Below are 69,124 nucleotides of genomic sequence, written 5' to 3'. Positions count from 1 at the left end.
AGCCAACGGACAAGTTGAAGTCACGAACCGATCCTTGTTGAAGATTATCAAGACCCGGCTCGAGGGGGCAAAGGGCATCTAGCCGGACGAACTACCAAGTGTTTTATGGGCATACAGGACAACGACGAGAACACCGACAGGAGAGACACAATTTCGATTGGCGTATGGTACTGAGGCCCTCATACCAGCAGAGGTAGGATTAGCAAGCTACCGTGTGGAAAGCTACGATGAGAGCAAGAATGACGAAGCTTTGCGTTTACAACTCGACCTTGTAGACGAAGTTAGGGCAGCAGCTGCACAAAGACTAACGCGATACCAAGACATGATGGCAAAACATTACAACTCCAAGGTCAAGCACAGGGATTTTCAGGTGGGAGATCTGGTCTTACAAAAAGTACTCGGCGCTACAAAGGATGCCTTCCAAGGAAAATTGGGTCCTAACTGAGAAGGACCATACAGAATCGTTTCATGGCATAGGAAGGGAACGTACTACTTGGGGACGTTAGACAGAAGAAAATTGAGCCATCCATGGAACACAAAGCACCTGAAGAAATACTACCAGTAGTCAAGGGGCATAGACAACATCTACCTCCTTGTTTCCAGTTTATTTTTTAAATAGTCATAGTTTTTACTTATTAAAGCCAAAGTTTTTTATTTTTCATGAACAATATAGTCTACCGGTATGCCATAATGAGAAGAGTTTTTATTTAAAACGTATGAAATGTATTGTGCTCAAAATTTACTAAGTCCACAAAGTGGACAGGTCTCTACTAAAGTCCACACATAGTGGACGAATCTCCACTAAGTCCACAAAGTGGATGGGTCTCTACTAAAGTCCACATAATGGACGAATCTCCACTAAGTCCGCAAAGTGGACGGATCTATATAAGTCCACATAGTGGACGAATCTCTACTAAGTCCACAAAATGAAAAAATCTCTACAAAGTCCACATTGTGAACGGATACCTAAGTCCATAAGGACGGATCATCCAAAACAGATGAGAATTGTCCACACATTGGACGGATCATCCTACAAGGATTATTACATTATTCCACACAGTGTATGGTCCATAAAATGGACGGAATAACCTCTAAAGGGAGAAACATACAAGTCAAATTGTGAGACGGGCTGACATCACAATTGGACGGACCCCTGCGACATGAGTAGACTATTATATGAAGCAGTAAATTAAAAATACATGACGGATAAAAAGCAAGCGAACAAGCTAGTTAAATCTCATAATAGGAAATGTTCACAATTGAAATACGACGGTTCAACAAGATAAATTACAACGGTTAAAGTTTTGATCGTGATACTTCAAAAAAAAAAAAATTTACTGATGCTTGGGGGAAGTACTTTCAATTTTTTGGTTGCCGTCTGGTTGATCTGGAGGAAGAGTCTGGCCTTCGTCAACAGGAGCAGTGACGGCAAACACATCCTTTGTACTCTCTGAATGGACGGATTGAGCTTGTGTTTGTCCTTGAGCGTCGATGGAAACATGGGACACGTCCAGATCAGGATACGAAGCCTTGACCTGACGGAGGGCGTCGTCGAATCCGTCAGGAAAAGAGCTCCCGAGCTCTGCCAAAAGAAGGTCGGAGTCGCGATACTCCCGGACTGCCAGTTCTTTTGCATCACGGAGTTGAGACTTGGCATCCGTCACCTCCTTTTCCTTGTCTTTTAAAATTTGAGTCAACTGCTCATTATGCTTTTCCAGCTCACCTCTAACCTGCTCTGAGCATTTGAGCTTTCTCTCCATGTTGATCTTCCAAGTCTTTAGATCGTGGAGCTTGTCCTCCATCATCTTGTTCTTCTTTCTAAGACGGTCCATAGTTGTCTCATGATTAAGGCAACGGCCCATCAGCCTCTTCATCATTAGCATGGCTTGAAAGCAAAATACAACACTATGTAAACGACGAATGATAGACATTTCAAGCTTAAGGACGGGTTAAAAAGTACCTGTGCAATAGTGAAGAGGCCCGTCTCTCCCATCGCCTCTGTCGCGTGGTTGCCAAGGTCCTCATAATCATCAGCCGTCATGATGGACGAGAGTTTTTCCGGGGCATATCTTGAGTCTTCTCGAAGTAGAACGGGTGGTTTCTCACCAGTATGAATTGGACCCTTCATTAAACCCTTACCCTTTCCATGCCTGAAGGGTGGTTTCTCGGCCTCCAACGCTACGACGGGCTCTGGGGTTGTCTTCTGCTTTTTCGGTAGACGATCCATCTTCTCTGGTTGATTCCGTTTTGACAGAACGGATGGAACCGTCCCCTTAGCTTATTACTCAAGAAAATTGTAAAACAACACTGATCCCTGGATTCTTTAAATAGAGTTCCAAACTTATTATCCTATCAGGAAAAGAAAATAGTTTTACTAACCTAGTAAGAAGAGGAATTAAATTCCCTAAGCAAATAGGAAAAGAAAACAAGGTTTAACCAATTACGTAACTTAAAGAAATTAAACAAATTGTAGACACAAGTTGATTAACCCTTAGGCCATACATTAGCAGGCTCCATCCATAAGGCCACTGGTTGGGCCGTTTTCTTCATGCGTATGCGTCCATATTCCATTAGTCTGCATAATTGGAGGCCTGTATCTAGTGTCTGTACCAATAACTGTGATAAAATCATTGAGTTTGTGCCTTAAATATCTGGGTTCTCTTAAAGGATAGTTACCTGCTCCCACGTATTGACACACTGATAGACTCCACTGCAAGACATGAACTTTTGAGCTTCATGGATGCCTTCTCCGGTTACAACCAAATCAAATTGGATAAGACGGATCAAGAGAAAACCTATTTGTGACAAGTCAGGGGCTTTTTTGCTACAAGGTAATGCCTTTCGGGCTTAAAAACGTGGGAGCCACGTATCAGAGATTGATGAACAAAATGTTCGCGCACCAAATTGGCAGAAACGTGCAGGTTTACGTGGACGATATGTTGGTAAAAAGCGTAAAGGTGTCTGACCATCTGAGGGACCTCCAAGAGACTTTCAATACTTTTCGGACGTACAAAATGAAGCTGAATTTGAACAAATGCGCGTTCGGAGTAACCGCAAGAAAATTCTTGGGATTTATGGTGTCCCAGAGGGGCATTGAAGTCAACCCAGAGAAAGTGAAGGCGATTATGGAACTGTCTCCTCCAAGGACGGTAAAGGAAGTATAAAGCTTGACCGGAAAGATAGCAGCCCTAAACAGGTTCGTATCAAGAGCGACGGACAAATGCCTCCCGTTCTTCTAAACACTGAAGAGATCTTTCGAATGGACAAACGAGTGCCAAAAGGCATTTGAAGAGTTAAAGATATATCTCTCCGCTCCGCCATTGCTTAGCCCATCTATGCTAGGGGAAGAATTGTTCCTGTACCTTGTCGTCTTCTCAGCCGCGGTCAGTACAGCTCTCATCAGAGAAGAAGGAAAGGTACAAAAGCCCGTGTACTTTATAAGCCGGGCACTAAGAGGAGCAGAAGAAAGATACCCTCAGATGGAAAAACTCGCATTTGCTCTTGTGATTGCGGCTCGGAAGCTCAAGCCATATTTTCAAGCACACACCATAAATGTCCTGATAGATAAACCCCTACGGAGAGCAATGAGCAATCCAGAAACTGCTGGACGGATGGCTTTATGGGCGATCGAGCTAAGTGAATTCGATATCCAATATTAGCCACGGACGGCAGTGAAAGGACAGATATTGGCAAACTTCGTTGCCGAATTCACTACCGCAAAAGAGCAGGGGGCAGAAGAGACGCCCATATGGAGAATTCATACAGACAGATCTTCCAATAAGCACGCTGGGGGTGTTGGAGTCGTACTCCACACCCCGGAAGGAGACAAGATTGAATGCATGATCCGTTTGGACTTCACCACTACTAACAATGAAGTAGAATACGAGGCCCTGATTGCGAGATTGGAGCTTGCAATAACGGCAAGAGCTAAGAAGGCGGTCGTTTACTCCGATTCTCAAATCGTGGCCAATCAGGTTAATGGGAGCTATGATTGCAAGAATGAGAGGATGAAAAGGTACCTTGGGGAAGTGAAGGGTCGAACGAATGACCTCCAACTCACGATGATTCAAATCCCAAGAGAGGAGAACCAAGAAGCAGACCGACTCGCAAAGGCAGCTTCGGCCGAACCCATGATCGTTCCTGAACAGGTATTGTCCTTCGTCCAACTTTCATCATTATTAGAAGACATTAGCATGCAGGAGGTAAGCAATGAGGATGGTTGGACGGCTCCAATTATGGCGTATCTCAAGGAAGGCAAGCTGCCCGATAACAAAGAAGACGCAAGGAAGTTGAAGGTTAAAGCTGCCCGGTTCGTCGTGATTAAAAACGTCCTATACAAAAGAGGATTCTCCCGACCATATCTAAGATGCCTCGGCCACGGAGAAGCAGACTACGTGATGAAGGAGATCCATGAAGGAGTTTGTGGAAACCATTTTGGATCAAGGTCTCTAGTGCATAAGCTACTCCGAGCAGGATACTACTGGCCAACAATGCGAAAGGATGCTCATACATACGTTAGAGCTTGCGACAAGTGCCAACGATTTGGCAATCTCATTAGACAGCCGACAGAAGAACTTACCCCTATGGCAGCTCCATGGCCGTTTGCACAATGGGGGTTAGACATCATGGGCCCATTCCCAACAACGGTGAGGCAGCTGAAGTTCTTGGTGGTTGGTATTGACTACTTCACAAAATGGGTGGAAGCAGAAGCTCTGGCTACTATCATGGAGAAAAACATCTGTAGCTTTGTGTGGAGAAGTATTATTTGCAGATATGGAATTTCGAGGGTGCTCGTTTCAGACAACGAGAAACAATTCGACAACGACACATTCCGAGACTTTTGTTCTCAACTTGGAATAAAAAATCACTACTCATTGCCCGCCCACCCGCAGGCCAACGGACAAGTGGAAGTCACGAACCGGTCCTTGTTGAAGATTATCAAGACCCGGCTCGAGGGGGCAAAGGGCATCTGGCCGGACGAACTACCAAGTGTTTTATGGGCATACAGGACAACGGCGAGAACACCGACAAGAGAGACACAGTTTCGATTGGCGTATGGTACTGAGGCCCTCATACCGGCAGAGGTAGGATTAGCAAGCTACCGTGTGGAAAGCTACGATGAGAGCAAGAATGACGAAGCTTTGCGTTTACAACTCGACCTTGTAGACGAAGTTAGGGCAGCAGCTGCACAAAGACTAGCGCGATACCAAGACATGATGGCAAAATATTACAACTCCAAGGTCAAGCACAGGGATTTCCAGGTGGGAGATCTAGTCTTACGAAAAGTACTCGGCGCTACAAAGGATGCCTCCCAAGGAAAACTGGGTCCTAACTGGGAAGGACCATACGGAATCATTTCATGGCATAGGAAGGGAACGTACTACCAGTAGTCAAGGGGCATAGACAACATCTACCTCCTCGTTTCCAGTTTATTTTTTAAACAGTCATAGTTTTTACTTATTAAAGCCAAAGTTTTTTATTTTCCATGAACAATATAGTCTACCGGTATGCCATAATGAGAAGAGTTTTTATTTAAAACGTATGAAATGCATTGTGCTCAAAATTTACTAAGTCCACAAAGTGGACGAATCCATACTAAGTCAACATAGTGGACGGATCTCCAAAGTCCACATAGTGGATGAATCTCTATTAAGTCCACAAAGTGAATGGGTCTGTACTAAAGTCCACATAATGAACGAATCTCCACTAAGTCCACAAAGTGGACAGGTCTCTACTAAAGTCCACACATAGTGGACGAATCTCCACTAAGTCCACAAAGTGGATGGGTCTCTACTAAAGTCCACATAATGGACGAATCTCCACTAAGTCCGCAAAGTGGACGGATCTATATAAGTCCACATAGTGGACGAATCTCTACTAAGTCCACAAAATGGAAAAATCTCTACAAAGTCCACATTGTGAACGGATACCTAAGTCCATAAGGACGGATCATCCAAAACAGATGAGAATTGTCCACACATTGGACGGATCATCCTACAAGGATTATTACATTATTCCACACAGTGTACGGTCCATAAAATGGACGGAATAACCTCTAAAGGGAGAAACATACAAGTCAAATTGTGAGACGAGCTGACATCACAATTGGACGGACCCCTGCGACATGAGTAGACTATTATATGAAGCAGTAAATTAAAAATACACGACGGATAAAAAGCAAGCGAACAAGCTAGTTAAATCTCATAATAGGAAATGTTTACAATTGAAATATGACGGTTCAACAAGATAAATTACAACGGTTAAATTTTTGACCGTGATACTTCAAAAAAAAAAATTACTGATGCTTGGGGGAAGTACTTTCAATTTTTTGGTTGCCGTCTGGTTGATCTGGAGGGAGCAGTGACAACAAACACATCCTCTGTACTCTCTGAATGGACGGATTGAGCTTGCATTTGTCCTTGAGCGTCGATGGAGACATGGGACACGTCTAGATCGGGATACGAAGCCTTGACCTAACGGAGGGCGTTGTCGAATCCGTCAGCAAAAGAGCTCCCGAGCTCTGCCAAAAGAAGGTCAGAGTCGCGATAGTCCCGGACTGCCAGTTCTTTTGCATCACGGAGTTGAGACTTGGCATCCGTCACCTCCTTTTCCTTGTCTTTTAAAATTTGAGTCAACTGCTCATTATGCTTCTCCAGCTCACCTCTAACCTGCTCCGAGCATTTGAGCTTTCTCTCCATGTTGATCTTCCAGGTCTTTAGATCGTGGAGCTCGTCCTCCATCATCTTGTTCTTCTTTCTAAGACGGTCCATAGTTGTCTCATGATTAAGGCAACGGCCCATTAGCCTCTTCATCATTAGCATGGCCTGAAAGCAAAATACAATACTATGTAAACAACGAATGATAGACGTTTCAAGCTTAAGGATGGGTTAAAAAGTACCTGTGCAATAGTGAAGAGGCTCGTCTCTCCCATCACCTCCGTCGTGTGGTTGCCAAGGTCTTCATAATCATCAGCCGTCATGATGGACGAGAGTTTTTCCGGGGCATATCCTGAGTCTTCTCGAAGTAGAACGGGTGGTTTCTCACCGGTATGAATTGGACCCTTCATTAAACCCTTACTCTTTCCATGCCTGACGGGTGGTTTCTCGGCCTCCAACGCTACGACGGGCTCTGGGGTGGTCTTCTGCTTCTTTGGCAGATGGTCCATCTTCTCTGGTTGATTCCGTTTTGACGGAACGGATGGAACCGTCCCCTTAGCTTGACCGACCTCTTGCTTCTTCTTCATTGCTTGTTGCTTAATGAAGGCTCTTCTCTTGGCAGCGTCCATTTCTGCAGATCAAAAACGGATAAGTAAAAAAGACGGAAAGTGTTTATGACAAGCTTACATTTGCGAACTCTGCTGTCGTAGCGACGGGCGGCAAAAGTGGGTTCGGGGCCGTCATAATACTAATGGAGTGTGTCGAGGGTGACTAGTTGTGCCCACGTCCTCTCCTTAAGCTTCGTCTTGTTGAAAATTTTCTCCAGGAAGCTCCACTCCTTTAAAGTAACTTGTGGACGGTCCCGAGCTACAAAAAAGACAGTTAGACTAACTTACAAACAAAATCAAATGTTTAAGTGGACGGGAGCTAAAAGCAATTGCATACCCGACGGAGGCATTATGCCCCATGTGGTGTCGACGGGCATATATGTGTCATCCCCTGGACGACACATCCATTCGTCCCCTTTCAAGAAAAAATACCTACTCTTCTAGTCCCTATTGGAGTCGGGTGTATCACAGACAAGCCTCAACAACGGGCTCCTAGCTACAAAACTGTACATTCCTTTTGACTTAATGATCTTCGTGGGACGGTAACAGTGGAAGTATTCTTCCACCGTCAATCTTCGTGCATCGTTGGACATAGCCCCATACAGGACCTCCACGCCTATGAAAATCCTCCAGGCGTTTGGGGAAATCTGTGTGACGGATAGGCCAAGATATTGAAGCAGTCGATGGTGGAGAGAACTTAAAGGGAATCTGAGCCCTGCCTTCAGTGCTTGCTCATAGATCCCAACACCGTTGACCCCCCTGTAGTAACATTTCTCAGACTTGTGGGGAAGACGGAGACGGACGCTGTCAGGAATCTGATACTTGGCCCTGAGTGTTTTGAAATGAGATTCTGTGATTGTGGACCTAAAATCATTGACCGTCCATAAGGGTAGCATGACGAATTCCCTAAGACCGTCCGGACCGATCACAGATTGAACGGGGGGATCGACACCATCTAAGTTGCTTGACGACTCTGAGCTATCCGTCTCCAAACCTTCGTCATCTTGGGAAGGAGAGGTAGCGGACGGATTCCTTTCTTCACTTGAAGTGTCAGGATCTCTTTGACCTGACGGGAATTCGTCATCGTAGCCCGCCCCGTTGCGGACAAACGACTGATTACTCGACGCACTAGACATTACCTACATATATGACGGTAAAACCTAAGACTCTAACAAATCTACAGAAAGTATATTTAAAAAAAAAAAAAAAGGGTTCAAAGCACATATTGGATCGAGATCGAGCAAATATGAAATGACGGATCGACTGGCAGGACAACACGAATGCACATGAAAGTGACGGTGGCGCTCTGATTGCAAATTTTTTATAGGAAGATGAGAATGAAGGAAGAAAAGGCAAGCTTTTATAGAACGAAGGGCACGGAATACGAAGGGACACCTTGTTTCAGGGGAACATCTAATCAGTAAGGACCACGTGTCCTTCGTCATAAATATAGGCCACATGTCCTTCGTTATAAATGAACCTGGGCCGTCATGTCTCAATAGGTTGCCATAAGGACGACTGCCACTCCATGAATCCATCTAGTCTTTAGCGACGGATTCAAGCAGTGAGGGGGCAACTGAAGAGGATAAAAGTATGAGACGGATCTTTCTTCAAAACATACGACGAAGTGGGGTCGAAATGAGGTAGGTGGACGGATTGATACTGCACGGATACATATTGAACGGTGTCAACATTCAGTATCTGTTTGGTATTGATTAGTTGTCATAAATTCTTAGTTGTACGTCGCACGATATGTTTGACTTGGCTTTGCTTTATCTCCACACAAGCGTGTACACCGGGAGTTCTTGTGTTACACGTTTGACCATAATAAAAAGACTCTTGTATGGAAAAAAGCTCGAGACGGAATGGAGAATAAAAAGAGGTATTATCCTAAAAGGAAAGGGTTTCCTGACCAAGGCAGGAATGATAACCCTACACCAATATAAATATCCCAGAAACCCTAGCATCAAGGTACGCATAATTAACTCAACTCTGGCACTTTAGGGTTAAGAAAAAGATTCTAACTTGACCTTTGGCGGGTTTTTGGCCGGCACCACACCGGTGCTCTCTTTTAGGTCTTTTATTTTCTTTTTGCAAGTATTGCCTCGATTTGAGGAAGTACTTGCAGCTTACTGGTGATTGTTCGGCATCATCACGTACCTTTTAAAGAGATTTTCACGATAATTGAATAATTTCCTAGGAAAAGATAATAAACAATAGCAAAATTCATAGTAATGCTTTTAGCCAAAAAGAAAAAACATGTTAATAGAAAAACAGAAATTACATTGGTAAGTAAAAATTAAATATTTAAATAGTTAACCAATTGCCTTCTTTTTCTTATTTAAGTGGAACAGTCTTCAATATGAACAATTTACTCATCACTCTATCACATGATTTTTTTTTTTTTTTTGAGAAGGCTATCACATGTTTTTTACTAATATTAAATGATTTTTTTTAAGGGAATATTAAATGATTTTTAAGTGCTTAAATTGTTAACCTATTAATTATTGTTTTTTCCAAAACCAAAATTGAACTCTCTCATTCAAAATGACAAGAGTCCTTTACAATCTGATTTCTAGGATGATGATAGTAGACGATCAAAATACTCAAAAGGAAGCAGACATTCCAGGTGGAAATGGAAAAAAAAAATGATGAGTTGGTAATTGAAATTAGAAAAATGGTCCAGAGGCCGGAGATTGAACCATCAAAACAATGCCGTATCTACAAGGTCCCGAACCCGCTTCGAAAATGGAATGAAGAAGCCTACACTCCTCAGGTAGTTTCAATTGGCCCTTTTCACCACAAAAACGAAAGATTGAAAGCCATGGAAGAGCATAAAGAGAGATACTTCAGGAGTTTTTTGCAGCGGAGTGAGAAAAACTTGGAGGATTTGGTAGGCGTAATAAGGGACATGGAAGAAAGCATTCGCGGGTGCTATGAAGAAACTATTGGCCTTACTAGTGATAGGTTTGTGAAAATGATATTGCTGGATGCCATCTTCATTCTTGAGCTTTTCATCAGACGTACACGTACTTCAAGAAGTCAGATAAGTGATGATCCTAATGTTGTGGATCCAAGGTCTACTATTCTGAGGGTTGATCACTTGCTATTACTTGAAAATCAGCTTCCATTTTTTGTTATTGAGAAACTATACGACCATGCAATTCCATCTCCCTCCGATTACGGTGGTTTTCGCGAGCTTTCTTTTGACTACTTTCACTACCTCGCGGTTCGTACAGGCCACTCCCAATGTGAAAATGGAACACTTCACTGATCTTATTAGAACCTTTCTGCTACCTCCACTCGAGAAGCTACCAAAAAGAAACAGTAAAGCGCTTACACATTTGTACTCTGCAACAAAGCTCCATGAGGCGGGAGTAAAGTTTGAGGCTGTTAGAAGTACTATTTTGACATAAAATTTGAAAAAGGAGTGTTGAAAATCCCAAACTTTGATATAGAGACCAAGACGGAAGTTATTGCTCGAAACATTATGGCATTAGAGCAAACTCGTTATATAAAAGATGCATACTATACAGATTACTTTGACTTGTTGGATTTTCTCATCAATACTACAGAAGATGTGGATTTGCTTTGTGATAAAAAGATCTTGGTTAATTATCTAGGCGACAACAATGCAGCAACACTTATGATTAACAATCTTAACAAAAGTGTCATAGGGGATTGGGTGAGAGATGATTACTTTGATCTCTGTAAAGAGTTGAATGGTTTCTATGAGAATCCTTGGCACAAAAGGAAGGCAACATTAAAAAGTGATTTTATAACTCTCCTTGGAAAACCGCTTTAACAGTGGCTGCTATTATTCTTCTGGTGCTCACTTTTATACAAACAATATTTTCTATCATCTCAGGAATAAAGGCTAAATAGTTAGGATGGGTGTTCCTTGTTCGATGAAATTGATCTTCTCTGTGTAAAATACACAAATTATGTATTTCTTTCTTTGTTATTATTATTGTTAATGTAATTGGTCTTGCCAATGTAAAATACACAGATTGTTGTGTTTCACCATCCTTGTAGACTACTAGTTTTGTATCTCCACTCTAAAATTTATTGATTGATAAAAAAAATGCCTGGAAGTTTGTAAGCCAACCATCAATAAATACTTCATTGGATGCGTTGAAAAATAAGTAAGTCTGCTATAGTACTACTTGGTGTTGTAGCTTATCAATCTTTAGAAAGCATTCTATACATGTTATCATGATGAAGATTGTGTCGGTAGCTTGTTTCCCAGAAAAGAAAAAGAAAAAAAGATTGTGTCTATAGCTTTGAGCTAGTCCTTACTGGATGGGCTCATGTCTTCCCTTTCGGTCTAGCCCATAAAACAGACCAAAAACTTGTGGTCCCTCTTTACTTGAGTGTTGGCCCATGACCCAAAATCTGAGCTAATTCAATCCTGGGAATTCTTTTGACCATCCATGGGTATGGGTTATATAGGCTTTGACAAATTGAGGGCTTTGTTTAGTGAATGGGCTATTGGGCTAAAATATGGGTTTTATATTAACTGATACAATTTGTGATTAATTTAATGGGCCTGATTTAGTAAAATGTGGTATTTAATTTTCATGGGTATAAGACCTTGGGCTTTGGGCGGACATGGGCTCTTAGATCCTTTGGTCTGAAAAAAATAAAATAAAATAAAATAAACACTCTAACACGGTAATACCTATCAAACGATTTCCCTTTAGATTTCTTTCAGAACCTATCAAATTGTAAAACAAAAAGAAAAAAAGAAAAAGAAGATATATTCATCAGATTTAATGGATCTTTAAGTACGTTTTTCTTTTTCTTTTTTTTTCTTTTTTCCCCTTTTTTTTTTAATTTTATTTTATACGAGCTTTGGGCTGACTTAAGTTCTTATGTCAATGAGTTTTTGCATAAATTGAATCATGAAACTGTAGAATATCAATTTATAATGTTCACTCTATGATGATTGTTTTCATCACTGTGTTAAAATACTTATCAATTTTTTTTATAGACGGAATTTCATACCCCATATATCTTATTTGAGTTGGGGTCGGGTTCTTGCATCCATGGGCAAGCAAGTTTTGCTTCCAAACTTAGTGACTGCAGTGGAAGCAATTGCAACATCTAGGATTGTCACCTTTGCTAAAGAAATTACACTCAATTCTATTGTGTTGGATGGAGACTCGGCGGCTATTATTGATTCTTTGAAGATTGGCGAGATTTTTGTAGCGAATTACAATCACTTGATTGAGAAGGTAAAAGACATTACTGGCTCCTTTGCTATTTGTGGATTTTTTCTTATTAGAAAATAGGATAATTGTACTGCTTATCATATTGCTAAACATGTTAATAATTTTAAAGTGTGAATCCCCTCATCTAAATGCTGTAATCTTAGCGGAGCTAGTTTTTAGTAATAAACTTGCAGCCTCTCTCTCAAAAAAAACTTGCAGCCTTTTTCTCCTAAGTTTAATTATTTTTGGTTAAAAAAAAAAAAGAAAAAAGGTTAAGCTAACTGAAACAATAAAATAAATTATACTGCTAAATCACACATATCCCGCTGAACTATGCGTGTCAATTTGTTATTGGTCCATTGACGCAAAATAGAGGCACCGAACGATATGCACTCTCTGGTCTGTTAAATTTCTCTCTCTTTATTCTCTCTCACAGTTTCACTGCACTTCTTCTCGAAAGTGCCCAAACCCTTCACTGAAACCCCCGCCAGAACTCAGATCTATTCGCCGATATCTCCAAAGGTATCCTCTTACATCTCCTTCTCTCTCTGTCTCTCAATCTCTGTATATATATATATATATATATATATATAATGCAACGTATTCGTATTTTTATTAAATTTCATCTGTATATATTAAATTCCACGCCGACGCCGACGCCGACGCATCACTTCCACGCCGATCTCTCTCTAGTAATGGTTTTTCTGTTTTTTTTTTTTTTTTTGGCTGTGGTTTGATGGGTTCGGGTGGGCAGATCGCCGTCCACCTCCCACGTTTTCCACCGTTCCATGCCGCTGACCTCCCACCTTCGGATCTCTCAATCGGCCACTTTTTATTTAGTTGTGGTGGTTTTTTGGATTGCCTTGTTTTTTTTTTTTTGGTGGATGTGGGTTGAGTTTCATGGGCTGATGTTGGTGGGTTATGGCGGTGGGTGTGGGCTGATTTTGGTGGTTTGGTTGATTTTGGATTTTAGCTATGGTGGGTTGGTTGGTTGGTTGATTTTGGGTTTTGGTTATGGTTGTCGGCGGTGGGCTACTATGGGCAGCGGTGGTGGTGGTGGGCTGTGCAGTATATATTACTGTTTGAAGTTTTTTTTTAGATATTTTAATGTGATGTATATTATATATTATTTTAATGGATGAGACTGAAGAATAAAATATGTGATAAATGGAATAGCGTAAAATGACGTGCTAAAATAATAAAGTAGGTTTTTTAGGGTGTGAAAATGGTATATTTAGGAAGTAGCTGATGAGAATGCTCTTCATACGCACTCTCTGGTCTGTTAAATTTCTCTCTCTTTATTCTGTCTCTCACAGCTTTCACTGCACTTTTAGCGAAAGTGCCCAAACCCTTCATTGAAACCCCGCTGGAGTTCAGATCTATTTGCTGATATCTCCAAAGGTATCCTGTTATATCTCCTTCTCTCTCTCTCTCTCTCTCAATCTCTGTATATATATAATGCAACGTATTCGTATTTTTATTAAATTTCATGTATATATATTTTTGGATTTGGAGTTGAAGATCTGTGTGAGTTTGAAAAAGCCACATGAATTATGAATTTTCTCTCTTGGATTTTGCAGATTTAATGAATTAATGGTTATTTAATTTTCGCTTGGAAATGAACTTAGGTTTTAGTTTCATTTTGGTACTGTAGGTGTTGTATTTAATGGCCATTTTTTTAAAAAAAATTTTGGATTGCATCGAGTTGTTATTAATCTGTTTTGGAAAAGAAAAATGAAAAAAAGGGTTTGGGATAGGAAGAATAAGGTTGTGAGATGAGAAGAATGTTGTGTATTGAATTGCGGCGAATGTATTTGGGTTGAAAAGTGGTTAGGGTAATATGTTGGGTGAGATTTTTAAGAGATACGATGACAATAAAAACAAAACCTTAGTCCCAAAACTATGAGACTAGTTGCAGGAGTTGGGGTAGTGGGGATTTAAATGTAGGTTCTCCTAAGGAGGAGAATTGGATAGTGGGAGAAAGATGTTTAACTATTTGGGAACTAAATAGGATTTAGCAGATTCGGGTTTTCTGCCAAGACCCTTGTAGCTTAGTGGGCATTACTTGGTCTCCTTTATGAGGAGAACCAAGATTCGTATCTCCCCTTCCCCGCTTATTGTAACAATTGAATTATTATAAAAAAAAAAAAAGAAAAAGAACAGATTCTGGTTTTCATGAGCCAGGTAAGTAGCTTTTAGTTTTATGCTTCATTTTAATCGGAAACTGAAAATTTTGGCTGTGAAATTTAGCAATAGTAGCCTCCTTGGATGACTCAAACTTGAGCTGTGCTTTTGGGTGCAATTGTGACCTTGTTTTTTGTTGGGTTCAATTACAGAAATGTACAACAATGTGGGGACCCAGCCTGGGGTGCCAAGACCACCAGTAAATGCAGCAAATGCTCCGCCTAATCCATTTGGGAATGCATTTTATGGAGCTGGTTCTGGGCTTATCAGAGGTGGATTGGGTGCATATGGAGAGAAGATTTTAGGATCAAGCTCTGAATATGTGCAAAGCAATGTAAGTGGCATATACTGTTTGATTTAAGACAAAATTCTTGTTTGAGCTTACAAGGGATATAATATTCTGATAACTTGAATGTTGTCATGTTGGTATTATCAAGTTTGTTCTCAATCTTTTATTATTTGAGTATCTGTATGATGGATTAGAATGCACTTAAGCTCTAGAGGACACTGTCAGTGCGGTTATTGAAGTTGTCAATTAGACTTCTAGGTTGCAACTATTTTTGAGGGAAATCAACATCTTTTTAATGTAATATGCATAAGCTTAGGTGAAATTATGGTACTGAAGTCAAGGTAGTCAAAGGCGAGAGGCGACCTTAAGGCGCCAAGGCCTTGTATCGCCCGAGGCGTGAGGCGACAAAAAGGCACTAGCCCGAGTAAAGCGGGTCGCCAAATTCTTAATATATTTATTATACATATAGAACTTAAATCATATGTACCTAGTGTATTATAATATTATAATGAAGTGTTTTTCAATGTGTAGCATGAAGAAATTAGGTATATTAAATTATTTCAATATAAGATTAACATGGTTTAGGCTTTATTAGTTAGTTCTAATAATACGTTTTACAATAAGCTTCTATATAACAATAAGTCTTACAAAACAAATTTGTAAATTAATTTAACTAACAATAGGTGTTATAACATGCCTTTTGAAATTAATAGTTTAAAAATAGGTTTCACAACAAACTTCTATAAAAAAAATTTTAAAAAAATAGAAATTAAAAAAAAAAAAAAAAAAAACTTGAGGCTCTCGCCTTAGTGCCTTTTCATGACTTAAGGTGGTTGCCTTGCTTGCCTAGGCTCTAAAGGCAAGCGCCTCACTAAAGGCGTGTCGCCTTAGAGCCTTTGAGGCACCTTAGTAGCGCCTCGCCTCGCCTGGGCGCCTAGGCGAGCGCCCGGCTCACCTTTGACTACACTGACTGAAGTACATACCCTATGATCTGAATGATCTTGGGAGCTATAGAATTGGCAAAGTTTGAACTTTGTTTTTTAAAACTGTCCATTCAGGGGTAGTGTTATCTTCCATATAAATTCCAAAGAAAATTAAAAATTTCATTAGTTACTTTCCTTTTCAAATCAAAATATATGACTGCCTTCCTCTTTAACATTTGTTAGGGAAAACATAACACACCAAAAGTAATACTCAAAAACATATCACAATCACAACCATCAACAAACTCTTAAATCTTAATAAATTCAGGATTGGGTTTGTAGATATTTTTTCAATCAATCTGGGTTGAACCAGGGTCATGCACATGTAGTCCTGTTATTCTGTCCCACTAAGCTCATATACTCCATTACCTCTTTCACTACTTCTTCCCTTGTTATTTTCGACCTTCCTTTGCTCCATTTCTCTCCAACTTGAAGTTGAAACCTAAAACATTTCGAAGTCATTTATTTTAAGTTGTGCAAAATACATTAAAATTATATATTTTATTATTATTATTATTATTATTATTATTTATTTATTTTTATGGATATCGCCCTTGTATTTTAATTAAGGCATCACAAATTTAACAAAAACAGCAAAATTACATTTACCTAGGAATCAAGTTTGCCAGGAATTAGCCCAAAGCAAGAGAAAACAAAACCTGGGAATCAGTGCCAAGCTAACAAAGGAAAAACTCCAACAATAAACTTTATTACTCAAGAAAATTGTAAAACAACACTGATCCCTGGATTCTTTAAATAGAGTTCCAAACTTATTATCCTATCAGGAAAAGAAAATAGTTTTACTAACCTAGTAAGAAGAGGAATTAAATTCCCTAAGCAAATAGGAAAAGAAAACAAGGTTTAACCAATTACGTAACTTAAAGAAATTAAACAAATTGTAGACACAAGTTGATTAACCCTTAGGCCATATGTTAGCAGGCTCCATCCATAAGGCCACTGGTTGGGCCGTTTTCTTCATGTGTCTGCGTCCATATTCCATTAGTCTGCATAATTGGAGGCCTGTATCTAGTGTCTGTACCAATAACTGTCATGAAATCATTGAGTTTGTGCCTTAAATATCTGGGTTCTCTTAAAGGAAAGTACTTTTTTTTTCAGGTGCATTCTTGATACATGTTTTTCGTCTATATTGATATTTTGTTTCAAACTAAACAGATAAGTAGGTACTTCTCGGATCCCCAATACTATTTCCAAGTGAATGACCAGTATGTGAGGAACAAATTGAAGGTTGTTCTGTTTCCATTCCTGCACAGGGTAAGCAATGTTCATGCTCTGTTTTCTTGTAGCAAACTTTTTCTTTCCATGATAGTTATATCTTTTTTGCTTATTTTCCTTTTCTCCAGGGCCATTGGACCCGGATAACTGAGCCAGTAGGGGGCAGGCTGTCTTATAAGCCCCCAATTTATGATATAAATGCACCAGACCTCTACATTCCATTTATGGCATTTGGTACCTACGTTGTTCTTGCTGGCTTCTCATTGGGTCTTAATGGAAAGTATGTGACTGAATTTTTTTTCTTTTACTGTAATAATTAATCTTCCTCTTTTATTCTAATCACAGGAAATTAATTTTCCCTCATTCTGTTAGCATTCAAAGTGAACACATTTGTGTATGGTTGTCTGTTGCTCTTTCTTTTCAGTGTGTGTTATTTAATAAGTTTGTTAGGTCTCTCATCTACAACAAAAAACATGTACTATGTAGTAGTCATATTCTGTTCCCCCTGTGTAGTATCACATTTTTCAAGTTTTTGTGGTCACAGTTTAATTCACCATATCATTGTTTTATGATATGATCAGCATTGAATTAGTTCCTCTCCTCAGAATTGGTAACTGTTTTTGTTTAAAAAATTATTGAGTATTTCCAAAGTGGTGATATTAATAGTCACTATGGCACTATTATTCAAGCTATTTTCATTTTAAAGCTTAACATCTATACCGAAAAGGCTATAGTTTGTAAATGACAGAGATGTCTTACTGTGATGGCATTTATGATGGTAGAGTTGGTAAGAGGTGTTTGGTTGCCTGTTGGCAACGGCAATCACCATAGCTTCTATTGTGAACTTTGGGATTATAAATGTATAAGCATGTCTTCTTTTATTTATTTATGTCTCTGCCATAGGGCTTGTGTTTTTGTTTTGTCCTCCCATCTTGAGTGTCAGCAAAAGCTGGAATACCTTCACGGATTATGCCCAAAAATATTTATAGGTTTATTTTTCTTTTCATTGAATATCCTTGTGTTAGAAAGGGACTTGGAACTGTGAATTGGAGTACCAAATACCAAATGGGTCTGATACAGCTCAGACTTGGACCCCTTTAGCAGGCCAGACAACCTTGTTTTACAGATTGGACCATTATTCTCCCAAGACCTGCATGTTATTGGGGTAGATGTTCCCATTTGCAATCAATCATAAAACTTGTATAGTTATGAAGTTTCACTAAGTAGAAGTGTTGATTGATAATTGATTCCAACTCCCACAATTGAGGGAATCTTGAATTGTCCTCTTCTGTTTTGTTGTAGAAATCTTCTGGATATGACAATTTCTTCTCTTTACTCTTAAGTAGCAGTTGAAGGTTTTGTTTGCATTGTGCTGCTTTGATTCTGGATAGCCACCCAACTTCCTCATAATCATTATGCAAATTCTAATTCAGTGCCTTCAGATTTAGGTTTATAGTTATAATTTGGGTGTAGTCTCCTTTTAATGTTATAAAGTTAAACTCGAATTGTTTAATTTTCATAATAATTTGTTGCCCAATCCCTTTATTTCCTTTTTCTCTTCTTGCCTGCAAATTTTCTTAAATATTTATGTATATTGCCAGGTTTAGCCCAGAAGCTCTGAACTGGTTGTTTATCAAGGGATTGCTTGGGTGGTTTATGCAAGTCATACTTCTGAAATTAACACTGCTGTCATTGGGTAGTGGGGAGGCACCCTTGCTGGACATTGTGGCTTACGCAGGGTATGCTTTCACAGGCATGTGTTTGGCTGTCCTTGGGAAGATTATCTGGGGATACTCTTACTATTTTATTATGCCTTGTACCTGCTTATGCATGGGAATCTTTTTGGTGAAGACAATGAAGAGAGTCCTCTTTGCAGAGGTGAGGAGTTATGATTCAAGCAAGCATCACTATCTCCTGCTCTTTATAGCTCTGGCTCAGTTCCCACTTTTCACATGGCTTGGCAACATTACTGTTAACTGGTTTCTATAAATTGCTTCCTTTTACAATGTAGAAACAGCTTGTGTTTATAGCAGTTTTTAAAGTGTTGTTGTCAATTTTCTTGGTTTTATATTAACTGACCATTCTTTGCTCCCAGATTCAGCAATCATTTTGAAACTTTCTTCTTTTGGTTTGTTTCCTGTTTGCGGTTGTTTTAGGAAATGTACAAGTTAACTTCAGAAGCATTTATACCGAGAATTGGGAACACACCTAACCAGAAATTAATTAATGAATGAATAAAAGATCCGTTTATGGTCTTCACATTCATAATTATTTGATTTTATTGGTTGAAAGTTAAACAAGCTTTTCTACTTTGGATAATGACATGGATTTACTAAAAAAAACTGTTAAATTTCCCTAATTACTCCATGATGCCATTGTGTTCTGATGAATTTCTTATCCATTGATCTGCTGAATTGCTTACCCACCACGATTGTTCTGTTCACCACATTCTGAAGTTGATCTTTGCCCTCCACGACACAGAGGCATGTCCCTTGGACACCTAAGGCAGTTGTTTGCAAGACTACCTGTTATGCTTGCTGCGTGATGGATGAATTCTGGTGGTAGATTTCCTGACAGAAAGTTGTTATCCAAGTACAGAGCTCTCCATGGTCGCCCTGGTTTGGCTCCATATTCGCTTGGTATTGGACCAGAGAACAGATTATGTGCCAGATTAAGTGTGCTTAAATTCTGAATTGTGACCAAATTGACAGGCAAATTACCATGAAAGTGGTTATTTTCTGCATCAAGCACCTCAAGCGGGGTCTCTTCTCCAAAGAAGTTGACAGTCTCTATTGCGGTGAAGCGGTTGAGTGAAACATTAAGGTAAACCAGCCTAGGCAGTAAAAGGATATCCTTGCTGATGGTATCTGAAAGTCTGTTGTCACTTGCATCTAGCCTCCTAAGGTGTGTGAGCCTCTTAACTGGAGAAATATGACCTGAAAGTAAATTATGGCTTAGGGATAGTGATCTCAATCTCATAGGAAAAATTGGCAAATTTCCACGGAACTGGTTGGTACCCAGATCTAAAGTTTGCAGCTGCCATAACCCTATGAGGTCAGGGATTGTTCCAGCGAATCCATTGTTTGACAAGCTCAGGTACGTCAAGCTTCGTAATCCAGAGATAGTGGTTGGAATGGAGCCCCAGAGCCTGTTTCCTGAAAGGTCTATATATTCAAGATTCTTAAGCGAAGGGATTGCTCTAGGAATGACGCCTGTGAAGTAATTATCCGCCAGTGAAAGTCTGGCGAGCTTTTTAAGATTGGAGATATTTGGAATTGGTCCTCGAAATTTGTTCTTGTCTAGACTGAGGATGGTGAGCTCAGTTAGGTTTCCGATTGATGGTGTCAAAAACCCATCATATCCAATTCCATCGAGATCAAGTGCCGTGATTCTCTGAGAAGAATTGTCTAGAGGATTACTACATAAAATTCCTAGAAACTGTCCTCCCATAACTTGGCATGGATCCAAGTTGAAATCCCAAGTATTAAGGTATGATGTTGGAGAAATTGAGCTTGGATCAATGCTACGCTTCAAGGCACGAAGTACTTCAATATCAGCATCTAGTGTTAATGAATGGGTAAGCCTTGGAATAGAAATGAAAACTGTGGTGACAATAACATAATGGAAACTAAGGGAGAAGAGAGAGGGCAATAGCCTAGCCATTACTTCAACTGTTCAATGGTAGCTGGTTTATTGTGAGATTGTTGGTATGGCTGGTTTCCCAAATGCTCCTTATATTGGCCTTAAACCCCGTTGTGATGGATGACATAACTGCAAAGAACCTGTAATTGAGGAAATAGTTATTCAAGTAAATTCCCAGGCCATGCCAAGAACTTGGGGTACTTATTACATTTGAAATCTTTAAAAGAATGTTGGAAGATGGGTGGTGCTTTCATTTGTTTTTAGACAACTAAACCTACCTTTTCTTAAACAATTTTGTAATCTTCTCGTTGCTCTTACCGGTCATTGACTGCCACATAAAGACGCCCAAACACATGGTGCAAAAAACTAAACAACTGTTAGGTGGACTACTGTTGATGCCACAGGACATGACTCTTTCACATGATACATAATCTTCCATTCTAATCTCAATTGTGCACCCTAAGATCAAGTTCAAGTGAGAAAATATCTCATGTATCCGATATATGTATCTTCTTTTTTATAGTGTGAAACTTACAATCATATTGATACACATACTGTGAGAGGAATGATACATATATTGAATATATAAGATAATTATTGAGTTTGAAGACCGACTAGTTTTAGTTTAACTATTTATGTTTTCACTTTAAGAGAGAGAGAGAGAATATTCAAATCTAAAAAAGTGGAGCGGAATGGGGAAAAAAGTATTTAGTTTAGCTATGCATGTTGTCACTTTCAGATTGAGAAAAAAAATATCTCATGTATCCGATATATGTATCTTATTTTTTATAGGGTGTGAAACCTACAATTATATTGACACACATACTGTGAGAGAAATGATACATATATTAGATACATAAGATAATTATTGAGTTTAAAGACTGACCAATCTTAGTTTAACTATGTATGTTGTTACTTTGAAAGAGAGAGAGAGAGAGAGAGCCCTTGTTTCAAATATGGAGACAGCCCTCCCGCCCAACCCTTTGCTTGCTTTATAATTCTTTTTTTTTCTTTTTTTCTTTTTTTCGCGAGATTTGCTTGCTTTATAATTGAGTTCGGTGTTTTTTTTTTTTTAAATAAAAAAAATCACTTTTTCGGTGTATCAAATAAAAATTTAGTATATTATTTAGTCCTAAGAATAGAAACAAATCGCTTTTTTTAAATCATACAAATTCAAGTTAGATTATAATTGAGGTCTTTATTTTCTTTTTTCTTTTTTCAAATTTGATTTAATCACACATACATGCTCAAACGTAATTATAAATGTGTTTGCTATTTTGAATGAAAGGTGAGGGAAAATTTTAACATTTTTTAAAATATTACTAAAATTAAAATTACAAAGAAAAAATCAAAAAAAATTTTTATAGATTTTTTAGTGTCATAAATTTTGTTTTGGATGTTACATTTGATATAAAATTGAATAATTCATGTATTATTGAGTAACTGGAAAACTTTAAAGCTAAAATAAAATTATAGAATATTTCTTGATTCAATTTCACACTTTCGATTTTTTTAACATCATAAATTTTTTTTTATATACAATTTTTTTATTATAAAATTGAATAAATCATAAATGTTTTTTAGATACTATATTTTTTATAAAATTGAAGAATATATTATTGAGTAAATGAAATATTTATAAGCTATCAATTTAAATTGAGCATTTCTATGATATATGAAGCATATTTTATGCTATAATCACGAGTTATGATAACTTTATTGAAAATTAAAATCTACCTCTTAAATATTAATTTTAATTTTGAAACAATGACTTCATTTACCAGTCAGTTTTAACAGGTATTTTTTATTAATAAAAAAATAAAAATAAAAACACAACTTTTTAGAACTTTTCACATTTTATTTTATTATATACACACACCCACACACAAACAATTATACTTGCACCAATTTTTAGTAAATAAATAAGTGGTAAAAAGATGCTTTCAAACCCACATTAATAGAACCAGCACTTACTATATATATATATATCAACGTTTCCTGTGGTCGTTATTCCAAAAATCTTGTTCCGCCAAAAAAAAACTTGAGTACGCCTTTCGACTTTTCCAAAGACAAACAATTTTCCAGTTGGGCAATGTACAATTTCTAGTGTTTTTCTACAGAAAAGCAGTGTGTAAATAAACTAGCAAAGAAGGCAAAGAAATTATTTCTTCCCAATACAGGAAATATGCTTGTTTGACAACAATGGATTTTGTGTTAAAACTTAAAAGGCAGAAATGATACAAGCTATCCAAGAAACTAGTATTAAAAAAATGTGGTCAATCATAAGTTTAGGCCAATATTAACAATGTGGTCATATTTCCCTATCTTGTCAAAACTGAGGCATTTTCTTACCCCTTCCATATAGAAGATCATAATATGTTGGCCATTATTGACAACTTCCTGGAGATCGTGTGTAACTATTAAGATATAAATTAGAAAAAATACTAAGGTAAATCAGCAAAATTGAAACAACTGGATGGATTGACAAATATTTACATCAAGAAAATGGGTGAGATGAAGCACCAATTTCGGCCATTACTAACTGCAACACCAGCATCCCCAGTGTTTGTACTTGCCGGAGAGAGGCATGCTCCAAGTCCCCCATGAAATAGTTCTATCCAGCAGTGCCATTGACACCAGTAACAAGTAATTGCTGGCAAATAACCTCAGTTTCAGAGTCTCTATTTCCAGCAGCTTCCTGAGATTTACACCTAATCTAAAAAGAGCCGGCAATCAAAAAGGGTTTCTCACAAAAACCAGATTCATGAGCTGAAATCTGTGGAGGTTGTTGTCCTCAATGCAATGTGCTGTCCATAAGCATCTTAGTGGCAACTCTGACTATTCAGTCATCATGCTGTCAACTGCCTTTGCATCATGACCATTACCAGAATCATCTGAAATGTTATCATGAACACCATCATCTTGGACACCATTATCCGCAGAGAGTAGGTTCTCATCCATGCTGTCATTCCCACTTTTCAATTCCATTCCTTCATTCTCCTTGATGACACCAGAAATTTTAATCATATCAACAACTTGTGACTCAACGGGCAAGGATATAGCTGAGGAGGTCTTGGTTTCAGAATCAGGAGTATTGGAAACTGTAGGCTCAAGATCATTATTTGCAAGACCATCTTGATGGGTCACTGTGCATTGCTCCAGAAACTCCCTAGTTGACGGAGGAAAATCAATGGATAGTGGCTCCACATCCATCATATTTTCATCGCAATCTTTATCTTGAAACCCATTTACATCACTGGAATCAACTTTGGACGGGAGATGCTTACTTCTTGTATTGTCCAAACCTCTGTCTCCATTCTCGGAAAAGACATTGCTTGCAACAACCTCATCAACAGAATATAGTCCAGGTGGGGAAATACAGATGGATGATGGCTCAACATCCATCTCGGGACAACGAATTTCTTCTCCAACAGTCTCACCAGAGATGCGATTTCCACTAGAAGCCAAATCATTCAGTTCATCACACACATCACCGCTAATAATGTGAGGAGCATCATTTACATCCCCACAATTCTCATCATGAGCTGATACATCCTCATTCATGCAGTTACTTTCATTTACTAATTCTGTATCTTGGTTAGTAAGAACCATCTCAACAGTTTCTTGCTCGATGTTATCTACAGTTTGACTCTGAATGGGATCTAAAGCAGTCTGACTGCTATCTAAATCAACAAGTACATTCAACTGCTTTTGTACACTAACTGCTAAAGAAATAGCATGATCACGAATCAAAGAATCATGGGGTTGGCAGTGTAGCATGTCAATCAATGCCTTGTGGTACTGGAATATGCTGATAGATGGCATAGTAGATCCTCGTTTACGGCAAAGATTAATAACTTTGAACATATGCTCACACATATTGCCCATTTCTGCCCAAGTGCAATTGCAAATACCAAACTGTGAACCAGGATTCCAGACAACACATACTTTATCCTTAACAAGCTGGTCGGCAACTTTTGCACATCCACCTTGTATGATAACATCAGAGTCTGGAATCTTCAATGCTTTGCGCCAAGATGTTAAACCACTCCTCCACTCATCTTTCCAATATCGTGCAAAATCATCCTTCCCCGAGTACTCATCAAGCCAGAAGTAAGAATGCACTTTTGTACCCAACTTATCAACCAACCAATCAGCACGTTGATAAACACCAGGGTCCTTCTCATTCAACAACCTAAGCTTCATCTGGCTGTGATAAAACTCCATTGCTGCACATGTCTCCTGGCTCGCAAGTGGAAGAGATTTTAGTGCCGCAGTCCATGCTCCTGAGTCAGAACAAAGTCTCAAGTCAGTAATTTCTTAATAAAAGAAAGCAGACTTACATAGAAAAGCCAATGGACTCCATAATATTTTAGAGCAAGACTTCATATCTTTCACCTCATACGATCAAGTTGATCTTTAATAATTAAGATTACTAATTCATTGGGTGACCAAATCTTAGGAACCCAAACCAAGTACAAATATACATAAATACATACCTACACATACACAATCTTGATCAATAATTGGAAATGGTCACCCATTCAACAGTGTAAATTAGCAGTTTGGCAGTGAATGTGGAAGACTGCAATAAAATATATATATATATATATATTTATGTATATATTTTATAAGTGGGATAAACAATATATATTTTCCCTTCACTAACACAAGGGAAAGAATTCCTCCATTTAGAAAAGACAGTGACCAACCTATTCTAGGATACCATATCGCCTTAAAGTAATCCATAAAATCTGACTCATCAATAAAATCTTCCAATAAATCCTCAAACAAATTAACGGTTCCTTGTCCTCGGCAGATGTTATCCACTGCCTGCTCAAGCCGTCTTGATATCTCGACTTGCATCTTAGTTTCCAAACATTTCTTTACTAAGTTTTTATGCCACGCATGACGGACCCGCCAGAAGCATATCAGTACAGAGCACTCAAACACATCCCTGAGAAAAATGCGTGAAACATATATAAATCCAACAATTCAAGCATGTACAATTCATTAAGAATATAGAAGAAGTCACAGCCACCATGCTAAAAGGTCTGGCTCCACTACAGTAAATTTTCAGCATGCTTATTAATCCAGGTTACCCAAGTCAAACTCATATATTGGACTAGAACCACCAAAAATTATTGTTAATTTGTCCTTTCAGCTTGATCAATGCAAATCTTTTGTCATATGCAACTATATATGAAATATAATACTTCCAATGGTTAGAAACATATTACTGAAGCTACTTTTGAGTCATAAAATACAATAAGAGATGAAGCACCAACAAGATAGTCTAAATCAATAAGCATGTACACCCTATATTTAGGAGCTTTGAAATGGGAATGTTAAGGGTTGGTCACTGATTTTGATTTTGATTTTGTGTACCAAAACCCTACCTATATTTATGATAAAACTTAAGCAAGTGCTTCATAAACATGTGAATCAAGTTATTGTGTAACCAGCTTCCCATTGATGCAGGAAAATGAACTCTCAAAAGGGGACTTGGTGCTTTAGGGAACAAAAGGATGGGCAGGACCCTAGGAATCACCGCATAGGGTTTGCTTGAAATCACCATTAAGTGATGAAAGTAGAAAATAGAAACGTATGAATCAGCACCTAGGGTTACTTGGAATCATCATCAAACATGAGATACAGGTAGGAACCTAGAAATCTAGGCTTCCTTGGAATCACCACCAAGCACTAGAAGTAATCTTCCAACACAAATTTCATTAATTTAGGATCAACTGCATTTTCAGAGCCTTAAAATAGGCCTCCCAAACTACATCATAGAAGGAAAGGATATAACTTGAAATTGATTACATTAAATACAAAAACAAATTAAATATTAAAAAGTCTTACCATCCATTAGCATCAATCTATGTTAACTGTGATCAATCAGGTTAATGGGCATATTTGGTGTCTACTCCACCACCCCTATATGGAGAAATTATTCAGTCCTCCTGGAGGACCATGTTAGTAATGCCTAATGGTCCTCCCATCCAATAATAAAATTTCATGTGTATCTTAATCACAACCCTAATCACAATATTGAATTAAATAAATAAATAAAAACCTTTCACGAGAACAGCTAACATCATTGTTGCCTTCTTCAACTCTGGTGTTTGCAGATTCCTTACACAAGAATGCTTGGGTAAAGCGAACTAAAAGCCAACCCACACCAGCATTGTGGTGTAATGAACTTGCAGGTATGAAAGTTGAAGGAGGCAGCAGTGATAGTAGGCATTGCCATGGACTTTTTATTTTATTTTGTAAATGCTGTGATTAGGATTTGACTTAATTAGTTTGAACACATGGAATTTTATTTTATTTTATTTTTGGATAGGTAAAAACATGGCATTTTATTATTGAGTGGGAGGACCACTAGGCATTGCTGAACTGGTCCTCCTAGAGGACTGAATAATTTCTCCCCTATAAGCCAATGAGATCCATGGAATAATTTTCTACCAAAATGTTTATTAAATTATATAGTTATTAATATACAGTTTGGAATGTGAGTGGTCAACTTAGCAACCAACCTGATTGTAAGGACATCAACTAGAGGATCATCCACAATGAACCCAGCCAATTTCCAAGTAGGATCTTTTGTGCGAACTCTATTGTAAAGAGCCCTCATCCATCTATGCACATCTGAACTTGCAAACCTGGGTGCTATAATCCAAGCTACAGGGATTGCCTTGTTGTCCGAGTTGAATACAACAAGGCTGTGAATCGGATACTAGATGAATTTGCAAAAAGCACAGTTAGTTTCTAAGGACACTAAGGACTTAGGCTACATGAACTTTAAAAAAAAATAATGATATAAATAAAATAAAATCAGACCTTCAATTTGTTTGTTCCAAACCTTGAATCAGAAGCCAGAAGGCTGCAATTGCCAAACTGAATCATTTGCTGTAACTGCCACTCTGTTTGAATTCCCAAAGTGAAAGGCTCTGAATCAGAGAAATCTTCATAAAAGAAAACATGATTCTGATGGCTTGCAACCCACATGCCGATGCTGACTGCATCATCTGCATCAAGTTCATATGTAGAACGTCGGATGCTCCTCTCCTGTCTTCGAACATACCGGTGGCTTAACTGGTCATCACGGTTACTTGGCCCACCTTGTCTTACTACCGATTCACTGTGTCTTTGCATTATTGTCTCCACAGAAACCCCAACATGTAGTAGAGATAAGACCCGCAGACGGAGATCCTCTGATATGTATGGAGCAAACATAGCACGCGTTCCAGCAGCCTTAGTATCCTGTGGACCATGGCATGGCAACCCCTTCTTATCTACATGTTTATCTTCAGTATATATGATTAGTGCTACTGACGGTTCAGCAATCAAGCGTTTCACGATAAAGTGGCACGTGCACCCTCTCTTAGTATTTGGTCGACCAGCATTTTTCTTCTTTGGGACATAAGTTGTCCTACTGGGTCGTACAATGCCACCCTTACGGTGGTCATCAGGACCAAAGGAACACCAATACCTTCACAATCAACAAGCTATGTGAAAACTCATGATGTACTAGTTACCAGGAACTCCTCTAAAGGAACAAGTTTGAACTTACAGAATATATTCAAGAATGCCATCAACCTTTGGCTTGCACGTCATCTCTGGACGTCGTCGTCGCCTTGCTTCAACATGAAATCTTGATGGACAGTCTTTATTTTCTGATTCACCCTTTACAAAATCATTCACTCTAGCAAAGGGGATTAGAGCAACTCTATCGATTTTGTCACGCCAACCTTCCACCCTTGACCACACGAGGTCAGCAGCAGAAAATTCCAAGGTTGGAGGATTCTGTACAGGAAGGGATAAAATCTCATCCCACCTGGCCATCTGCAACTTACACAGCCAAAAATAAAAAGACAATAGTATCAAATCAACCAACTAGGTCTATTTGCTTCTGTTCTTTCAAAAGAACAGCTCTTTAAAACCCCCACTATTTTCTAGATACAACTATTTCAAACACCAATTTTTCAAAAGGGCACTGAAAAAAAAAATCTGTACCAAGCTGACAATTATTTAGCCAAAGATTAATCTTTTTAAAAACTCACATTTTTCTGGGTACACCTTTTTCAAACATGACTTTTGCAAAAAAGCTACAAAATAAGTTGAAAGAGAACTAAACTAACAATAAACGCACATATCATAACATCCAAAGAAGCAAAAACAGCAGGCGCAAGACATGTTTGATAATGAATCCTTGAACAATGTTAGCAAAAGGTGGCACAACACAAACAAATGGCAATTACCCAATTCAAACATAAAAATCAACAAATACACTTAGAAGTAGAACACACACACAAAACAGAGCATCATACCCCATCATCAATCATCCAAATTTTCACACACATCTCATCATGGAAAACCGAAACAGAAAAAGGGTACCTTCGGTTTTGCTTGCCGGACCTTCAATCGGAGACCACGGTTGAAGAAGAAGAAGTGGTTTGGTTTGGTTTGGCTTTTCTGGGGTTTAGGATTAGGGTTTAAGCTGGGTGGGGTGGCACTGTGGTTTTGCACTATCTACAGTCACAAAGAAACGGTTGCAAATGAAGGGAGAGAGGCTCCCCCTCCTGTTTAAAACTCTCCCATTCTCTCCCATTTTTTATATAGATGAAGGACACGTGGCATATAAACAATCTAAAGGCTAAAAATATGCCATGTCATTCTCTCAATTTTTTTTGTCTCTTGTTTTTTTTCTTCTTTTCAAGCATGGAAAATTCACAGATAAATCCCAGCATCAATAAAAGTTCATGTGTTCCAATCGACGGAAAGGCAAGTCCTGCGTCTTCGCCATCATTTCCGATGGCTCTGTCCTATTTTTGCTGCAAAGTCGTTGTAAGAGTAAAGACGCATCATCTCCAATGGCTCCGTCCTGTTTTGCTCAAAGTCGTTGTTTGTTGCTGCATCAGTGGTGGTGGGTTTGCAAGGAGATTGGTGAAGGGTGCGGGCAGTTAAGAATAAAAATATATTTTGTAACGTGTTTTATTGTCTACCGTTAGATTTGTTACTTGCCACGTGTTCTCCATCTGTATTAAAATGGGAGGAAATATGAGAGTTTTTAAAGGGGAGGGGAGGCTCTCCCGCAAATGAATATTTCTATTTTATACCCTTTTAAAATTTAACCACTTGTCTTATTAAATAACTCAATTAAAGCTGTTAACAAATAGTATTTGTTTCTCTGTTTTTCAAAACTCTAAATTCAATAATAAAATAACAATTCAACGTCACAGTCACATATTCACAAAGAAATAGCATTGATTTAGTATTAAACAAAACCTCAAAATACCAACAAAAAAAAAAAAAAAAAGAAAGAAGAGAGAGGGTTAAGGGACTGTGGAGTGGAGGCTATGAGAATAAGAGTGAAAACGTGTGGGCTGTGGGGGCATGTAGGGTAGGGTTTTTAACTTTTGTTTTTATAGTATAATTAGATTGAGTTTAATTAGATATTAGATATCTAATTAGTAATTAGTTTAATTATAGTTACTTAATCTAATGATAAAATGCAAAAATTGAAAAGGCCGGATTATCCTATTAAAAAAAAAAAAAAAGGCTGGATCATATGAAAAAAAAAAAAGAAAAAGCCCAACAATCTTTAAAAAAAATGAAAAGGTCAAATATGTATAGGAGGCCCAAATATTTATAAAATATATTATAATATGATTCAGTTCGGTTTTGGCCGGTTTAGTGCATTCAATCTTGCCACCAAAACCTAACCGAATATTTTCAATTTTTAAAAATTGAAAACTGAAAGCGAACCGAACCAAAACTGAACCAAAATTTTGGCAACCATTCGGTTAGTTTTTTCAATTTTTCGGTTTTGTGCACACCCCTAACAGTCAAAAAGAAGCGATAGCAAATGAATATCTTTATTTTATTCCCTTTCAAAATTTAGCCACCTGTCTCACTAAATAACTCAACTAACGGTGTTAATAAACATCGTATGTTTATCTCTTTCTTTTGTTAGAGAACTTAACCACATCCAAAACAAACCTAATCCCCAAACTCATATAAAATCAAACGAGAGAAGAGGATAATAGATAAATTAAAGGAAACTAGAGAACAGACAAAGGAGAAGGAGGAGGAGGAGGATCGGTGTGCTTTGTTGCCTAAGATGGAGGCAAAGCTCATGAGTTTCAGGCTTTCAGACCTGGGCTAGACTTCAGTGAGAAGAGAGAACCCAAAAGAGACACCATAAGAGTGGCTAATGGTGGCCTACTATGGCCGCCCCTAGACAGGAGCCATGGAGATCCGATAGTGGAGAGAATGAGAGATCTTCAAGAGTTTGAGATGAGAGTGAGATAATGGAGGAATATGGTTAACAAAATTAGAGAAAGAGAAGGTGTTAACACCATTAGCTAAGTTCTTTTAACAAGATAGATGGTTAGGGTTCCAATTAACTCAATTGATAAAGACTCTAATTCTTGAAAGTATTCACATCAAGGATGTGAAAAATGCTAAAAAGTCATTTTAACACTAAACCACCACAAAAAAAAAAAAAACCCTTTACATCAATTTTTTTAATCCAAAAAAATTTCAGCAACTTGTTATAGCAAGTTGCTATATTTTTTAATTTATTTCTTTCGTTCTCTCTGACTCGTGACTCTCTCTTCTCTCTGCAAAATTACCTCTCTTCTCTTTCTCCCATGCCTTGGTTCGTCGGTTGTGGTTCGACAGTTCATGGGTCTGATTTGGTGGGTGAGGTCACACGATACTTTTGTGGGTCTGATTTAGTGGGGTTGGTGGGTTTGATTTGGTGGATCTCTATGGCTAGTGGGTTTTGGTTGTTTTGTCTCGGTGGGTCTCGGTTGTTTTTGTCTTAGTGGTGTTTCTTAGCAGCATTGGGTTGCTAGGTTGCTCGATAGATCTCGGTGGTGCTGTGATTGGTTGTGTCGTGGGTTGTGCTATGGGTTGAGGCCAGTTGTTGTGGGTTTGTGGTGGCTTGGATGGTGAAAGTGAGTGGGTTGAGTTGGTTTTGTTGTGTGTTAAGACCGATGATTGGTTGTGTTGTGGGTTGAGGCTAGTGGGTTGAGGTTGTTGGTTCTGGGTTTGTGGTGGTGAGGGTGAGTGGGTGATAAGAATAAAAAAGAATTATAAATCATAAATAAATAATATTTTAATGAAATGTTAGAACAAATAAAACCTTTTATGTTGAGTTTATTATAAAGTAAAGTGTTAAAATAGATAAAATAGTGTTTTGGGATGCTGCTAAAAACTATATTTTTTTAACATTCTTGATGTGAATGCTTTGAATAAAAGACTTGAAATTCAATCTCCACCTACACCAAAAACCGATTGATGTCTTGGTATGATGATAAAGAACTATCATCAGATAGCTGAATTTTAAAAATGGTATCTAATACTGTACTTAAGTTTTACTCTTCAAATATATATATGTGTGTGTGTGGCTGAAAAATATATTTATTTGAGTGTAATGTTAATGTAAGGACCGAGTTGAAAAATGCTAAAAAAATTATTAAAATATACCATTGTCCCTAAAATTTAGTTCCTACAATTTAAAGTCTTGGCTTTTTTGTCCCAACAAACCTAATTAAAGGGAACATTTTTTTTAGACATAGAATACTTTTTTTTTAGAATAAATACAGTGCATATTATTAATAAAGGAGGCTATTGAAATTAGCTTGAAAAACAGGAATAATGTTAGGTGCAACATCTTCCATCCAGACAATCATATGGGAAGAACAAATAGTTCTTCGTGCAAGTGAATGTGCTACAATATTACAAAGCCTGCTTACATGAGAAAAATTAAAATCAATGAAAGATTGGGAGACAATGTGCTACACATCAGTTGCTATGTGACCAAACTGTGCTAGTGATCTACAGCCACTTTGTAGGGTGTTGATGAGAATTAGGGAGTCCCTTTCCAATATAATCTGATTCAAACAATGTCCTGCAGCAAATTCCACTACCCTTCTACCTGTAAGTGCTTCCAACTCTACAACCGTGAATGTCAAATGAATTTTTTGGGAGAGAGATGCCATCAACAAGCCTTATGTAAGAAAGTAAGGCAAAGGAAGAAGAAGAAGTGTAAACACATAGAGAAAAATTGAGAGAGGAAAATGAAGAAATTCTCTAATTGATACAATGAATGCATCTGTACAGGAAATAGAGCTTTATACAATCACATCCAAGCTAAGAACTAAAACCCCAAAACAGAGCATAACTAACTATACCAAATTCTACGGATAGCAGTTATTACATGTGCAAAGAGTAGTTATAACACGTGCTATACAACTGAATATAATTAATACCTAAACTACTTGTAGTTTAGCTAATTGATTAAGTCCTTTTATAGCTTCAGCTATCCTGGTGTCGTTTTATCCTTCTTGCCTTTCTTCCTACCCTCTGCTCTCTGATCCTTAACCATCTGATACTCCCCCTCAAGATGAGATTCAATGCTGTGTAAATTCAATATACTCATCTTGGAAAGTAAGGACTTCAATTGTTGACTGCTAAGAGCTTTGGTGAACAAATTTACTAGCTGTGTATGTGTGGGAGTAAAGAACAATTGTATCACCTTTTTTTGCACCTTATCTCTAACCAAATGACAGTCCACTTCGATGTGCTTTGTCCTCTCATGAAATACAGGATGTTCACCTATATAAATTGGTGCCTGATTATAACAGAAAAGCATACCAGGTTGTGGATGATGAACTTCTAAGTCTTTCAAGAGAGCTAACAACCAAGTCATTTCACAAACAGTTAAGGCCATTGCTCTATACTCAGCTTTAGCTGAGGATCTAGAAACTATAGATTGTTTCTTAGACTTCCATCAGACCATGAATTTCCTAAGAACACATAAAACCTTGTAGTAGATCTTCTAGTATCTACACAAGATGCCCAATTTGCATCTGTGTAAGCTTTCAAATGCAAGTCTAACTTAGATGATAGGAGAATACCTTGACCAAGACACCTTTTAATGTACTGCAATACCTTGTAGGCTGCATCAAGATGAGGTTTTCTAGGCTTGGCCATGAATTGGCTTAGTTTATGGACTGGATATGTAATGTATGGTCGAGTTATAGTTAGATATAGCAACCTTCCAACCGGCCTTCTATAACACCTAGGTCAGGTAATAATTCTCGATGATACTTGCTTAATTTCAGATTTTATTCCATTGGCACTTTACTAGGCTTACAACCTGTCATACCAGCATCTTTAAGGGTCCCTAATGCATACTTTCTTAGGCACAATGAAATCTCGTTGTCTGATCTAGCCACTTCAAGACCAAGGAAGTATTTCAAATTACCAAGATTTTTCAACTTAAATTCATGATTCAAAGTACTCTTGAGGTCTTCAACTGCTTGAACATCATTACTTGTTATAAGGATGTCATCAACATAAACTAGCAGTGTTATAAAAGTCTAATTGAACTTCTTAGTGAACAAAGAGTAATAAGATTTTGACTACTTGAATCCATACTTCAAGATAGTTGTGGAAAACTTGGAGTACCACTGCCTTGAGGCTTGCTTAAGGTCATACAAAGACTTGTTGAGCTTGCAAACTAGGTTCTCCCCCTTGCTATGAAAGCCTTGAGGCAACTACATATACACCTCTTCATGAAGATCACCATTGAGGAAGGCATTGTTCACATCAAGCTGAACCAAATGCCAACCTCTCACAGTAGAAATAGCAAGTAAATTCTTGACAGTAGTTAGTTTTGCAACAGGAGAGAAAGTGTCAGTTAAATCCAAGCCTGCTTGTTGAGTAAAACCCTTGGCAACAAGCCTAGCTTTGTATCTATCCAAGGAGCCATCAACATTGTATTTAACCCTATAAACCCATTTGCAACCAATAGCCCTTTTATGGTAAGATGTAGGCTCAGGAATTGTAGAAATAAGAGAGCGAAAATGGGCATAATTGGAAGACAATTTAGAGGAACTAATGTAAGTGGATAAGAAATAGTGAATACTTGATTTGTTGGCAGAAGAGAAGAAGCAAGTTTATCATAGACAATGGAGCTGCACTTATAATCCTGCAAGTATGGAGGTGGTTTAGACACCCTAGAAGAATTTCTCAAAGGAGGATCAGGTGGGACAGAATTGGAAGGACGATCAAGTGAGATAGAATGAAATGGAGTGAGGGCTGCTGAATCTGCAGAATCTTCAACAAGTTAGACTAAAGAATTAGAAGAATTAACTAAAGGATTAGATTGAGGAGAATTAGAAGGAATATTAGGATTGGGAACCTGAGGAAAGGAAGTGGAATGAGGTTCTGGAGAAGGAAAATCAAGCAACGAAGCAGGTGGTTGAGCCATTGAAGGGAAAAGATGGGGTAAAAGAATATTACAGTGAGGTGAAAAAGAATGAGAAGGGGAAACAAAAGGAAACACAATTTCAAGAAAATAGACATCTCTAGAGGCAAAAATCCTTTTGGTAGCTAAGTTAAGTAACTTGTAACCTTTAACACCAAAGGGCTAATGAAGGAAAACACAAGAAGTGAATCTTGGTTCAAATTCGGACCTGTTATGAGACAAGGTGGGTGCAAAATCAAATGAGCATAAGAAGGTGGTTTGCCAAAAAGCTTCTCAAATGGAGTTTTGTGGTTTAAAATCTTAGAAGGCAACCTATTAATAATGTGAATAGCGGTTAACACACATTCACCCCAATAAGAAATAGGAACATTAGATTGGAACTTCAATGCTCTTGCAATGCTTAAAATATGTTGGTGTTTCCTCTTCACAACTGAGTTTTGTTGTGGACTGGCAACACATGATGTTGATGAATAACGCCATGATTAGCATAAAAATCCTTTAAGAAAAATTCAGGAGTATTGTCGGTGATAATGATCTTGATATTAATGTGAAACTATGTGTTAATCATAGTATAAAAGGAAATTAGCAAAGTTCTAGTGTCAGATTTTGATTTCATGAGGTAAACCCAAGTGGATCTTGTGGCATGATCCACAATAGTAAGGAAATATCTAAAACCATCATGAGTGAACCTAGAAAATGGTCCCCAAACATCACAATGGATCAAGTCAAAAGCATTATCTAAAACATGATTAAGAGAAGGAAAAGGGAGTCTTTTTTGTTTTGCAATTAGACAAAGAACACAGTTTTTATTGCTATGAAAAGTATTTACATTAGCAAGCTAATTGTGTAAAGCATTAAATTTATTATCAGATACATGGCCTAACCTTATATGCCAAAGATATGGCTTAGTAACACTAGGATCTAACATAGAATTAACAAAAGACTTAAAAACAAACTCAAGAATTGAAGAAGCTTCTGAAACTAACTTGCACGAAGATGTAGTGTGCAGCAAGTACAGATTGTCATGCAATTCACCCACTCTAATCGCTCTCCAATAAGTAAGGTCTTGTATGAAACATAAATTGGAGAGAAAAACAAGACAACATGATAGAGTTTTAGTTAATTGGTTGATAGAGATCAAATTGAAAGTGAAAGAGGGAACACAAAGTACATTTTCAAGAATCAAAGTTGATGTAACTTGAATTGTACCTATATGTGTAACAATAACTTTTTCACCATTAGGCAATTGAACAAATGTTGAAATAGAACTAGTAATGTGTGTGAACAAAGTTAAAGAATGGGCTATATGGTCTGTAGCCCCAGTGTTAAGAACCCAAACATCATTACCATAAGCAGTTTTATTGGCGGGATTAATAGCAAAAACTGAATGAAGCATTCCTAAGGAAACCGAATCTAACCAAGCATTACAAGTATTACCTGAAAAGACAAAATTGGTTGAGTGTAAGACATCATTAGAACCACCAGATGTGGAAGCATGAGAGCTTAGCATTGAAATCAGTTGTTGATACTGCTTTGAAGTAAAAGGGAAAGAATTGACTTGTTGAACATCGAATCTACCTTGATCATCTTCAATAAAGACTTGATTGGCCATAGCTACTCTACTTTTCTGCTTGTAACTAGGAAGAAAACCAACTAGTTTATAGCATTTCTCCATAACATAACCAACCTTTCCACAATGACTACAGAGGCCTCCCTTTAGCATTGTTTCCTTTTACAGTCTTGCTATTGTTGCTTGGAAATGAAGTGCCTTGATTGAACCCTTGGTTCTTGACTGCAAGAGTAGTTGATTCATTGAAGGAGCAACAGTAAAACCCAAACACCTTTGCCTTTCCTCCTGAATCACTAAGGAAAATGCCTTATCAATAGAAGGACTAGGCTCCATCATAAGGTTTGTGTTTTGACTTGAGAGTAAGATTCAATCAATTCATTAAGGAATTGCATGAGATAATCTTGATGTTGAAAGGCTATGATTTTGTCATTCACACCACAGGTACATTTACCACATGAACAACATGGTAAAGGCCTGAAATTCAACAATTGATCCCAAGTAGCTTGAAGATCAGTGAAAAAGCTTGTTACTGTAGCAACACCCTGCATCATAGTTGAGATTTGCTTCTAAAGCTAAGAAATTCTTGGTCCATTGGTAGAGAATCATTTCTTGAGAGTATTCCACAACTCAAATGTTGTGTCTCTGTAAATCACGCTAATAGTGAGGTGAGGAGAGACTGAATTCAAGATCCAAGAAGAGATCATTGAATTATACTTAGACCAATCTTGCTTTTCGAGTGGTGTGACTGCCATTGAAGCATTGACAGAACCATCAACAAAGCCAAGCTTGCTTTTGGCATCCAAAGCCATTCTCATTGCTCTGGACCAAGTAGGGTAATTATCTTCAGTCAATGGTTGAGTAACCAAAATTGCACCCGGTGTTTCACCATGATGCAAGAAAAATGGACTTCGTGGATCTTACATTGGAGAAAGTTCTCACTGAGAGGGGGAAGATGAATCAGTCTGAGTATTCAACGCCATTGATGATGGCTCAAGCTCTGATACCATGTAAGAAAGCAAGGCGAAGGAAGAAGAAGAAGTGTAAACACACAAAGAAAAATTGAGAGAGGAAAATGAAGAAATTCTCTAATTGATACAATGAATGAATCTATACAGGAATTAGAGCTTTATACAATCACATCTAAGCTAAGAACTAAAACCCTAAAACAGAGCATAACTAACTATACCAAATTATACGGATAGCAATTACTACACGTGCAAAGAGTAGTTATATCACGTACTATACAACTAAATATAATTAACACCTAAACTACTTGTAGTTTAGCTAATTGATTAAGTCCTCTTGTAGCTTCAGCTATCCTGGTGTCGTTTTATCAATGAAGCACGGGTGCGGGACTCGGCAATTTTTGAAAAAGGTGGGTGCGGGTGCGGCGGGACTCGGCAATTAAAAAATTATTAAAAATATTTTTATTTATATTTTCTATATATTTTTATTATTAAAATATTCTTAAAAAACATATTACTATGCCTTGATTCACAAAACAAAGAAAGAAGAAAGCAAGAAATACAAAACACAACACAAAACCAAAAAGAAAACACAAAAGAAGCAACAAATATTCAAAATAAAATTGAGGAAGGACAGATTTAGGGTTTTTGGGTCTCATTTAGAGCCGATTTCGGCTGTTGTGGCATGATTAAAGGCCTATTTCGGCCTGTTTCGGGACTATTTCGGCTGTTTTGGCCGTTTCGGTCACCGACCGATACGGCCGAAACAGCCCGATTCTGGCCGAATCGGCTCGAATCTGCTCAAATCGGCGCCGAGTCGGTGCGATTCAAGCCGCGTCAGTCCGAGTCGGCTGGAAAAAAAAGGAAAACACGTGGCCAACGCGGCCCGACGCGGCACCGACGCGCGAGCAGTGGCGTCCCTCGCACGTCGCCACGTCGGACGCGGGTGCGGCACCTCCGGCGCCACGTCCGTGCTTCCTAGTGTTTTATCCTTCTTGCCTTTCTTCCTACCCTCTGCTCTCTAATCCTTACCTATCTAATACCTTGCTCATTTCTTATCACTACCCTGATTCCTGCTCAGTTTTCTTTAGCAAAAAGGGTGCCATCAGAATTAATTTTATACTATGAAGTGTTTGGAGGTTGCCAAGAAGTTGCTGGGAGGATCCACTGAGGAGTTGGGTTTGCTTGTAATGCCGAGAACTCCTGAAACCGATCCTTGGCCTGTTGAAGAAGCTGTCTCAGTGTAACAGTTTGTTTATCTAGGTGTATATTGTTTCTTCGGGTCCACATTGCCGAGATGAGCATTGAGAAGAGATTGGGGTCCTAATTTTCAACCACTATGCAGCCAAGTAAATCAATAAAGTTGTCACACTGTTTTAGCCTGCTGTGATTCCATAGGGGGACTTCTTGTCATAATTCAGCAAGTTTCGGACAGAGGTATAGGGCATGGTGAACATCTTCATGTTGGTCTTTGCATAGATCACATCTGTCATCCGTGATAACCCGGTGTTTCGCCAAATTCATCTTTGTTGGAAGGGAGTTTTTGCATGCTCTCCAAACCAGATTTTTGACTTTGTCGGGTACTTTCAATTGCCATATAGCCTGCCACCATGGTTTTAATGAATCAGAACTTAAGGGACTCGGTTGTTGCCTATGAATTTCTGCCAATAACAATTGGTATCTAGAATCATGGTATACTCCCCATCTACATTAAAAGACCAAGTTAAGATGTCACTCTGCTAGTTGCGACAGAGGGGTATTTTTCTCACCTCTGCTGGCATTGGTCAATCAACTCCTCCTTCCATACCCCATTTTCCTGATCCATAAACTGACATACCTTCATTCCTATGTCCATATTCTGGATTGGTGATACAATCTTTGGCCTCTACTTGACAGGAACCCAATTATCTCCCCAAAAACTGATTGATCTTCCATCTGCAGTTCTCCAAATCCCACCTTTTCTAATAACATCTCTCCCTTTCATGATACTTTTCCAAGCATGCGAAGTAGAGCTTGGAGTCTTTGCTTCCATAATAGAGCAGTTCGAAAAAAAATTTGGTATTAGTCCCTATAAGATGATGGCACGTCAATTTTCATTTTGACTCTAGCATTTAAGGCACTGAAACTGATCTCTTTTAAATTTTAGGAACTAAAAATCACTTATAGGCTAAACATTAAAGGATGAGTGCATTTAGTTCTAAAAATTTATGCTATAAGAAACCCAAAATTTTTTTTCGTAGTTTATGGATTGGCTGTTTTACAAAGTAGTGGGGACATTATCATACCCAAAAATTGATTCATCTATGTAAAGCCCATTAACACACCATTGAAAACCCAACAAAAAGACAGGCCTTTCCCCACTAGTATAAAGCCCAAGTTAAGCCCATACAAAGAAAGGGAATGCAAGGAATGTACAACAATATTTTCTTTCCTTAATTTCAAACTTTGTTTTGGCACTGAATTCAGAAGATTAATTGGTCTGGTTGATAAGTTGAATACAATCACACACTTTAATTGTATGTTTGTTTCTCAAAAAGAAAAAGAAAAAAGATTTAGTAATTATCCAATATTGCTTAGGAGAGTGTGTCGTGTATTATATAACTTATCTCATGCCACCTTAAAAGTTACCATGACTTTTGAGTGCAATTGTGGTGTGCCTTTGTGTTGGAACCTCTTTCCCTCTCCCTTGTTTGTGTGTTTGTTTCTCATAAAAAAAAAATTGTAAATAAAATATAGGTTAAAATACAAATTACACCTTATAATTTTGCTTAAAATTTAATTTAGTAATGTAATTTTAAATCTGTTCAATTTGTTCCTCTGTCTTTTAAATTTATTAAAGCATGGTCTATTTATGATAATTCAATTCCAGTTCCATTGTAGACAAGGAATACATTACTTATTGGGAAATTAATTGATTTACATTTCAGTACTCAAAAAACATAGCATTTTCCTCCACACAAAAAAAAAAAAAAAAAAAATTCTACACAAAATAGTACAGAGGATTTGTATTCCAACTAAAATACCCAATTAACTTTCCAAGTGACAATAAGTATTTAAGACAATTTTCCAATAATCTCAGCCTTAAATCACTATTTCCCCCCCTTTTTTTGGTATAGTTCTACCACAATCAAAGCAAACTTTTACTGGAAAAAAAAAGATTTAAAAAAAAAAAAAGACTAGAGCTATCAACCACTTTGCCACCTCTCCCAAAGACTTCTATTTTATTATTATTTTACTTTCTATTGGAATGTGGATATATGAAGTGATATAAATCACTTCCATAACTAAATTTATACTCATGTATGCCTGGATTGCAAACTTTTATAAAACATGATCATCTCCGAGATTTCGCTAGGACAAACCAATTATATAATGGTTCTAGATGTCTCATCCATCTTAATTTACAATTTTGGATATACACCACTATTAGTTTCTTTATTACCGTCTTCCTTCTCCTCGTGTGTGTGTGTGTGTGTTAAAATACTTAATATTCTAAAAAAAAAAAATCTTAATTCACACTTAATCATCCACTAAATTAACCAAGCTTTGATATCACTTGTTGGAACTCAACCGAGTCTTATGTGAATTATGAAAATTAATTAATAATAGGACTCTTTCCCAATTTTTGAAAATCCATATTTCAGTGTTTGATTCTTGTTAGCTGCTCTTGGTTGCAGGCTTGCAGCAATTGTTTTTGTTTTCTGCTGCATTGTTGCTTTCTTTACATGTTTGTTGATCAATGAAATTTTTACTCAATTCATTTTTTAAAATAAAAAGAAAAAAGAAAAAGAAAAATTGTACATTAAACCTAGCTTTATCCTACATAAGTTGTAATATGGCTACCATTTTATTCAATGACTTTACTCTTGGTGACAGTTTTGTGTGTCTTCAAATGCTATATCAAGCATAGAAAACTTGAATAATAATCATTTTGGATAGAGCTGAGCTAAAGATGTTACTTCCAAACAACCAAATATACGGAAAAAAAAAAGAGAGAGAAAACACTCACCTCAAGGTTACTTCCAACATTTAGATTGGTAGGTTCAATGAAGAATTTAGTAAGTTGCTTCATGCTTGTAAAATTACAAACTAAATTTAATATACGTGACAATACGTTAATTGTTTTGGCCATTTGGCTGGTACGAAACAACAATCCTAATTAGCTAAGCTTAAACTCAAATGTAAATAAAATAAATTAAAGTCTAGTATAGAATAAAAATTACGAATTTCATGCACCAAAAATTATGTGGACTAAGTCTAGTATAGAATAAAAATTAAAATAGCATTCATCTTTTCTATAAAAAATAATTAGTTTGTAACCCATGCATATGTATGGATACATTTAAAAATATACAAATAGATGGATAGAATAATTCCTACATAAGTTGCGTACATACTATTCATGATCATTTATATATATTTTGTTAGCTCTTATAAAATTTTGTAAGAATATTATTTAGTAGAAAATGCAAATTGGTCATGCTTGTTTGTTTTATTTTAGGAGGAAAAAAAAGAGTTTGTTACTTTTTTACTTTTTTTTGTTTTTTTTTTGTTGAGAAAGTTGTTACCTTTTTACTTAATTTGTTATTGTGATACAATCAATTTATTTCAATTGTGCATTTTCCAAATAAGATATAGCAATCAATTTTTTGAACCTGGTATACTTTTTCATTGAAATTTATAATTGAAATTATATGACAGTGCATTTGGAAATTAAATTGGGCACAATGATAGATTAACTCTTCGCAAGAACTATTGCATCTATTACATTGAGGGTGACCTTTGATTTCCACAATGGAATTAAAGGTGTGTGGGTGATAGACAAATGTGTAAAACTTCCAGACAGGTGGCCATTATATGTGTTACTTGAGATTTGAGTTTTTGCTAAGAATACATTTTGTATGTGCAGGATAATAACAATTTGCACAATAGTAAAACCAATGCTTTGAGTTTTGTTTTTCTTCACAAATACCACAATAATATTCCTTAGAGTCATCTTTAACGGTATAATAGAGAGTAAATGAATGCTTATGTTGCTTGTACCTTTTGATTTGTGGTAGTGTGGCACATTTAAAGTCTATAACAAATTCATGAAATATTGGGTAACTTTCGGAATCATAACTACTGCATTTTTGTTCAAATATAATGCTAGAGAGAAAAAGTTGGTCCTCATGACCATGGTGGGCAAGGATGTCTGAGATTGAACTACATAAAACATCAAGACTAAACTTGCATGGCTCACAACTATACTTGAATCCATTGTAATAACGCTCACATGCATAATACCAAAATGTCCTACCACTCAAATAAGGTGACTTTGGGAAGAGAGTAGTGGGTGTCCATGAAGTGGGTGTCTCTTTTGAGTGTGTAATTTAGCACAAGATTCATGAAGAAAGAAACTACAACTCACACAACTGTAAGGGGGGCAGGGGGAATGTCTTGTACGCACCCGTCGCATTTTTCAATATTTAGAAACTCATCATCAGAAAGCTTTAGTTCATGCTTATGACTAAAGTGTTTAATTTCTATGGCTATTTCAATTCCATCCTTCCCCACTTGGATTTTTGTGAGTTTATAAGCTACTAAGTCAACTGATTGATTGAGCTATAGATCTTCATTCTCCTCCTCTTAAAGTTCTCTTCTATTTATGTAGTCCGCAGCACAATCAAGGTGGGCAATAAAATCACATTTGGAGCAATAGTAAAACCCATAGTTTGTGTTCTCCTTTTGAACACAAATCTGACAAGATCGAGAGTTGGATTGATGAAGTTCAACTTCAAGAGAAGAATGAGTGAGATGGAGGGGATGCTTACGACATACAACTTTGAGTCTGTTGCAATGAAGCACAACTATTATCAATCCAGAAACCAGCACACTGATTAGGTATAGGGACACTGATTAGGCACACTATTATCAGTCCATACACCACTTTTCCAAACCAAACAGGGCCTAAGCATAGAAACCAAAATTATACCAAGGGCAAGACATGTCTTGTGTGCATGTATAAGGACCTATTGCCGTATTCTAGGCATATAGCGTGAGTACTAAACATCACAATGAGTAGCTCATTCCATTAGCTAGCTAATTCATATGGAATAAATCTCTGGCTTGCCTTCTGTCAGCTCTTTGGTCTATTGGAAAGAGTGGCACTCTTTTCTTTCTATCTATAAAGAAGTACTTAAGTTGAGTGCAAACTTCACAAATTATAAGAGTAGACAAAAATTACATATTGAGAGTGAACAGAACCAATTTCCCTAAACTAAAACTTTTAGCTAGAAAGATCATGCAACTCCTAAAATGCATTTTCAACTCATTGCACACATATACATACATGCATACATAAATACATACATCTTGTGGAAGTATGATTTTATAGTTCATCAACACATAAAATTCCTTTGTATGACTTCTACCCAAGATCAGGAACAGTGAAGTGCTCATCATCATCCTCTGGGAATTCGATTCTTGGCTTCTTGTAAGGCATGTTGGATTTGACAGGTCTGTATGAGGTATAATTGCTTGGCTGTGACATTGGAAGCTGAGGAACTTCCGCTGCTGCTAAGGCCTCCTGAGGAAATTGGTCAGCAAAAAGTCCCATGTCTGCTATCCATTCAAGCTCTCCTAGTTCAAGTGGCTCTTTCTGCAGAATATTACAAGGGTGGTTAAAAAGGTAAACCAAATTATCAATTTAAAATTTTCATCAATTTCCAATGTAATAGCAAACCAATGTTGAAAATTGTTGAGTTCGGAAAGTTGTGTGTATACCTTCCAGGGAATAATAACATGTAAAGACTGGAAACCAAAATGAAGTCCTGAAATCTAGAAAAACCATTTTAAGTGCACATTACTTGGCTAAGCCCATTTTATGTAAACAACACCACACTTCTTTTATCCAGATGTCTCTTTGAATCAGATGGTGTTAATTTAATGCTAAAATTACAAAATTTATAGCATTATTAACATACATAAGAAGTGAAATATATGCTTCTTTCTAGTGACACATTATTCTTCCTAGGTCGCAAATTCACTTGAAGTTTACGAAAGCCAAAGTATTACTGAGCTGCCAAATGAAATATGCAAAATGAATACATATAATCTTATGCTAATATTAAATATGGTTGATGATTTGCAGAACCTATCTTTTGAGTTACATGAACCACAAGATAGAAAAATTTGTATGATACCTGGCAATATGATCCCCAAGTTTCCCATTCCTAACATTCATTATGAAGACAATGGAGTCTAAATTATTGTAATGAGTAAATACAGGTTGACTTAAAATAAAAAAAATTTCTTACCTTGTCAGAGGATTCAGGATCAGAAAAATGTAGGAATTCATCAAGAGCCCACTGAGATGAAAAGCTAGAAGCTTGTTGTGTGGGCGTTTTCAAGGAAACCTGTTGCTTGTTCTCATTGGGAGGCTCCAAGCTACTTTTCTCATTTTCCTTATTACAACCGGAGCTCAAAGCAACACGGATTCCAGTGGCCAGGAATCGCTGATGGTTTGCTGAAAGGCTACCAGCTGAATGAATTGGTTCATCGCAATCCTGACAAAAGAGGGCTCTGTCTTCGACACAGAAAATGAAAGCAGCCTTATCCTGTTTTATTGAGAGAGAGAGAGAGAGAGTGAGAGTAAGGGTAATAGAGATAGTCCTTACAACCAAAATGAAGTCCTCTTTGTTTATCTCAAATCAGAAGATTGTAAAGCAAACACTAATCAGTAAGGGTAATTACCTAGATTGAATCATCTAATTCTATAATTAGCAAACATAAAGAAGTATTAAACATAAGACAACCATGTCCCAAGATATAGAAAAATTCCTAGAATCTACAGAAAGAAATTTATTATATAATATTATTGCCTCTCCTTCCTCTCTAATGCATCATTTAAGTTGTTTTGCATCTTCTTCCCTATGCCATGAATTGTAAATGGAATTGGTACACTTGTAACAACAACGCACATGGTACGATCCAATTTAAACACTGAATTTATGGTCATCAGTTGGTGGTGAGCAAATCAATCAATTTATAATTGATATTGTTTTAAAAGCAGGCATCATTTTCACCACCTGGTCAGCTGCATATCTTCAACCATTTTGTTGATTTTAAAAATCCTCCAATCACGTAATTTGTCCAATACAGTCTAATCAGAATGCTGTCCTACTCCTGGGATAATTGTATTGATTTTGAAAAGTGGCAGGGTACAGTGTTCTCAAGAAAGAATAGGAGGCCAATGTTTCATGCCCTATTAGGATGACTTAAAAGATCCTATAAAATTAGAGAAGAAAAGAGGTATCGTAGTCTTTATCTTAAGGGCATTCATACATTCACAGGAGATCCGGGTATTAAGGTTTTGTTTAGTCTGTGAGAGCACTAGAATCCAATTCTATTGGATTTTGGATTTGTGAGAGATAAGAGGTAGAAAGGCTTGTCATTCTCGTTGCTGATAGTGGATTCCTTTTCCCTTCACCACCACACAAATCCTTCTCTTCATTGCTTGATTTTATCAACAAATTGATTAAAAGGCAACGCGATTGCATATGCATAGCACAAGGTAAGATATGAATTAACCCTCTAGAATACCATTTGTTGTTAGAGCATATGATATTAAGCAACAAATTCACATAGAAAGTTGGAATAAAATGCATAAATACACTTCAACAAACCTATCTCCCAGCAAAAAAGTTCACATGAAAGAAGGTACAATATTTTGAAAACCATCTACTTAAATCTAATGCCTCAAATTACAGATTTTGATGCTTCATACATGCTATTAAGAATTGTAAACACCAAGCAAATAAACCTATAAATTCAATCTACCAATAAATCTGCAGTAAATAAGGAATAGAACTATCAACAATAATGAGAATTAAATAATAAAAAAATCATAAAATATAGAAAAGTTAGGAATTCAATTACCTGGCAGATGTCACATCTAGGGAGCTTGTTGGAGTGGCACTGAAGAAGAAGCCTCTGGTGCTTGCTTGCAAGCTTGTTCGCTGCATGAACTTCAACGTCACATTTTGCGCACAGTGCTGCCTCGTCTGCACAACAAATAATTGTTGCTGGGGCTTTCTCACACACATCACACTGAATTTTCATCTTCCTCTTATAGATCTCACCCTCCTCTTTCTCAAAAATCTTTTCTTTTTCTTTCCAAACTCTCTTATAAAACTAAAAGATACCCACCTCCTTATATCTCTTCTACTTCCCTTTCAAGCTTTCTGATTGTTCAGAATATACAAAATAAACACAGAGATAGCTTTGTTTCAAGATTCAAGAACTACCCAGATAGAGAAACGTTGTTAGAGAGACACTAACAGTACAAAGGCTTCGTTTTTTCTGTCCTATGAGACTGTTCTAACTTCCAAACCAAAAGCAGGCCAAACATGTTGAAAGTTTGTCCGGAAGAAGAAAGTCTCAAAATGATGGGAAAGAAAGAGAAAAAAAAAATTATAAAGATAAGAGAAAACAAATATAGTTGTGAGTGTGTGCACTTGAACAGTGAAGAAGATACAGAAAGTGAAGTGATTGGAGGAGAATAGAAATGGGTGAGGTTGTGATGATAAGAATTTGGATCTAGTGTATCAAAAACCAGAAAACTAAGTAGATTCGTCGAAGCAACTAGGCTCTGTGGGTGTCGGGTCACTTTTCTATGATTGTGTGGTTTTGGAGTCATTGGGGCTGTAACAAGTCACAGTAGCCACATATTTTTTCTTTTGGGATATTTATTATGAGATTTAGATAGTGTGTGTCACATGTGCACAGTGTAAGATCATATAATATATAATTTCTTTCCGTCTTTGCAGATCCCAATTAAGGCAATTAATTTTATCTTAATCATGTTTAAAATCAACAAAGTGACAACTGGTTAAATACACTTGCATCAATTAGGGTTGGGCACTCCAAGTTCTAGAAAAATTTTCTATTGTGAAAGATCAAGTTGTTTTGGGGATAAATAACCAATATGTTCAGAACTTAAATTTTGGGTTTGCTTAACAAATATTAAGACAAATTTATACAAGCCAAAATTTAATTCAACTAGTTACTCCTACTATTTTTTGCATTGCTTGCATTAGGGTTAGGTACTCACAGCTTTAGGATTTTTTTTTATTGGAGTCATCAAGTTGTGTTAGTGATAAATATTCAAACATGTTTAGAACTTGACTTTTGGGTTTGCTTGAAGGATAAGACAAGTTTAACACTCTATAAGGGGTGAAAGAGGAGGGAAGGAAAAGGAAGAAAAAAGATCAGTTTTCTTTGTTTGGTTGACATGAGAGAATGGAAAATGCATACAAGAGAAGAAGGAAAAAACAATCAATCTACTTTTTTTTTTTTTAAATAAGCGAAAAGTTTTTCCTTTCCTTTGCCCTCTCCTTTGCAAACAAAATAACGGAAATATACCCATAAAAAAATAATAACGTAAATATAAATTTTCTCTTTTTCTTTTTCCTTTCCTCTCTTTTACAAAATTATATACAAAAAATGTGTATCATCCTCCACCCCCCCCCCCCCCCCTATTTATCATTTCCTTTTGTTTAGTGACTTCATTCTTTTCTTTTCCTTTCCCTCCCCCAGCTACAACCAAACACAGTATGACAAACCAAATTTCAATTCAACCATGTTAACCCTGTATTCCATGTGATGGACATAATTGTATTTAACAAGAGCATTATCATTAGCTCTTTATTTCACCAGTTTAGCTAATTTCAACTAAACTTACCCCAAAATCCATTGCATCAGGCTCATAAACTCCAACACAAAAATATGAAATCTATAATACCTGTCCCTATAGGGCACGTCACTTCAGCTCAATATATATTTCTCCTCGTTTTTAAGCATGAGATGAGAGTGCACACATGAGCACACTTACTAGGGCACCGAATGATGGGGCCCTATATAGGTGATGGTCCTCGTTGATGGCGGCAACATTTTTTTTTTGACCATAGATGGCAGCAACATTTTAGTCATTAGGTGGCCAATTAGTGGCATTTTATGTCATGGGTGACTATTCTTATTCTTCACCATTAGTTGCCAATGGATGGCATTTTATGTCATGGGTGGCTATTCTTCACCATTAGTGATTAGTGGCCAATTTTAGCCATTAAGTTTGTGTTTTTTTTCATTCATTTTTCTTTTCCTTTTGTTGCTAGTTTGGTTTGATTCTTTGTGTTTGAAGCTCCATCTTACTCAGAGGTTCTTTTAGTAGGTATGTAAGAGTTTGGATATGCATGTTTGTGATGGGAAATTTCTTGGAGTGGACTTTTTTTTTTATTAACAGAAAGAAACAGAGAGAAGGAAAGAAGATATGAAACACACCGCTAATAATAATAATAATAATAATAATAATAATCCACTCACCACTAATAAAACACACCATTACATATTCAATCAAATGATCATAATTTTTACCAAAAGTCTTGTGGCATTGCCTAGTTCTTTCCATTGAATAACATAAAACCAAAAGGTGAGGGAAAAAAAGAAAACCAAATGGCTGATCAACTTTACTAAGTTCTAATTTAATGAATCACTAAGCAAAGTTATTTTATTTTATTTTATTTTATTAAAAGATGATAAAAGAAACCCAAAGGAAGGTTAGAAAGATGTTTGTTGATCAAAAAAGATTGAGGGAGGAAAGTTTTTGTATGAATTGATCGATTGTTTATCATGACTTAAAGACTAAGACCAAAAGTCCAAGTTAATTCAAGTATAGTACAGTAGTCTATAATCCAGCCAAAATGAAAAAAAAAACAAAGGATGAATTAATGTCGACAGATAAGAGTAGCAAAATACATGAATGCTGACACATAACTGCCCCCATTATTAAGGTATACCTAACATTCATTCAATTTTGCAACTCACTAGATTGGCCCGACCTGAATATATTCGCGAGCTTCACTGGATATTTCTAGACTCTGCTGAAATTATTCATTGAACTTTATGTATTGCAACTAACTGTACTCCATGCATATCAAAAACTAAGTGTACTCCATATATGAATTATGTACCTAATATTTATGGGTGGGTTCTAATTAGCTCAACTGGTAAAATTTTTAATAGTTGAATAAGTGATTTAGGGTACAATCTTGCCTACACTAAAAATCAATTAGTATTTTAATCTGATAATAAAGAGCTATTATTAAGAGCAGACACTATAAATTGAAATTCTTTCAAAAAAATATATCCTATGTTTATTTGAGAAGAAGATGTAACAGTAACACAGGGATAAACTGAAAGATTTTTTTTTTTTTTTGAGAAACAACCGAATGATTTCTTATAGACTTGGATTGGAGCTTTTTTACCCCATGGATTTTTTCATTCAATGTAAACACACAGATTTTTAAAATTTTCATTATTGAGACCTTTTGTCACTAACCATCGTATTCACATATAGATCCACCTTATTACTTTCATTTGAAGCCCTAGCTATAATAGTTAGCTGAATTGGATTGCCTCACTAGCAATTATGAGAAATCTTGATTAGAATGGTGAGTTGAACTCCCCAAGCAAACCTAGCTAGGCCCAGTTGAGGTCCATTCTATTGCAAACTCTCCAAATCAAAATTGCATCTCTTCAAATATTTCTGTGTGAATTTAGAAGATGCTCATTGCTACCTAAATTTCATTCTCTCCTTCATTTTACTTAGAAAAAAAAAATTCCTAAAATCTTATAATTATTTTGGATAAAGTTTAGCTGCAAATTTAGTTATAGCCAATAACTATAACTCTACTCAATATTTTTTTATTAGATATGAATTTCCATAAATCCAAAGTTGGATTACATTTTCTTCTTATTTATTTCAAGCTTGCAAAATTTCAAAAAGATCAATAAGTATATCATCAACTCCATGTTTAAATTTCAACTTTTTTATTATTAAGTTAAAAAAAATGAGTTTATAAATCAAATAATAAATAACATTCGATTACCACGAAATTTGATATGCATGTTAAGTACAAAAAAAATATGTAATTCAATAGTTAAATTTTCAAAATATAGAGTCAAGTTAATATTTTTTATAGAAGTTGTAGCCATTAACTACAACCAAGTTTGTAATCCTATTATTATTATATTTTTTTCTTTAACTTTCATGCTTCTGAAGCTCATATACATTGTGTTGATTTTTTGAGCAGAAGAGTAAAGACGCATGTGAGGAGGTTGTTATATAACACTGACACTCATAACTTTTTCCTAGAGTAGGTTGATTCATCCTTAAGTATCACTATTTAAAAAACTATGTGGTGGTCCATATGTGAATTGTGATGCATTGCATTTTCTTTTTTTCATTTTTCATTTTTCTTTTCTTTTTCACTCGTTCTATCTGGCCGAACTATATGGTATAGGAAGCCTAGCTATTGGGGGGAAAAAAAAAGGATAAAAATCTTGAGACTGGGAGGTATCAAGCTTGTAGGATCATTAGCACATAATTTATAAGAAGCTTTAAGAAAGCAAAGAGACATCATTTCTAGCTAAGTTATTTAATCACTTATCCCTTTTTATTTAATACTTATACAGCTCCAAAACTGAAGTATCCATGCAAATCATCAAAAGCAAACAAACTTTAAGAAAGCAAAGAGACATAATTTCTAAGTTATTTAATCACTTACCCTTTTTATTTAATACTTATACAGCTCCGAAACTGAAGCATCCATGCAAATCATCAAAAGCAAACAAACTTATATGTAAAACTGCTGCAATATTCCGATTATTATCGGAAAATTACATTAAAATTGAAAACAAGATTAACCACAACTATAGTAGGGAACAAGATTTACCACACTTTAATCCAATTCCTTTGTGACAATACATGTAGTCATGTAGTCACTTATGCAACCAAACCATTAAGTAATAGGTCATGGCTTAGAATCTCTTTTATTCAACCATGGTGTAAAACATCTTATACTTAGAAGAACCAGAGATTGCAAAGCCACAGTGAACCTGTAAACCCTAATTCCAAGCTTTCTATTAGACATTTTTCGACGAATGTCAGTTACAACCCCCGTGGCCACCTCGTTGAGCTCCTTCACTGACCTCCGTAACTTGTACTTGAAACCTTTTTCTTCTGAAAAATGATAACTGTTCAGAAATGCCCGTCTTGCATACCAGTAATCGCGATCATGGCGACGTCCAATTCCATAATTTTCTTGCCAATTATCAGTGAGCTGAAGGGCTACATTGGTATGTTTTTCGGACCAATAATAGGACATTGTGTTTGGACGGACTTTGGCATTTCGCATTGCAAATGGCAATTGGCATGTTGAGAATGTAAGTGAAGTATTTATATAGGAGTATGAACAATGCAATTTCTTCTAATTAGAAAAAAAAGGGATAGTAGTTAAACCACAGAGAAAATGTGTCATGGGTTGGTGGCTTTGGTTGCACCCAAGATTTTGTAACCTTAACAATTGATTTCTTAAACACTTTACACCCAGAAAAAAAAACAGAAGAATGGGAAAAACACTTTTGGAGTGTCTCTTCAATGGTTGATATGGTTAGGTAATTGTTAGTGCTAAGAAGCTACAAGGAATTACTTGAATAGAATTATTTATCTTTCAAGAGATTAGTCTTCTTAACGACTTTCCCTCATAAGACCAAATAGAGAGTCACTACATCTAGGATGATGTTATTAGTTGTTATTTCAGAAAGACCTTTTACCTAATCCATTAGTGTGGCATTCACCAACTCTAGAACTAGAATGCTGTCAAATCTGTGTAGTACTATATGATCCATAATCCTATCGATTTTTTTATTTATTTATTTTTGTAATTTTTTTTATAGACCCCCTAAATATGTGTGTACATAGAAAGAAAGACAGCATTCTTTTTTCTTTTTCTTTTTTTATTTTTTAGTTGTTGTTGAGTTAGCCAAAGGAATGACATTTAATTGATACATCATCTTCTTATTACGTAAAAGATTATATTAAATTTCATATATATTGTATTAAATTTCATATGTATGAAATTTAATATAATCTTTTACGTAATAAGAATACATCATCTAAAATAGGATTGTCAAAATATTAATTTGACTAAAAGTCTAAAAGTTATTAAATATTATGACTAAGTGAGTTGGTAATCTCTCCATATATACTAAAAGTATCTAAGTATTTTAATCATCTAGAAAAAAAAAATTTATTGAAGACTAATAACTAGATTAATTTAAAACTCTCTCACGTCTCCAACAAGCACAGGGACGGAGATAAGCTTGGACTTCGGGAGCAATGGCCCTCCCATTTAAATATATATATATATATATATATATATATATATATATATATATATATTTATATATATATATAGTAGTATATATAGTATTAATTTTAGCAATTTTATTCTATAAAATTACACTTTGCCCCCCTCCTACAATATCATTGATTTTCTTAAGAGTAATACTATAACTACAAACTTTTCTATAATATTTTTACAAACGGTTAAAATAGCCAATTTTTATTAGTTCGTATTTAGGCCCACCATTTGTATCATTTTTTTTTTTACTTACTACTAACCACTCATTACATCAACAATTTATTAAAAAAAAATTGTATCTTTTAACATTTTCCTCATTTTAAAGACCATAAAATAATTTATAGATATAAAATTTAAAACAATATATACAAGTCCAAAACAATTAACGCAACAACAAAAATTATCAATACAAAAATTAAAAACAATTAAGTCCAACCAATTAATTTTACTCAAAACAAACAACCAACCCTTCAAAAAATTTCAAACAAAATAATTTTGTTCTAACCTAATAACAAACACATGCCAAAAAAGAAAAAACCCTCAGCATCTAAGCTACAAAGTCGGAAGTAGTCACTACACGCAGCCAACATGAGAACTACCCTCCTAAATCCAAGTCCTGACGTCTCACTTCGTCTCTGCACAAGCACACAGCTTGGTAACAAGTAGATTCTTATCTCAAAAAAAAAAAAGTAGATTAATATTTTGCCAAGTTCATCGTGTCTTTTATATATATGCTTAACAAGCCTATGAAAATACCATAATTTTAAAATTTATTTTTTAAAATGCGAGAGTTTCTTCTAATCATCGGTTATCTTAATATTTGGAATTTGGCAAGCAAGATAGGTATGTGTTGTCATAATCATATACTTCAATGGCGGATTTGACAAGTTATTGATATTATGAGAAAATTTGCGGTGATGTAAGTGTTACACAAAATGTTGACATTTAAAGTTATTATATGGTATTGGTCATGGTATTAGGTGGGGACATTTTTCTCAACCAACAAAAGGTGGAGACATTGTGGGATTGTGATGCCACAGTTAACAATAACTACAGATTTGTGGCTCGATGATCACTAATCCTATTCAAATAAATGCAACAATGATGACGAAATGTTTATGCTGATTGCTGAATAATTAGCAAAAAAAAAAAAAAATTTGATTATTTAATAGTCAAAACAATCTAGACTTGGGCTTTTATCCTTTTGAAAAAAAATACTTGGGCTTTAAGCTTTAATTTTAGTCTATTCTTGGGTTGGGCAATAGTAGGTTTGTGATACTAACATTGGAGGCCGAGTTGAAGGAGCCCATAATGAGCGTAAGTTAGTAGTAATTGTAACAATTTGGTTTTTTCTTTTCATTCTACCAGAACACAAAATTTGAAAGAAAAAGGAAATCAAAGTTGACAAGATTGGTAGGGTATGCTTTAAAATTGTCTAACATTGAATGGGTTAGGAGTTAGGACACAAAATTGAAAAGATTTGTCAAGAATTTACACAAAATTGATAAACACTTGTCAAGAATTTTGTCTAGATTTGTCCAGTTCTTTATAAGAAGAACTAGAGTTCGATTTTTTCCTACCTACTTATTGTAACAATTGAATTAAAAAAAAAATAATGACAAGCTTTTATGCTTGTGGTTATTTATTTTTAATAGTTTGGATAAACAAACTTCCTAATTTTACAATAAATTTCCTACTACTTCATTTTTTATTTTATTTTTAAAAGGAAGAAGATGTCATTTGAAATAGAGTTGCAACTTGCAACAACTACTGCAAAAATACAAATTGGAAAATGTTAATTATTACCAATTTTACTATAAATAACTTTATTACTAACATCTAAAGGAGAAGTATAGGTTTCAAATCTCTTTTATTATAACTATTTTTTTGATAATTTGATGATTAAAAGAGGGGCGCGGGGGGGGGGGGGGGGGTTAACCCTATATATCTTTGCAAAAACATTTGGAGGTACCAATTGAGTTACGAAACTCTTGGTCCTATTATATCTATCAAATTATTTATATATATATATATAAAAAATACCACAAATTGACATGACATGATCCATGTACATTAAGTGATAAAGCCCTTAACCTTGTGTAATAAAGAGATTCAGGCGATAGCCTAATGGTAATAGCATATTTTTATATTTTCTTGTGAATGTGGGTCAAATCTTATCTACCCCTCCCCACTATCTATCTAAAAATAAAAATTTGTGTACACTAACTTGACAATTTTAAAGTATACTCTCCAAATTTGTATAGTTTTTATGAATAGCTACTAGATTTACATTAAAAATTACGAAATAACTAAATATAAGAATCAAATTCTGACATTATTATTATTATTATTATTCAATTTTTCTATTTTGAATATCTGAAAGAATGAAAAGAAAAAGGAAAAATGTTATAGTACTCTAGCTTTATGCTCACTACGGGCTCCTTCAATTAGGCCCGATTTTTATTTATTTATTTATTATTTTTTATCACAGACCTACAGCAGCCCAAGGTTAGGCTAAAATGGAAACCTAAAAGCCTAAGCCCTGACCTGATAGATCTACACAGGTATATCTCTTGTAATCCCTTGTTTTTGTCTTCTGGGTCATATTAACGGATACCTTTAAGATAGTTGTTAATAAACTATATTTAGAAAGTTTTAACACCATTATCATGAAAAATATATAAAGCTATCAAAAAAATTAATTGTTTTAGAATTTTTCCATAAAATATTTGTAAAAATAGGCCCTAAATCAATACCCTTACAACAAACCCTTTAAAAAAAGATAAGAAAATATTGTCCTACAAAATAAAATAGAAAATAGTCATACACATGAGATGCGACTTTTCATAATGACAAATTATTCTCACAATATAATAATATATATAGATATTTAAATTATTTCTATGAGGTTTCTAAATTTTATTATTATTATGAGACATCTGATTAAGTCAAATACTTCAATATTATATGAAATGGTGTTATCCGTGGGACTCAAATCCCTTAAATTCAAGTAAATTTACAATCAAATTTGAACAATCTTAATTGTTCAATTTACAATTACTAATTATAATCATTTCCTACTAATTAAAAAGGATTATTGATTAATTGTTGATGAAAGATAATTTTTCATGGACAAATAACCAACGTCCATGATCATTTCTTGATTAAAAAAAAAAATTATAAAGCCTTATTCTATATTTTTCTTACTTTGTGGATGTTCTATTATGCAAGCCAAAGCCTTGATTTATAAATGACATACATCAAGGGTCAAATCCCTTTAAAAAAAAAAAAAAACACAAAGATAGAAGCTTTTTATTTTTTTAATAGTATATAGTTGCAGATTACAATGGAAAGACTCTCCCGGATAAGGACAATTTGAACTCTCTTTTTTTTTTTTTTAACATATATCTAAGAGTACTAATAAAATGTTATAAAAAATAAAGAGGACTAATTAAAAACCAAAAAAAAAAAAAAAACATGTGAACTACAAAATTCTTGTCACAACCAAAATCTTTAAAGTTTAAACCCATATTAATAAATAATCACTCTCTTCTCAAATAATAATAATAATAATCACTCTTTGTTTTTTAGCCCAAAAAAATTAATATAATATAGTAGAATAAAACAAATGAAGGACATTTTAGTAAAATTAACGTTTGCAAGTTCATTTATTTTATTTTGATATGGTGAGAAACTAGAAAGTCCCAGAAAATCGTAGTGCCAACGAAGAACTCGAATCGATTTGGAGTTAAAAGGTGAGCCTTTTCTGCATCAATACCCTAATTCCTTGCTTATTTGATCCAGCAAACCCTTATTCATATAATCACCATTGAAACAGAAATCTGAATCGAATATATTTTTTTTTACATTGTTGTACATGAAACTTTTGTGCCCCTTTTTGGAGATTCACTGAGAAAGATAAGTTTTTGGATTGATTTTTAAGAAACCCAGTTCTCAGATTGGTGGTTTGGTCCATTTGAATATTGGGGTGTGTAAATTTTCATGTATTTGGGGGTTTTCTCGATCTGGGTCTCTTAAAATTGATGAACTTTGAGTTGGTTTTTACATGTATATGAAGGATTTCTAAGTTTTCTACAAAGCCCTTTATTGTGAGGCTTTGAATAAGCTCTATATCATGTTTTGTTGTACCAAAATTTATTTGTCATTGTTATGTAATTTAGCTTGAAGTATTGTGGAGTGAGAAAAAGAGAAAGTAACAGGGGTTGTTATAGATGGGGAAGCCTTTGCTGTATGAGATCTTGGAAAAACCAGCCACAAGTTGTGTTATAGGAATATGTAGTGCAATATGGTTTTACATACAGAAGAAAAATATTGGTTATTCACATGTGGGTTTGAGTTATGAAACCTCCATTGAAGGGCACCATTGGAGGATAATAACCTCAGCATTTTCCCATATAAGTGTTCTTCATCTTGTTTTTAATATGAGTGCACTTTGGAGTCTTGGAGTAGTGGAACAGTTAGGGAATTTGGGCCTTGGTGTGGCATATTATCTTCAGTATACACTTGTCTTGGTTGTGTTATCAGGCGTGTTAGTTTTGGGGATGTACCATATACTGATCCAAAGGTTCAAGGTCGAGTATTTTCGGAGAGTGACAGCTGTTGGATATTCTTGTGTTGTTTTTGGGTGGATGACGATTCTTGCTGTGAAGCAACCTTCTTCAAAGTTGGACCTTTTCGGGTTTCTTTCGCTTCCCATTAGTTTTGCTCCATTTGAGTCACTCATTTTTACTTCAATTATTGTTCCACAAGCAAGTTTTCTTGGGCATTTATCAGGAATCATTACTGGGTATGCTATTGCATGGGGTTTGATTCATGGGATGAACAACTACTGGGGAGTTTCCATGTTGGGATGGACAGCACTTATGTTTGTGTTCAGTTTGAAGCGATCTGGTGCTTATGATTTCAACTTTCTTGAGATTGAATCTGTTACAGATCCTTCCTTGCCATCTGTGAGGTTTATGGCATCAGGTAATGGTAGGACCTTGCAGATGAGTTCTTTACCTGTTGGAGATGCTGAAATTGTGTAATTTCTAGTCAAGATTTTATCATATCTTATTGATGTCACTCAGGATTTTTTTATTGCTTGATTTTGATTTGTCAGACTAGACAACTACACATGAAAATGCTAATATGTCCATGGTTCCTGCAACCATATTGTATTGTTATCTCCTAAGGTAATGCAAGTTTCAGGTGCATGTTTGTGCTACACAATGCCGTACAGAAGACTCTTGTTCATTGTCATTTAGTTGCAAAATTCATTGTGGTCAATTGGAAATTGTAGCTCTGTTTAGTCAATATCCTCCATATTCTGTTACAAATGTTTTCTCTAAGAAATGAATTGAATTTGTTTACAACATTGACCGTGCATTTCTAGTTGGTCTTTTATACAATTAAGAAGCCTAAAGACAGGGAGCCATGCCCTTTTTATTATCTTTTTTTATTTTTTATTTTTTTATTTTTTGTAGATTAGGTTGAGAGGTCATATCATATCGAGTACACATGGCATGCTATTTGGGTAAAATGAAACTCCAAAACATATCTGGTTATATGACAATGAACCAGCAGTCTGGCCACTCTCTGCTTATGTGACCTTGCCAAATCATATTGTTTGGCATAAATTTTTTGGTGGTGTTATCCTTGAAGCACTTCTGTCGGAACTTGTATGATCAAGCTTTGATTTGGCAATGGCTGTTTGATTCTGTTGGTGACTCGTGTGGTGTGACCTGGGTGACTGATAACTGTTTTGCCTTTTATGTGCTTCACAATGGAGCAATCTTGTGGATATCTTTGCAAGGAAGCTTTTGTGGCAGCGGGGTGATGATTGAATATATTTACTGTGGAGAGGCCTTTAAGTGTCAGATTTGTTATTTAAAACATCTAGTAAATGTTTGTGTGGACAAATTCTTGCTGAAAATATAAACCCTTGATTAATTCCAGCTGCAATCTGTTCTGTATCCCAGCTCAAAATTTCCACCTTCTCTGTGAAGACAGGAGGATATGGTGGAAAGGCCTGTTCCTTTGAAATCCATATAAACTTCAAGTTAATGATTTGTGCTATTTCAATTCATGAATTAGTCTACTTTGAGGTTACTGCATTTTCAAATACTTTTTAGTTGTTGATAAATTGAAATGCAACCACCAGATAAAACTTCCTTTTACCATTTTTGTATATTTACTTAAATAAGATTGAACCTTTAACAGAGAAATAGATTGGAGAGCTTGCATGCTCCTAAACAGCCCAATTGACAAAGTTGGTCTTTCACTTGAATCTTTGATGCAGACCTTATCTGAGAAGTTGCATATTATTGTTATTAATGTCACAATTCCCCCTCCTTTCTTTTGCCTTCAATTGTAAGAGTGTCCAGAATCCTATTTTTGGTTCCTAGAACATGAGAAGTACTTCCATAATGCTTTTGACAGAGCCTTCGCTGGTGCAGGAAATGATGGTAATTGTCTTTGCTATGACTTAAAAGTTAAGACATTATTAACAGTGGAAAAGAGGACTGGTGAAGGATGAAAATTTATACAATATTTCAAGAACAATGCTCTTTCGTAAATGGTGTGTTTCATCATAAATTGAATTAGGGGGATCTAATATTATGTAAGAGGAGAAAGTATTGCACCTAAAATCCTGAATAATTACTCTAGAATAATTACTCATGAAGAACATTGTGATGCTGATAATTTAATTTTGATGTCGTAAATAAGACAATAAAAGTTATTCCTAGGCTTCCAAAAATGATGTACTTCGCTTTCAAAGATGGTTCTAAAGAGGCCTAAAGTTGGTAGTTTATATGTAGACTAATAGCTTTCTTATGTTGTCTTAAACATAAGATTTGCCTGAATTATGCAAATCTTTCACCAACTAAATTAGCAACTTTATACGTGTTATACATCTTCAAAGAGATAAATGTCATATAATGCATTCACCCTATCCAACCACAGGCCTGAGCATCAACATGGTGTCGGCTGAAAGTTATGGACCAGCCAGGGCAAAAGCATAAACCATGACTTCAATTACACTTTTCTCTTTACTTCTTATGTTGTCACGCAAACTTTGAAAACCATATTTTTCTCCATTAACATTATTTCAATTGTTTTTAAATTTTTAGAGTAATATAAATAGTAAATTGTTATCTGTCAGTTAAATTCTATAAGAATTCCCAGTTTTCTTATTGGATTAAAGTAATCCATTTTTTTTTTCAAAAAATGATAAAGTTTAATTTAACAACAATGGCTAATATTTTTCTACAAATTTTTTTATTGAACATTTTTATTTATTAATACTTATTGAACAATCATTCTTTCACGATTTTTCGTTTGCATTACATGAGTCAAAGACAACATATATATAAGAAATTAGTGAAATCTGAGCAAAAAATGGATTTTGTTGCTGTGCCTAAAATAGCTTAGACTGATCCGTCCGACCATTTAAGAACTACAAAAGCTTGGATTTACTCGAGAAGATTTTGGGTTTACTTCATTGAAGCGTGTTGTTTTATATGTATGACATGATGGTAGATATATTTGATTAGTGAAATAATGTTGTTTTACACGTTAAATGAAGCCTCTCTAGATAACAGCATTCCACAAAAATGGTGTCGTACAATTGTGGACCACAAAAATGGCATCGTTTTGTCTGGAAAACAAGAATGAGAACCAATAGGAAATTGATACAATGTCGTGGAACTTTAGAAACAAACATCAGAAATATCTACCAACAAGGAAACAAGCCACATGTTATGTAGCAATGCTTTTTTTTTTTTTTTTGGTAAACTGGAAATTCATTAAACCAGAAGTGTCTCCAACTTTTATATAGAAATTAAAAATAAAATGAAATCAGATATACAGTATCTGAAGTTATAAACACCCCAAGATGTTACTTCGAAAAAAGAAAAAGAAAAGCAAAACAGAAATTTCAATAATATTGTAAGAGACACATCCTTTCTAGATCCAATCCCCAAAATGCCTCTCTCTCTCTGTAACAAGTAGAATATTGCACAATGAAATGGTACACTAAATTGCATGATTATATATATCAAGGCATAACTTACTATTTATAATATTTGGAAGCCTCAAATGCTCTACATTTGTTGTGTGTGTGTGTATATATATATATATATATATATATATATATATATCAATAACTTAGTATTTATAATATTGGGAAGCCTCAAATGCTCTACATTTGTTGTGGAACTTTGTCCTTTCACTTGCATGATACAAATTACAAATTCTTGTCTTTTGACTTTTTGCTTGGTTGAATGTGTAAACAAGTGGAATATTGCATAGTGAAATGATACCCCACATTGCATAATAGAATGTACATAGTGGAATGTACATTATGCATAATCTAATGGAATGTACTATTTTGCAAGATGCATTATGATACATTATAGCTGGAATGATGTACTATTATTGTTGGTTATGTTGGCAGACACTGTTCAAGATTCTTGTTGATAGTATTCCCAATTTTTACATGAAAAGTATGATTTCTGAGATTACAAGTAACTAGTTTCTTGTTTTCTTTATTTTCGTAATGGTTTGGCCAACAAAACAAAGTTAAATTACAATAAATGAGAACATATATACTCCCTTCTCATTAGACTGTAAAACAAATAGCCTTTTTGAAGTTTAGTTTGTAGCATTTCAACACAAGCCATGTTTAAATTCTAAATTGCAATTATCAACATATAAGTTTCATGTTACCTCCTTTTTTTCTTTTTCTTTTTTGAATACAAGATAAAAATTCTAGTCTAGCATAATCTAAGTGTATATGTGTGTGTGAAACTCTCTTTCCCCATACTTTAAGTGTATCTTATGGAGTGACTATTGCATCAAGAGTGTGCAGTGATTACATGTTACCTCCTAAGTTTTAGTCAATCATAAAATATTGCCATTCTCGTAAAAAAGAAAAAAGAAAATGTTATGTCATCTAGGCATTTAGCATCTTTACCGATTCCTAGCTCCTATCCCATCAATCAATCATTCATTATAAAAGATTAATGTACAATAAATACCTTTCTATTTTAAGGATCATCACCATTTGCCTAAACAAGTCACCTATTCATTCTTTATAAAAAAAAAAATTAATGTACAATAAATTCATCTCTATTTTTTAATACCATTATTTACTGAAACAAGATAATAGATGTGATTAGTGTAGCATAATAGAACCAAAATCTTTTGTATTAACATAGATGCTTCATTTTATACTTCACCAATTATAAAGTGTCATATGTTTTTTTTTTTTTTTTCTCAAGTAACTAGTTTGGGTTGCGCGTGCAAAGCACGTGCTGCCCCTTAAGCAATAAAATTAAGATAATTTTTTTTTGAAAAAGTATGAAATCATGTACTTAAATTTAGTATAGCTATTTAACATATGAATATCTATTTAATATGATAATTTTTTAGATCCTATTTTACTAAAGCTAATATTTACTCACGAAAAAAATTCTACTATAAATTATAACAAATGTTATCATCTTCTAACAATTAACAATTAAGTTTTGATAAGACATTGTCACAATATTTAAAATTTTACAATGAATGATTATATATGCTACAATTGAAACTTTTCATCAAATTAAATACCTACAATCATCTACAATGAATATATATTTTGTTATTGATATTTACTTCTTTGTCATCTTATTTATGAGTGTAATTACGTTTTTTTTAGCTCATTAAATTTTTAATGAACACCCTTTTAAGCAGGAAAAAAAAATACATATGTCATTGAAGTTTTAATTATATAAACTTATAAATCCAGAAGATTTAAACTTCTAATAAATTAGTGTTCTCTAAGTAAGTAATAGAAACCATAGACATCATCGTTCTTCCTTTCCAAGTATGACCACTACATAACTCAAAATAAACGAATAAAATTTTTGGGACATTAAAATTTAGTAGGGTATTTAAGACATTGTACAATGAAATATTCTAAGAGTCATAAGATTTCATTAAGGTTTAACTAAAATAGTATTAATAGGGGTATATACTCATTTACAAAATATAAAGAATAAAATCATTCAACTTTAAAGCTTGGAGGGAATGAAACTACCCTAAAAATAAAGGGGAAAAATGCTTTTTACACAATTTTATTTTTTGGTGCGTAAAACTATGCGTTTTTATTTTTATTTTTTTACTTTAAACAGTGTGATAAAAAAATAAATCAGCCCAAGAAAATTGTGCTTAAAAAAGTGATTTTGGATCAATAAATTGACTAAACCAAGAAAGAAGTCTAGAAACACAACAAAATGTTATGATATTTTCATACTACGTTTATTTTTAGTTATGGTGGGCCCTGATCTATTATTTTATTTTAAAGTAATGCTATGTTTACAATATTTTCATAACAAATCCTAGGTGGCAAATTATTATTGGTTTTAAACTAAGCCAACCACTTTAAATTGTGCATTAAAAAAATTTTAAGAACAAAAAGACAACTGAAGAAAATCGTGCTTCAAACTGTGAGTTTTGACTCACCAAATTTTGCATAAACCAAAAAAGAAGTCTAGGAATGCAATAAAATGTCACAATATTTTCACAACACTTTTTATTTCTAGCTATGGTAGGTCCTTGTTTGATACTTTATTATTTACGTCTATAACATTTCCAAAACAAATTTTTAGTAACAAATTGTTACTGGCTTTAAGTTGTGACCACCACTTAAAATTGTATTAAAAAAAAAAGTGGAACAAAGAATTTTGGCTCACCCAATTTGACTAAACCAATAAAAAAGTTTGGAACACAATAAAATGTTATAACATTTTCACAACATTTATTTTCAATCGCGGTAGATTTCGTTATGATATTTTATTATTTATTTTAAAGAAACGCTACTTCTTCAATTTTTTCACAAAAAATTATAAATAACAAGTTATTAATAATTTTAAACTAGGCCCACAATTGATATTGCTTTTTTTATGCATCAATAGTAAATTGGCACTTAGGATTTGTTGTGCAATTAATGTGAAAATGTTGTGGACTTCACTTTTTTTTCTTTTTTTTTTTAAATAAATCTATAAGGAACTAAGATCTTGGCAATTGTGAAAATATTGTGACAACAACTTGATGTTATAGAATTTTCACAATAAATTTATTTTCAGTTGTGGTTAGTCCCAATCTTTTCTTTTTTTTGCTCTATAAGAAATTGACACCTTAATAATTGTGAAAATAAATATTGTGAAAATTTGTTGTTCAAGTATAACAATACTATGTAAATGCATATAAATATTTGTAAAGTATTACATTCATAACATTTTCACAACAAATCATAGGTAATAAGTTATTATTAGTTCTAATTTGAATTAATAAATTAAATTACTTTTTTGCAAATCTATAACAGCAAATAACAACCTATTTATTTAGAATTTATTATAAAAATATTGTAAATGTATCACGTCTCTAAACATTTATAAGAAAACAAAAGGACAAAAAAAAAAACAAACAAACAAAGAAGATGATAACAAACGAAATTGGTGTACTGACAAAAAAAAAAAAAACCCAGCTCAAGTAATATGCAAAACGATGAGTTTTTCAAAACTCACCAAATAGACTAAACCAGATTGGTACTGTAGAAAGAGCTACAGCGGCACCCGGAACTCGCCCTAGACGGCTAGACTCTAGAGCTCCAGTTTTCAATGATTCCGGCGATCAACAAATTAAACAATCAATTTGGTACTATGTCAAAGCACAAGTTCTTTGTAGTAAGTTTGTAAATAAGTGTGGGTGTGTGAGATTAAGCCCCATCAGTAGCATTTTGTCGACTCAAACTAAGAAAGTGAGATTGTTTCTGTTAGTTTGATTTAAAAATGACATGCGACACTTGTTGTGAAGCATATTAATGGAGCATACATTAGATATGTCGACTTAACACTTTTTTCTTTCCCTCGACTGAAACAATAAAAATCTTATTAAAAACAAAGAAATATATACAGCAGTAAGACGCCAATTCGGATTATCCAACCTTTTGGCTAATAGACTTTAGCTAGTTTCGAGTCATATTTCCCATAAGACAACTCAACAATGGCATACATAAAATTAATAGGCCAAATAGAGAACAATTTTATGCATGCACCCAACTAACAAGAAGAGGGTACTATTTGAATTAGAGCTCATCGAGAATTTATTTATTTTTTTAATAATAATTTTATAGTTGGGGGAAGGAGGGAAATTGAACCTTGATGTTTCATTTGAAAATAGCAAGAGGTACTAGTTGAGTTACAAGCATGTTGGGTCATTGAGAAATAAGAATTTAAAAAAAAAAAAAAAAAAAAATCAGTTTAGCTTTTTTGTAGGTGATTTTTAGGTTAGGTTTCTTCTGAAACAAAAAATTTCAGCTACAAAGTTCTCTTTGCATAACATGCTGGCTAGCTTAGACAAAACTCGAACCAATAGATAACTTCAATGTTCTAATATAGCAGTAGAATTTCTTGCAGAACCACTGTTTTACATTAATAAACGTAAATCTGACTTGCTCTATGCATGCATAGTCAAAACAAAACATTCGCAATAATAACAATAATAAATTCATTTGAATTAGGAACCAGCTCAAATAAAATTCAATAGCAATTTTGCTTCAATTTAATCGAATGGAATTCAATAAATTCTACTAACGATAAAATCCATTACAAAAGAAAATGCTACTGTCCTTAATTTTTTCTTTTTTCTCTTTTTGGGGTAGGCTTCTATACTTTCTTAGCTTTAAACAAGAAACAATTACTATACCATATTCCTAAAGCCAATAAATCTAAAATCCCGCTAATGAATAAGATGCCTAATGGACTTGCCTATGGTCATACAACTTACCCAAGGGACTGATATAACTTAAGAATAGCAGGTGGCATGACTAGGAGTCAACATAAATGTCGCTTTCACCTTGCCGTTGTTGATCTGCCAATGAATATTATGTCATCAGTCATAAGATGTATGGTCAAAAGGAGGAGATGAACAATATAAGAAAACATTTAGATAGCCAGTTTTGTATTTGTATTAGTAAATACAAATCAATCAAGATCAAGAAAAATGGAATTGCCAACAAATGCACGCTAGACATAACACATTTCCTTGTAGTTTTCCCTACAAAAAGGAAACTGAGAAAGCTTGTTGTGAAGACTTGCAAAAGAACCCTGGTAAATCTAGAGTGGATAACTAAATATCTCTATGGAAAATTCCATAAAACAATTACAAAAGACAAGAAACCTGAATACAAAAACAAAGTCAAGACTCAATACAGCGTGGAAGAGATTGATTAATAAAAAGAATCAATGAAGAATTTGCGCAACAGGAGGTGAATCAGAGATGCATATTCAATTTATTTCTAGAAAGATAACTTACTAAAAAAAAGTGCAACATTTTTATTGGGGGAGGAGGCAGCAAGAATTTTAAAAGTCTAAAACTTATTGTCTCTGTGTGTGTTTGATAAGCATCTATAATTTTTTTTAATTTTTTTTTTGAGAATCCTATAAACTTCTTATATAGTACCCCCCCACCCCCCAGCGGGGGTCTTCTTTCAAAAAACCCAAAAACCATAAAGACTCATGCACACATCAACATAAAAAGAGTCAAAAGTTTTTAGGAAGCATCTGGTAGAGCTTGCTTCATAGAACCAAATTGTTAGTTCTATTACATTCACACAGTCAAAATTGAAGAAGTTATTGATGTGATCATCATTTGTTACACTTACCATTTCTTCAGGCCTTTGAAACTGTCTTCATGATCGACACCCCCATTAGCATGTACTGAGCCAGTGCTAGAGCCACTTTCTTGAGCACCAGGATGAAGAATGTTGGTAAAACCCTGCCCAATTGACTTCCACAATCGTGTAGATAGAGACGACTGCAAATTAGCATTGCTTCTATCAGATGACAATTCAATTGGCTGAGCCGAAGCAAGGTTTAGCTCGGAAAATCTTACAGCACCTAATATTCTTTCTGGAAGCTCTGATTCCGTTTGGCTTTCAATGAGAAAGGCTAGGTCAACAGTAAGTGTTGTGATGTAACCAATAGCCAGATGAACTATGGCACTTGCAACCATGGAGGATCCAATATCTACATCAACTTCTAAGAAATTCTCTGCTAAACAGTACTTACAGGAAAGTGCACGCCCAATTATGCATATGGCCTGCTCCCCAACTGCTGTCCTCACAATCCAAGGACCCTTGACAATGTTGGCTATCAATTTAAGCCTAGACATCCTAAATGCATTGTCACCCTTTAAGAATTGATCCATCAAAGATCCCTCCGGAATAGGGTTGACTGCAGCAAAATATGCCACAGCACTATAATTTTCCTTGCTTGGGACTTGTAGATTGAAAGCCCAAACAAAAGGCTTATTGCCTTCTGGAAACTCGTCCTCGATAACCTTCCTAACTCGGTTGTTTGGATCGTTCAATACCTCCCCAATCTTTGTGGAGCTTTTAATCCAATCAAAGCCAATAGGCTTTAGAAGATATTCACCAGCGGGAACTTTAACTTTGGTTGAGAAGTACTCTGGACCTCTGACCATGAACTTATCTGGAGGCGGGGAAGCCCAGCCATTTGGACAGTTATCTGGCTCGAGAAGTGGAACAGCTCCCTCTGATCTGACTCTCTCTATCCATTCAAGCTCACTTTTATGATCAGCACTGGCCATGTGATATCCTATTAAGGCAGCAATCTATCAGGTAAAAGAAAAAAAAATAAAGAAACAAAAAGATGTAAGAAATTTTTTTTTTTTGACAAGTAACGTAAGAAGTTTTATTAAAAAAACCAACCAAGTACACTGGAAGTGTACTACAGTGGCACAAATCAAAAACCTTGATTACATCAATCTATAAGATTGGGGAGAGAAAGACAAGAATAGGAAGGCAAAACTAAATTCCACTCAAGGAGAGTATGGAAAAATAAAAACTTAGTGTCAAGAATAGACCATTCACAATTCTCAAAGCATCTAGCATTCTGCTCCTGCCATAAGCACCAAAACAAACAATGCGGCACAAACCTCCATAAATCTATATTTTGATGTCTACCAAACTTCCCCTGCCAAGAAGCTAACACCTCACTAACTTTATACGGCATAACGCAATGTATACCAAACAAACAAAAAATCATAGACCACAATTATTTTATGCTTCTATTTCTATTGTGTTTGACAAATATTACAAATTCCCCCATACAGTAGACAGATATGCTTAGCAATGAAAGAAGCCCAAAAACTACAAAATTGTCGTCTTCAAAGAAAAGAATATCTTTAGAGAGTTATAAAAAGACATCTTACACCTGCCTCCCACACTCGCCTGGAGACTAGTAAAAGATCTCACTTTCATTTAATTAAATTATATGTATACTATGAGGTTCTTACACATTTTTAACAAGTTTACGTAGTTATACTTTCAAGACTGTTATACTATCTACGATTGTTTTTTTGTTGAGAAAACCAAATAACCATGTCCCTCTGTAGACTATTGGGACTCATTGCACTTACAAACTACATTACTTGTCCAAGACATTGACAAATTCATGCAGCCTCTAAAAGAGCTAACATACAACTGATTGTTCTCCTTCAACCGCTCGACAAATGCACTTATATCATAGACCCACAGAAGAAACTCAAAGAGAAAGAAAAGAATATGAAACATTGAGCTTCAGCACTAGACCACTGAAACTTTTTTTTTTGGGGGGGGGGGGGGGGACAATTCTTCCACTTTATCCACTTCAAATTGTGAGGACTACAAAAATAAGTGCATGATAGAGAACAAAGCAGGAAAAATGAAAGTTGTAACATTAAATGTGAGAGATCAATCATTAAAGCTTTATCTTATTATAAATAATTATATCTATGGATCATGCTTCAGAAAAATTATTACAATCCAGGAGCTTGAAGAGAAACCCACAATCTAACTACAAACCAAGTGTCTCACTCATAGGAACGTGGCAATTTCAAGATGATAAAAAAAGAGACATTTTAAGTCCAATATTGTTATTCTAGAAAAAAAAAATGTCTACTTTTTTATGGCATTATATTTATAAACCACAAAAAGTACAAGAATATTAATGTGTATCACTATCACAAAAACAATCTCGTATCAAGCAAAAAAAGAACCATGCCTTAATCAAAAAGCAAACATGAAAATAATTATAAATAAATAAATAGATGTTCTTCAACAAACCCTTCTAAACCGAATTAACATATAAAATTTCCTCTGTCTACATGGATAGCTTTGAAACACCATATCTGTCTGAACCTT

At 35.4% G+C, this 69,124-nt stretch overlaps 6 protein-coding genes and 1 pseudogene across 13 annotated transcripts in view; 3 read left to right on the top strand and 4 right to left on the bottom strand.

Annotated features, from left to right (window-relative positions):
* The first annotated feature begins 9,811 nt into the window (after window positions 1–9,811).
* On the top strand, window positions 9,812–11,149 carry LOC142632412 (UPF0481 protein At3g47200-like; annotated as a pseudogene).
* Window positions 11,150–12,824: 1,675 nt separating this feature from the next.
* Window positions 12,825–19,304, top strand: LOC142631532 (uncharacterized). Of its 3 annotated transcripts, none has more exons than XM_075805700.1 (6): window positions 12,825–12,999; window positions 13,794–13,878; window positions 14,814–14,995; window positions 17,107–17,205; window positions 17,295–17,446; window positions 18,768–19,304. In XM_075805700.1, the coding sequence occupies exons 3-6, from the start codon at window positions 14,816–14,818 to the stop codon at window positions 19,153–19,155; spliced, it is 819 nt and encodes a 272-aa protein (XP_075661815.1). In that variant the 5' UTR covers window positions 12,825–12,999; window positions 13,794–13,878; window positions 14,814–14,815; the 3' UTR covers window positions 19,156–19,304. The 3 variants fall into 3 exon arrangements, with proteins under 3 accessions (XP_075661815.1, XP_075661817.1, XP_075661816.1); XM_075805701.1 differs by having other exon boundaries at window positions 12,922–12,999; window positions 13,812–13,878; XM_075805702.1 differs by lacking the exon at window positions 13,794–13,878 and having other exon boundaries at window positions 12,864–12,999.
* A 151-nt stretch (window positions 19,305–19,455) lies between these two features.
* Window positions 19,456–20,829, bottom strand: LOC142632410 (uncharacterized). The gene has a single exon (XM_075806820.1). The coding sequence runs from the start codon at window positions 20,827–20,829 to the stop codon at window positions 19,585–19,587; it is 1,245 nt and encodes a 414-aa protein (XP_075662935.1). The 3' UTR covers window positions 19,456–19,584.
* Window positions 20,830–23,043: 2,214 nt separating this feature from the next.
* LOC142631894 (uncharacterized) lies at window positions 23,044–29,757 on the bottom strand. Of its 2 annotated transcripts, none has more exons than XM_075806241.1 (6): window positions 29,209–29,757; window positions 28,385–28,662; window positions 27,652–28,303; window positions 27,348–27,547; window positions 25,521–25,765; window positions 23,044–25,094 (listed from the first exon to the last, which is right to left on the bottom strand). In XM_075806241.1, exons 2-6 carry the CDS (start codon window positions 28,654–28,656, stop codon window positions 23,647–23,649), a joined length of 2,817 nt encoding a protein of 938 aa, XP_075662356.1. In that variant the 5' UTR covers window positions 28,657–28,662; window positions 29,209–29,757; the 3' UTR covers window positions 23,044–23,646. The 2 variants fall into 2 exon arrangements, with proteins under 2 accessions (XP_075662356.1, XP_075662355.1); XM_075806240.1 differs by having other exon boundaries at window positions 28,385–28,656.
* Window positions 29,758–43,813: 14,056 nt separating this feature from the next.
* LOC142632260 (B-box zinc finger protein 24-like) lies at window positions 43,814–47,331 on the bottom strand. The gene is made up of 3 exons (XM_075806686.1): window positions 46,550–47,331; window positions 44,929–45,228; window positions 43,814–44,270 (listed from the first exon to the last, which is right to left on the bottom strand). The coding sequence occupies exons 1-3, from the start codon at window positions 46,730–46,732 to the stop codon at window positions 44,040–44,042; spliced, it is 714 nt and encodes a 237-aa protein (XP_075662801.1). The 5' UTR covers window positions 46,733–47,331; the 3' UTR covers window positions 43,814–44,039.
* A 9,224-nt stretch (window positions 47,332–56,555) lies between these two features.
* Window positions 56,556–58,956, top strand: LOC142630327 (RHOMBOID-like protein 13). Its single transcript, XM_075804311.1, has 2 exons — window positions 56,556–57,861; window positions 58,359–58,956. The coding sequence occupies exons 1-2, from the start codon at window positions 57,105–57,107 to the stop codon at window positions 58,361–58,363; spliced, it is 762 nt and encodes a 253-aa protein (XP_075660426.1). The 5' UTR covers window positions 56,556–57,104; the 3' UTR covers window positions 58,364–58,956.
* Window positions 58,957–65,435: 6,479 nt separating this feature from the next.
* Window positions 65,436–69,124, bottom strand: part of LOC142630382 (protein ENHANCED DISEASE RESISTANCE 2-like) — a 4,230-nt gene continuing 541 nt past the window's right edge. Inside the window, exons 2-4 of one of the 5 annotated variants that reach the window (XR_012843297.1) lie at window positions 66,819–67,538; window positions 66,584–66,735; window positions 65,451–65,790 (exon numbers count right to left, since the gene is read on the bottom strand). Coding sequence is in view for 4 of the 5 variants with exons in the window: in XM_075804368.1 (XP_075660483.1) it covers window positions 66,580–67,530 (951 nt within the window). In the remaining variant the exon portion in view is untranslated. Of the gene's footprint in view, window positions 65,791–66,579; window positions 67,555–69,124 lie in introns of those variants that run through there. The other 4 variants (XM_075804371.1, XM_075804370.1, XM_075804368.1 and 1 more) reach the window with 4 other exon arrangements.

The sequence above is a fragment of the Castanea sativa genome, chromosome 4 (genome assembly GCF_040712315.1).
Source record: "Castanea sativa cultivar Marrone di Chiusa Pesio chromosome 4, ASM4071231v1".
NCBI classification, from domain to species: domain Eukaryota; kingdom Viridiplantae; phylum Streptophyta; class Magnoliopsida; order Fagales; family Fagaceae; genus Castanea; species Castanea sativa.
This window is presented reverse-complemented; position numbering and strand designations above follow the sequence as displayed.

Bases quoted from the DNA above. Each gene is read 5' to 3' on its own strand.
- LOC142632410 (XM_075806820.1), bottom strand. From the start codon at position 20,829: ATGGCTAGGCTATTGCCCTCTCTCTTCTCCCTTAGTTTCCATTATGTT.
- LOC142632260 (XM_075806686.1), bottom strand. From the start codon at position 46,732: ATGAAAATTCAGTGTGATGTGTGTGAGAAAGCCCCAGCAACAATTATT. The intron at 45,229-46,549 runs GTAATTGAATTC...TCAATAAAACAG, and splicing joins CTAGATGTGACATCTGCCAG to GATAAGGCTGCTTTCATTTT. The intron at 44,271-44,928 runs GTAAGAAATTTT...AATATTCTGCAG, and splicing joins ATCCTGAATCCTCTGACAAG to AAAGAGCCACTTGAACTAGG.
- LOC142631894 (XM_075806241.1), bottom strand. From the start codon at position 28,656: ATGGCCAGGTGGGATGAGATTTTATCCCTTCCTGTACAGAATCCTCCA. The intron at 27,548-27,651 runs GTCTGATTTTAT...AAATTCATCTAG, and splicing joins TTGGAACAAACAAATTGAAG to TATCCGATTCACAGCCTTGT. The intron at 25,766-27,347 runs GTTGGTTGCTAA...CATTTTTCTCAG, and splicing joins GTTGATGTCCTTACAATCAG to GGATGTGTTTGAGTGCTCTG.
- LOC142630327 (XM_075804311.1), top strand. From the start codon at position 57,105: ATGGGGAAGCCTTTGCTGTATGAGATCTTGGAAAAACCAGCCACAAGT.
- LOC142631532 (XM_075805700.1), top strand. From the start codon at position 14,816: ATGTACAACAATGTGGGGACCCAGCCTGGGGTGCCAAGACCACCAGTA. The intron at 14,996-17,106 runs GTAAGTGGCATA...CAAACTAAACAG, and splicing joins CTGAATATGTGCAAAGCAAT to ATAAGTAGGTACTTCTCGGA. The intron at 17,206-17,294 runs GTAAGCAATGTT...CCTTTTCTCCAG, and splicing joins TGTTTCCATTCCTGCACAGG to GGCCATTGGACCCGGATAAC.